The sequence below is a fragment of the Mustelus asterias genome, chromosome 4, assembly GCF_964213995.1.
Source record: "Mustelus asterias chromosome 4, sMusAst1.hap1.1, whole genome shotgun sequence".
NCBI lineage: Eukaryota > Metazoa > Chordata > Chondrichthyes > Carcharhiniformes > Triakidae > Mustelus > Mustelus asterias.
In genome coordinates, this window is record NC_135804.1 from 135,642,447 (window position 1) to 135,714,535 (window position 72,089).

General features: G+C 44.2%; 2 protein-coding genes across 7 annotated transcripts in view; both read right to left on the minus strand.

The window, feature by feature from the left end:
* Positions 1–9,462: 9,462 nt before the first annotated feature.
* On the minus strand, positions 9,463–56,748 carry LOC144492996 (LON peptidase N-terminal domain and RING finger protein 3-like). The gene is made up of 12 exons (XM_078211754.1): positions 55,809–56,748; positions 46,668–46,786; positions 46,419–46,541; positions 38,782–38,937; positions 36,193–36,427; positions 35,598–35,682; positions 29,920–30,034; positions 28,752–28,873; positions 27,164–27,322; positions 16,726–16,888; positions 15,408–15,557; positions 9,463–11,874 (listed from the first exon to the last, which is right to left on the minus strand). Exons 1-12 carry the CDS (start codon positions 56,497–56,499, stop codon positions 11,716–11,718), a joined length of 2,277 nt encoding a protein of 758 aa, XP_078067880.1. The 5' UTR covers positions 56,500–56,748; the 3' UTR covers positions 9,463–11,715.
* A 12,363-nt stretch (positions 56,749–69,111) lies between these two features.
* Positions 69,112–72,089, minus strand: part of commd5 (COMM domain containing 5) — a 44,580-nt gene continuing 41,602 nt past the window's right edge. For 4 of the 6 annotated variants that reach the window (XM_078211756.1, XM_078211760.1, XM_078211761.1 and 1 more), the window contains one exon: positions 69,120–70,156. In XM_078211756.1, the coding sequence (XP_078067882.1) occupies positions 70,055–70,156 (102 nt within the window). In that variant the 3' untranslated portion in view covers positions 69,120–70,054. Of the gene's footprint in view, positions 70,157–72,089 lie in introns of all 6 variants that reach the window. The other 2 variants (XM_078211757.1, XM_078211759.1) reach the window with 2 other exon arrangements.

Below are 72,089 nucleotides of genomic sequence, written 5' to 3' on the forward strand. Positions count from 1 at the left end.
CCCTTCTAACTCCCCTTTTGAGTTCTTTCCTATTCTCTCTGTATTCCTCCAGAGCTCCATCTGTTTTCAGTTGCCTGGACTTAACGTACGCCTCCCTTTTCATTTTAATCAGATCCTCAATTTCCCTGGTTATCCACGGCTCTCGAATCCTACCTTTCCTATCTTTCCTTTTTACAGGCACATGCCTATCCTGCAGCCTTATCAATTGTTCCTTAAAAGTCTCCCACATGCCAGATGTGGACTTACCCTTGAACATCCTCTCCCAATCAACGTCCACCAATTCCTGCCTAATCCGGCTATAGTTAGCCTTCCCCCAATTTAGCACCCTGCCCGTAGGACAGTACTCATCCTTGTCCATTACTATCCTAAAGTTAACAGAGTTGTGGTCACTATTTGCCACATGTTCCCCTACCGAAACTTTGACGACCTGACCGGGCTAATTTCCCAGTACTAGGTCCAGTATAGCTACCTCTCTAGTCGGGCTATCTACATACTGTTCCAAAGAACCTTCCAGTATGCATTTTACAAATTCCTCCCCATCTGGAACCCCAGCTCTAAGCACTTTCCAGTCTATACCAGGGAAATTAAAGTCCCCCACTACAACAACCCTATTTTTTCTGCACCTATCCAGAATCTCCTGACATATCCTTTCCTCCACTTCCCGTGGGTTTGGCGGGGTCGATGCTGAGAGGTTGCTTCCTCTCGTGGGAGAATCTAGGACCAGAGGACATAATTTCAGAGTGAGGGTTTGCCCATTTAAGACAGAGATGAGGAGGAATTTCTTCTCTCAGAGGGTAGTGAAGCTGCGGAATTCTTTATATCGCAGAGAGCTGTGGAAGTTGTGTTGTTAAATATGTTTAAGGCTGAGATAGGTTTTTAATCAGTAAGGGAATCAAAGGTTATGAGGATAAGGCAGGAAAGTGAAGTTGAGGATTATCGTATCAGGTCAGTTATGGTCCCATTGAATGGTGGTGCAGACTTGATGGGCAGAATGGCCTACAACTGATCCTACGTCTTACGGTCTTCTGGGATGTTACTTGCCACTTGTCAGCCCAAGCCTGGATATTGTTCAGGTGTTGCTGCATTTGGATATGGACTGCTTCAGTATCTGAGGAGTCACAAATAATGCTAAACATTGCGGAGTCATCAACGACCATTCCCACTTTTGAGCTTATGATGGAAGGAAGCTCATTGCTGAAGCAGCTGAAGATGATTGGGCCCAGGACATTAACCTGGTGCTGAGATGACAGACTGACAACAACCACCGCCTTTGTGCTCAATATGAGTCCAAACAGCGGAGTGTTTTGCCCTGATTCCTGCTGGATTGCTGACTGGTCAACATGTTGACTGCTGACCTCTGGTCAATGAGAAGCTGGAAGGTATTCAAGTCCGATAGTTTTCCACAGGCTACTCCACTATCCAGATTTATTTAGAAATGACATATTTCCCAGAAATGGGGAAATAACTGGTACTTAGTAACACAAGTGGCCATTTATAATACAAGCAATTCCGATCACATGAATTTCAAACAAATTTGTTTTCATTTTGCAGCTTCTGGTAAAATCTTGGAAAGGGAACATCTCTGGTGGTTAAAATTTAAGTGTAGCTTATGGAACTCGACACAACCTTCTACATATTGGCCGGAATTTTACTGGCCTGTCCGCCACGGGAATCGGAGCGGGTGAGGGGCGGAGCATGGGAAGGTCCGTTGACCTCGGCGGGGTTTTACAGTTTCAGGATGAGCGAGACCATAAAATCCCTCCCCCTGTGTCAAATGTGGCTAAGCAGGCAGAATTTCTGTCACGCCGTAGGATTGGGTACATGATCTAGCTTGAGACTTCATCTGGGACACATCCTGAGGTACTAATGTCGGGAAGAATTGGAATTTCCTGGTCAATATTTATTCTTCAGCACTAAAATTTTTATTATCTGGTGTTGTCACATTGACAGCTGTACTTTTTAAGACGACGTTAAATCCATTAGACACCAAATAGACACTGAAATGATCATTGAAATCAGTTTGTATCCGTGCTTTGAGTGAATTAGTTGGTGTTTTGGTTGGTATGTTGGTATTGCTGGTATGTGTGTACTTGTTCTTTTTTCTGTGTCTTGCAGTCACCTTTAACTAACAATTTTTTTTGTTCCTTGTAAACTTTCCATTAGGGCGGCACAGTGACGCAGTGGTTAGCACTGGTGCCTCACAGCGCCAGGGACCCGGGTTCAATTCCCTCATTCCGCACCAGCAGAAAGTGTTTCACTCCATTTATGGCATCAAACCCTTCACTATGAACAGGTCAGTCAGATAGTCCCTCACTCCCTTATATTCAAAGAATTCCCACTCACCTGAAGAAGGGGCTTGCAGCTCCGAAAGCTTGTGTGGCTTTTGCTACCAAATAAACCTGTTGGACTTTAACCTGGTGTTGTTGAACTTCTTACTGTGTCTCATAGCGCCAGGGATCCAGGTTCAATTCCCAGCTTCGATCACTGTCTGTGCAGAGTTTGCACATTGTCCCCATATCTGCGTGGGTTTCCTCCGGGCACTCCGGTTTCCTCCCACAGTCTAAAAGATGTGCTGGTTAGATGCATTGGCCATGCTAAATTCTCCCTCAGTGTACCCGGAGTGTGGCGACTGGGGGATTTTCACAGTAACTTCATTGCACTGGTAATGTAAGCCAACTTGTGACACTAATGAATAAACTTTACACTTAAACACCAAGCGTGATTGATTTGTGTGAGATGTAAGACCTTGTAATCACATAGATTGCGTGTTCATTCCTTTAAAATTCATTTGCGATTTGGGCGTTGTTGGCAAGACAACATTTATTACTGATCGCCAATTGCCCTTGAGAGGGCGGTAGTGAGCTGGCCTCTTGAAACTTAGTAAGAAGTTTAACAACACCAGGTTAAAGTCCAACAGGTTTATTTGGTAGCAAAAGCCACACAAGCTTTCGAGGCTCTGAGCCCCTTCTTCAGGTGAGTGGGAATTCTGTTCACAAACAGAACTTATAAGACACAGACTCAATTTACATGAATAATGGTTGGAATGCGAATACTTACAACTAATCCAGTCTTTAAGAAACAAAACAATGGGAGTGGAGAGAGCATCAAGACAGGCTAAAAAGATGTGTATTGTCTCCAGACAAGACAGCCAGTGAAACTCTGCAGGTCCACGCAACTGTGGGAGTTACAAATAGTGTGACATAAATTCTGATTCTAGGATCGCATGATAAAGACACAATGGAGTCCAACGCCGGCATCTCCACCTCTTGAAACTTGGCAATCTATGTGGTGTTAGTACACCCACATTGCTGTTAGGGAGTGTGTTCCAGGATTTCGAACAAACACCAATTCCAAGTCAATTTTCCCGCCTTTCTGGCCCCGGCTCACAGAATGGAATTCTCCGTTGGTCTCGGGCAGGATTTTACGAGCCTCGCCCGAGCAAGGTTGTAAAATCCTGCAAGATGTGTAATTTGGTGGGAAATTTGAATCGGAATAACAAGCTGGTTATGTTACGGGACCAGGAAGCCAGAGACCTGGACGAATGATCAGAGATACGAGTTCTTAATCCCACCGTGGGATTTAAATTCATTTATCTGAATAAAATTCTGAAATAAAAATCTAATCTCAGTAATGGCCACTTTGGAACTTCTAGATTATCAGGGTGGAGGAGCGTTGGAGGAGTGGAGGGTTGACTCAATGCCTGTATGTGTGTAGGGGTGGCGAAGTGGGGGTGGGGTTGCCCCATTCCTTGGGGAGTGGGTCAGAATTTCCCCAATGTTTGTAGGGGGGGAAGGGGGTTGGTGAAAATATATTTTCAATGCAGTTTGGAGTATGCTTTAAATGTGGCGCCCCAAACACAATGGAGTTGGCCTGGTCAGCTTCATCAGATCCAACCCCATCAGAGTGAGGGTGGAAACCATGTCCCCCGATTCTCTGTGTACTAAGCATCAGAGAATCTGGAGAGAAAACTCAGCTCTGCAACTGGAGAGCCACACACCAATTTTATAACTGAAAGTGACACTTTGACAAATTATAGGAAGATTCCATCTATATGTGTCTCCAGACCCACAGCATTGTGGTTAACTCACAGCCGCCCTGAGTTAATCTACTTAGGTGCAAGCCGTTTTGTTTTATTCAAGGCAGTGGCTCACCACCACCTTTTCAAGGGCAATTAAGGCTGAGCAATAAAAGCTGGAGTCGACAGCAATGCCCACATCCAGTTAATGAATAAAACAAGTGATTGTAACCCTGTGCTTCTAGATAACAGAGGTCACATTCTCCACGAGTCTGCATGGGTTTCCTTCTGGTGCTCCAGTTTCCTCCCACAGTCCAGAGGTGTGCAGGTTAGGTTGATTGGCTATGCTAAATTGCCCCTGGGTGTCCCAAGATGTGTGAGTTGGGGGATTAGCAAGGTAAATACGTGGATTTACGTGGCTGGGACCTGGATAGGATGGTCTGTCGCAGAGTCAGTGCAGACGCGATCGGCAGAATGGCCTCGTTCTGCACTGTAGGGATTCTAGGATTTTCTGGCCGGAATTTTACTAGCTCGTCCGCCCTGGCTCGCAGAACGGAAATCTCCGCTGGCCTTGGGCGATATTTTATGATCTCGCCCGAGTGAGGTGTAAAATCCTGCCCTATGTGCTTGGGATTTGATTTAATTTATTATTGTCACATGTATTAGCATACAGTGAAAAGTATTGTTTCTTGCACGCTATACAGACAGAGCATACCGTTCATAGAGAAGGAAACAAGAGTGCAGAATGTAGTGTTACAGTCATAACTAGGGCGTAGAGAAAGATCAACTTAATGCAAGGTAAGTCCATTCAAAAGTCTGACAGCAGCAGGGAAGAAGCTGTTCTTGAGTCGGTTGGTATGTGACCTCAGACTTTTGCATCTTTTTCCGTAAGAAGGTGGAAGAGAGAATGTCCGGGGTGCATGGGGTCCTTAATTATGCTGGCTGCTTTGCTGAGGCAGCGGGAAGTGTAGACAAAGTCAATGGATGGGAGTCAAAAGAGAAAATGCTGGAAAATCTCAGCTGGTCTGGCAGGTATCTGCAAGGAGAGAAAAGAGCTGATGTTTCAAGTCCAGACGATCCTTTGTCAAAGTGCCCTTTGTCAATGGATAGGAGGCTGGTTTGTGTGATGGATTGGGCTACGTTCATGACCTTTTGTAGTTCCTTGTGGTCTTGGGCAGAGCAGGAGCCAAAACAAGCTGTGATACAACCAAAAAGAATGCTTTCTATGGTGCATCTGTAAAAGTTGAGGTGCCATCAAAGGAAATGTAATATATAAGCAGAGTACAAACTGGAGAACAAGGGGACAGCTAATGTCCAAAGAAACTTTAATAATCTGGCACAAGTTTGAACATCATCGTTATTAATGTGATTCATGGCATATTCCATTGTAATCTTAATGCTGGAGCATTGTGTTTAGAATTGTGTTTAGAATAAAAACCACAAACTACAGGTTATACAATGTTTTATTTACCATCTTGGTTGTTGTAACTGTACTTGCCACATTTCATTTTAATTGCACTTTCAAATCTTAGTTTATTTAAATATTTGCTTCTTGAGTGTCTCATTTATATAAACCACAAACAAAGCTGGAAACTAATGACCAGTCACTAAGAAACATCAATGAGCACACAAACACATAACAAAACCTTTAGTTAATTTCACAGGAATTACATTTATTATTCAAGCGACTGCAATATTGAAGATACATTTAATCTCAGAACATTCAGGAAGCATCTGCCCTTGTATTTTGCTACTGATTGTAGAAAAATAGAGGAACATTACAATCATAAAATGGCAACAGCACGGCAGGAGGCTATTCAGCCCGTCATGTCCATGCTGGCTCTCTGCAAGAGTTACACAGCTAGTCCCACTCCCTTGCTTCTCCCCTGTAGCCTTGCATCAAATAATTACCCAATTCCCTCTTAAAAGTCATGATTGGATCTGCCTCCATCACGCTTTCAGGGAAGACATTCTTGATCCTGATCACATACTGCACAGTCAGGAAGAGGAGGTGGATATTCAGCACCTCCTGCGACATTCATAGAATCCCTCCAGTGCAGAATAAGATCATTTGGCCCATTGAGTCTGTACTGACTGTTACCCAGATCCTATCCCCGTATTCCCACGTATTTACCCCGCTAATCCTCCTAATCTATACATCTTGGGACACTAAGGGGCAATTTACCATGGCTAATCCAGCTAACCCGCACATCTTTGGACTGTGGGAGGAAACCGGAGCACCCGGAAGAAACCCATGCAGACATGGGGAGAATGTGCAAACTCCGCACAGTCACCTGAGGCCGGAATTGAACTCGGGTCCCTAGCACTATGAGGGATCAGTGCTAACCGCTGTGCTGCCCCATGATCAGTTGGGTCATGGCTGAAATGCTCCCCATCTCTATTCAGCCACCTTTGCTCCGTGTCCCCTGATATCCTAATTTATTCAGCAGGAATTTATTGATGTCAATCTTGAAGGCCCCAATTGATCCTTCTGTATCCACAGCCCATTGGGGGAAGAGAGAGAGTTCCTGAAACAAAATGACTTACAATAACAAATAAGGGTTAAAAAAAAACGAGGTCACGTTAGTCATTGCAAGAAGGACATGCCGGAGCAAATGATTTGGATTGTGGTGGAAGGAAGGAGAAAAGGCTCAGAATGTATTAAAATACTTAATTTCAGCACTCAAATACTCAAACCTTCATTCAATGCCACATTGCTTCATGAAACTCAATATGGACAAGTATAAGGTATTGGAAGGAGAAATGGGTATCACAATGGATGACATGGAAGGTGTTCTGGAAAGGGATTTGGACCAGTTAAAAAATTCAGTGCTTCAATTTCTGGAGAGAAGCAAGAATGGGAGCACACGCTCAGTTACATTGCTTGAGCAGCAGGGCGCAAGTCCGAGGATGTCAAGGCTAAAACTATATATGCCCCAGTCATCTTAAAGCTCTTGAGGCAAGAGAGAGAAAATGCTCAGAGTTAATGTTCAGAGGATAAAGTATAAACACCAGCACAGCCCAGTTGAGCCAGATGACCGGTTTCTGTGCTGTTCTTTCTACATGAAGATAGTTACTGCACACACGTCAATGCAGACCATGACATGCACCTTTACAAAGCTGCGTAGTGACCGGCATGCGCACAGAGGGCTGGATCCTCTGGCTTCCCAGCCACGCGTTTCTTGTACGCTCGCTGGGATCTTCTAGTCCCACTGCTGTCAATGGGATTTCCCATTCATTCCACTTCATGCCAGGAAAACAGCAGCGGGTGGCGGGGGGCGGGAGGGGGGGGGGGGGGGGTTTGGGGGTGTGCTGTCAGCAAGACTGAAAGATTCTGCTCGCTGGAGAATTCCAGCCAATCAAAGAGTTTGGAGAAACTGGGCTCTTTTACCCTTGAAACAAAGTAAATCTAAGGGAAACTTACAAAACCAAACACCATATTAGATCCTAGGGGAAGTTCACAGTAACTTCATTGCAGTGTTCATGTAAGCTTTACTTGTGACTAATAAATAAACTTTAAGCTTTAACCCCTGAAACTCCTTCCCAAAACCCCTTTGCATCTCTCTCTCTCCTCCATTAATACGCTCCTTAAAACCTATGACTTCGGTCAAGCAATGTCCTAAGGAAGTCCTTGTGTGGTTCAATGTTGAATTTTGTTTGGCAATGTTCCTGTGAAGTGCCTTGGAATGTTTAACTATATTAAAGGTGCTATATAAATGCAAGTTGTTTTACATATGGTTAATTGGACAAGCCAAAAAGAAAAACGAGAACAAGAGACCATGGCGGGGGCGGGGGGGGGGGGGGGGGGAGTTTTCCCATCCCATCCGTCAGGGGAATCATAGCAGGCGGCAGTGGGGGGGGGGGGGGGGGGGGGGGGGGCGGACCATGCAAAGGTCTGTTGACTTTGGGCAGGGATTTCTGGTTTTGGGATGAGCGTGGCCAGAAAATCCCGCCCCGAAAATCCTGCGCCATGGGTTAAAACTGGTGAAAGGACCTTTTACGGCACAAAGGATTTCTTCACGCATAAGAAATCACCCCAAGTACAGTCTTCCTGGTCGCATTGTGAAAGGGACACCAGCACTCAAGAAACAGGTGGAAATCAGGAATCATTCCCCTCAAAAAACTGGGAGTCAATGGAAAATGTCAAAACTGAGACTGATAAGATATTTGTTTGGCAACAGAATTAGGGTCACGGAAGGCAGGCAGACGGAATTAAGATATCACATTGAAACATGGAAGATCATGAGGGGGGCTGGATCAGGTGGAGAGCAGGAGGCTGTTTTCTCCTGCGAGGGGAACTAGAAGTCCAGGACATATTTTAAGAATAAGTGGTCTCCCTTTTAAAACAGCGATGAAGAGAAATCTTTTCTCTTGGAGGCTCATTAGAGTGTGGACTTCTCTTCCCAGTACATCGTGGAGATTGGATCTTTAAATTCAAGGCTGAGTTAGATAGATTTTGGTTAGATAGGGAGTCAAAGGTTATGGGAGGCATACAGCAAAATGGAGTTGAGACCACATTCAGATTAGTCATGATCTGATTGGAAGGTGGACCAGGTTCTAAGGGCTGATTGGCCTACCCCTGCTCCGAAGTCCTACGTTCCTATATTCTGTTTCGCTATTCCTGTCAACCATAACCATGTGGCAGTAAACAGGATTGAGCTGAGTAATCACTTCAATCCCTAGGTTCTTGACACAATGCGGCAACCTAATGTCTCTTTAACTTGGAGGGACGTCTTAAGATGGGTTGAAATGTACTCTGTCATTTGCATCTATCTTGTGAAACTGAAGTTGCTTTACACCAGCATGTAATATACTGTATGTCCACGCTTACTTCAGCCAGGTCCCTCTGTTGTGTGTACCTCCCTCTTTCTTGTGAACTTCCGCTGTAAATATGTACACAGTACAAAGCGCCAAAATGGGCGCTCACCGAACTCGGCTGGACAAGTGCCAAGACTAAATTCTGGTTCTATCTGCAGTCTCAATGAATGGAAATGTAAACAGTGATATCAGCTCTTTATTTGCACCGTTATCCAGTTCAGGACACAGTAAGAAGTCTCACAACACCAGGTTAAAGTCCAACAGGTTTATTTGGAATCATGAGCCTACGGAGCGGCGCTCCTTCATTAGGTGAGTGGCGCCACTCACCTGAGGAAGGAGCAGCGTTCCGAAAGCTCGTGATTCCAAATAAACCTGTTGGACTTTAACCTGGTGTTGTGAGACTTCTTACTGTGCCCACCCCAGTCCAACGCTGGCATCTCCACACCACAGTTCAGGACACACCAGGCAAATTTGCAAAGGAGAGGACAACAATGAGAAGATCAGAACTTTCACCTTATATTAAAGCAGACCTTAATCATTTTAATAAAGAAAGTGGTTTGAGGGAATGTTGGACTATGCAGGGGAAGCTGAGACATTTAGTAATATGCATGAATAATTTAGGTGGAAATAAAGGTTAAACAGGCACAGTTGTTTTATTGAAATTGTCTGGTTAAATTGTACTTATTTGTCAAACACTACTAATTCACCACATTAAATTTAGTTACAGTGAAACCTCAGGGATGGAAACAGTGTACTGCTAATCTGGGCATTCTCTCTTTCTGATCACAGAATACAGTGTCTCTCAGTTCTTATATTTTTCGATTGAGTGGCGCCTGAAGATAGCGGCAATCTAATGTCTCTTTATCTTGGAGGGACATCTTGAGATGTGTCGAAATGTACTCTGTAGATAATTTGGGGCCTGATTCTAATCACAACTCGTTACCTAAACCCACTCAACGCAAACAGGACAGGCTATCGTGAGTTAACGCGGAATAAGCCAGTGCCGAAACCCCTAGCCTTTTAGCTGGTAGGTCGGCCTTCAAAATTACTTCACAGCTTTATCTGAATGATGACACTGAAGCAACAGGTTACATTCAAGCAAGAAAGATTGTGGATCAGTTGAAATGCACTTAACATAGTCCAGTTTTGCGAACTGTATGTAATGCAATTAAGACTTATTAAGGCTAGGGGCATCGACTAGTTACGATTATGTTCAGACAAAAGTCAATTGCACAATTACACTCACGCTACATCTAAACAAAGGTACATGATTCGAATACAGTGTTTTTAAAACATACAGTTCTCAACCAAAACAGTCCTCTATATAATCAGAATGTGCATTAAAAGGCAGAATTTTGCTACTCGATCCTAATCTACATTAGTATATTAAGCCCAACGTTTTTTAAGATGTATGATATAATACTTGACGCAGAATGTGACACATTTTGTCAGTACAGGAAGTTGAAATTATTGCACACCTCCAGATGCTGTGTGCACAAGACATGGATTGTTGCAAAAATAAGATAATAAATATATTTAACTTTGGCTTTATGAGAACACACGAGAAGGAATGTGCAAATTTTCAGGTTAAACTGAATGTTACTGATAATATAATGGGAATCCAAAATCTGACAAGGTGCAAACATGTTCTTCAAGTAAAAAAAACCCAAACGTCCCCAGGCTAAGTGGTCCGTTCTCGTATTAGCTTGTGCTGGACACAATGATTGATGTCCATGGAAGACTAGGTGCTTCTAAAGACCATAAATGCTACGCAACCTTAGTTTTTACATATATTTTAATTTGAGGGAGGTGTGGGGCGGCAGAGTGGATCAGAGCACCATGCTGCAGTGCGAGAGAGTTTAAGCCCTGATCTCAGTTGTGTTACTGCAGGGAGGCACTGAACGCAGATCTCTGGAGTGGAGGGGTGTCAGGCAAGAGACAATCGGAAATTCAAAGTCGCCATAGTCCCAGTTGACAGGCTGACTGGTGGTGATTTAACCCGAGGATCACCACACCTCAGGCGAGGGGCAAGGTTGAGAAGGTTCGTGAATTACCTCAGCCGGTGCGGGAACTGAACCCGCGTTGTTGGCGCCGCTCTGCATCACAAACCGGCCGTCCAGCCAACTGAGCTAAACAGGCCCCCACCGGCAAATTCAAAAGGGGTTGGCTTTTTCTTGTGTGCCTCATTGCAGCTAGTTCATCAAAGTCCTGTTGGACGCTCCGTGAATAAGTCGTAAACCTGCTTTCTTGGTTTCAATTTGTGCATTAAACCAGGAAAAGGAGAGCGGGAAGGAGAGACAGATTTGGTCTTGCATTTAAAAAGAGAGTTACAAAAAAATATTACTTATGTTTGAGTTTTAAGATTAACTCAAAAAAAAAGGCTTGCATGCAAACTTGTACCTCCCCGAGTATTTGTTTTCCTGCCATAAATAATACATTTCCCTCACCATATCCTTTAGGACTGAAGGTCACCATTTTAAACTATTTTGTACTTTGTATATTCCTAGTATATTTTAGCTCGACCCCAGGTTGAGTTAGAACTAGATAAGAAAGCAAAAATAATTTAAAAACCTCTGTTGCTCCATAAATATACATATGATTTAACAAAAATATACATTTTCAAAATAAGGTATTTTGGGATTCAGGCTGTAAAAATAGTCACAAAAATGTACTCAGATTTTAGCACTAAATGCCCTCAATTGATTATATTATCAGTAACATTCTTCACGTAATCCTGACTCTGCACATTCTTCACTAGATGAGATTCCTTTCACCGGACTGCTGCAGTGGACATGAACTTAGAAAAACCTCGCTTGTGTGGTGGCAACACGTGTCCCGGCCACAACACACAGGCAAGCACAGAATCAACCCCAGACCATCAGTCACCGCGGGCAGTTGCGTGACATGAATAAGAGCACACGGCGGATACCATTCAAGCGTTCCTGAAGCGTCGTCATGGCGAGAAAGGGAAGTTGAGCCCGACTTTCCAGCGGGAGGACAGCCAGCAGCCACCAGCACCAACCTGGGCCGTTCGGACTTGCCTGGGGGACAAAGAAAAGCACAAAACAAAAAGGTCAGCAGAAAGGGATCAAAGCCGTGGACGCGGGGAGATCTGAAATTAAAACAGTAGATGTCTGGAAGCACCAGCAGGGTTAAGACACAGAGCTAAGGTTACCAGTCCCATACAACTCCTCATTGGAATGGCACGGTAGCACAGTGGTTAGCACTGCTGCCTCATTGCGCCAGGAACCCGGGTTCGATTCCCGGCTCGGGTCACTGTCTGTGTGGAGTTTGCACATTCTTCTCGTGTCTGCGTGAGCTTCCTCCGGGTGCTCCAGTTTCCTCCCACAGTCCAAAGATGTGCGGGTCAGGTTGATTGGCCATGCTCAATTGCCCGTTTGTGCCAGAGGGATTAGCAGGGTAAATACATTGGGTTACGGGGAGGGATTGCTGTTGGTACAGGCTTGATGGACCAAATGGCCTCCTCCTGCACTGTTGGGATTCTATGAATTAAAGAGAGGCAGAAAATACAATGGATTTTATGCTGTTGAAAAAGCGAAAAGGAACCTTTTTCAACAGGTTAAAACCAGCACATTTCTGCCACTCACCAGTGGAAAGGAGAAATCAAAATAAATTCTAGTCCTGAGTTAACAACCATCCAAGATTGCCCTGGAGCCCCCAGGAATTAAACATTAACCTTTGGGACACTTCTTCAGGCAACAAAGGAGAAAAATCATAGGGCTGTATTATTCAAATCTCACTATAGGTTGGGAGTCTTTTCTCTGGAAGAGAAAGTTGATAGGTGCCCTTGTGGAGATCTTCAAAATGATGAAAGAGCTTGATAGGGCTGATACGGAGATGATGTTTCCACTGGAGGTAAACCAAATCACAAATGCATCTGATGGAGAATTCAGGAGAAAATTCTTGACTTGGAAAATGGGTAAAATGTGCTGTTTCCTCCCAGCAGGAAGAGTGAGGTGAAATAACATAGAAACATGTCAGGGAAGCTATAAAAGCACATGAGAAAGAAAAAGTCTAAAGTTTATTTATTAGTGTCACATGTAGGCTTACTTTAACACTGCAATGAAGTTACTGTGAAAATCCCCTAGTCGCCACACTCCGGTGCCTGTTCGGGTACACTGAAAGAGAATTTAGCATGGCTGATGCACCTAACCAGCACGTCTTTTGGACTGTGAGAGGAAACCGCAGTACCCGGAGGAAACCCACACAGACACGGGGACAATGTGCAGTCTCCACACAGACAGTGACCCAAGCTGGGAATCGAACCCGGGTCCCTGGCGCTGTCAGTCAGCAGGGCTAACCACTGTGTCACCGTGCTGCCTGTAAAGAAATAGAAGATGATGTTGATGAAGTGGAGATGTCGGCATTGGACTGGGGTAGGCACAGTAAGAAGTCTCACAACACCAGGTAAAAGTCCAACAAGTTTATTTGGAATCACGAGCTTTCGAAGCACTGCTCCTTCATCAGGTGAGTGGAGGAAGATTCTTTGCCGTGAGTTCAAAGGAAGAAAATGTCATCGATGTAAGGCAGCTCCACTCACCTGATGAAGGGGCAGTGCTCCGAAAGCTCATGATTCCAAATGAACCTGTTGGACTTTAACCTGGTGTTGTGAGACTTCTTGATGTTGATGAAGATGGCTGAAGAGGGTTGGGAGCATTCTCGTGTGGAGCACCAATGCCAACCAGCCAAACAACCTTTTTCTGTGCTGTAAATACTGTGTGAACTGCTTTTTAAAAAAAAATGATCGTGCTTGTTAAAACCGTTTCTGAAACAAAATAGAACATAGAACATAGAACATTACAGCGCAGTACAGGCCCTTCGGCCCTCGGTGTTGCGCCGACCTGTGAAACCATTCTAAAGCCCATCTAACCTACACTATTCCAATATCATCCATATGTTTATCCAATGACCATATAAATGCCCTTAATGTTGGCGAGTCCACTACTGTTGCAGGCAGGCATTCCACGCCCTTAATACTCTCTGAGTAACGAACCTACCTCTGACATCTGTCCTATATCTATCACCCCTCAATTTAAAGCTATGTTCCCTCGTGCTAGCCATCACCATCCGAGGAAAAAGGCTCTCACCGTCCATCCTATCTAATCCTCTGATCATCTTGTATGCCTCTATTAAGTCACCTCTTAACCTTCTTCTCTCTAACAAAAACAGCCTCAAGTCCCACAGCCTTTCCTCATAAGAGCTTCCCACCATACCAGGCAACATCCTGGTAAATCTCCTCTGCACCCTTTCCAATGCTTCCACATCTTTCCTATAATGCGGTGACCAGAACTGTACACAATACTCCAAGTCCGGCCGCACCAGAGTTTTGTACAGCTGCAATATGACCTCATGGCTCCGAAACTCAATCCCTCTACCAATAAAAGTTAACACACCATATGCCTTCTTAACAACCCTATCAACCTGGGTGCCAACTTTCAGGGATCTATGCACATGGACACCAAGATCTCTCTGCTCATCCACACTACCAAGTATCTTACCATTAGCCCAGTACTCTGTATTCCTGTTACTCCTTCCAAAGTGAATCACCTCACACTTTTCCGCATTAAACTCCATTTGCCACCTCTCAACCCAGCTCTGCAGCTTATCTATGTCCCTCTGTAACCTGCAACATCCTTCTGCACTGTCCACAACTCCACCGACTTTAGTGTCATCCGCAAATTTACTAACCCATCCTTCTACGCTCTCATCCAGGTCATTTATAAAAATGACAAACAGCAGTGGCCCCAAAACAGATCCTTGCGGTACACCACTAGTAACTGAACTCCAGGATGAACATTTCCCATCAACCACCACCCTCTGTCTTCTTACAGCTAGCCAATTTCTGATCCAAACCGCTAAATCACCCTCAATCCCATGCCTCCGTATCTTCTGCAATAGCTTACCATGGGTAACCTTATCAAACACTTTACTGAAATCCATATACACCACCTCAACTGCTTTACCCTTATCCGCCTCTTTGGTCACCTTCTCAAAGAACTCAATAAAGTTTGTGAGGCACGACCTACCCTTCACAAAACCATGTTGACTATCCCTAATCAAATTATTCCTTTCTAGATGATTATAAATCCTATCTCTTATAATCCTTTCCAAAACTTTGCCCACAACAGAAGTAAGGCTCACTGGTCTATAATTACCAGGGTTGTCTCTACTCCCCTTCTTGAACACGGGGACAACATTTGTTATCCTCCAGTCTTCTGGCACTATTCCTGTAGACAATGATGACATAAAGATCAAAGCCAAAGGCTCTGCAATCTCCTCCCTAGCCTCCCAGAGAATCCTCGGATAAATTCCATCCGGCCCAGGGGACTTATCTATTTTCACACTTTCCAGAATTGCTCACACCTCATCCTTATGAACCTCAATCCTGTCTAGTCCAATAGCCTGTATCTCAGTATTCTCCTCAACAACATTGTCTTTTTCCTGTGTGAATACTGACGAAAAATATTCATTTAGCGCCTCTTCTATTTCTTCGGACTCCACGCACAACTTCCCACTACTGTCCTGGTACGTGTACAGTCATGAGCTAACACACCTGTATATCTGTATCCTTCCTTGGCATTGGTCCAAAGTGGCTCAGAATTCGAGTCTTCAATACTTGCTTGAGGGAGCTGAACCACATGTACGCTTGATCATACACTAAGTCATGTAGGCGAATGAGCTCAGCATAATCCTCTCCCTCTACCTGTTATGTGGAAAAGTTCATGAGATGACAGAAGAGTTAGTGATACATTGAAGAAATTCCCTGGCTGATGATCAGATAAATGGCATGTGTGTATAGATACACTTACACCACCTCCACCTCCCTCTACTTAATGTCTTCCTCGTATTTGCCAATTGGAAAAACATCCAGAGCAGGATTGAAGAGGAATGTTTAAGAACATAAGAACTAGGAGCAGGAGTAGGCCATCTGGCCCCTCGAGTCTGCTCCGCCATTCAGTAAGATCATGGTTGATTTCCACAGAATATCTTATAATGATCTGGAATGTGCTTTCTGAAAGGGTGGTGGAAGCAGATTCAACAGTAGCTGTCAAAAGCGAATTGGATAAGAGAAAATTCTTGCAGGGCTGTGAGGAACAACTAGACAGTGGGGTCGAATTGGGTCGCTCTCTGAAAGAGCCAGTACAAGGACAATGGACCAAATGGGCTCCTTTGGTACTGTACAATTCTATCAGTTTATTCACAAGTTCTCCTGTGGCACCAGAATCCTGCGGAAAATAAAGTTCAAGTCTAAAAATGGTCTTTCATATTATCTCCATCAATAACCGCCACACAATTGTCAAAGGATCATAAAAGCAAAATGCTGATATTTGACTAAAACAAGAAAATGCTGGCAAAACTCAGCATGTTTAGGCAGCATCTATGGAGACTAGAAACAGTGTTAATGTTTCGAGTCTGTATGACTCTTCTTCAGGGTGGCACAGTGGTTAGCACTGCTGCCTCACAGCGCCAGGGACCTGGGTTCAATTCCGACCTTGGGTGACTGGGTGGAGTTTGTACTTTCTCTCCGTGTCTGTGTGGTTCCTCCAGGTGGTCCGGTTTCCTCCCAACTCCAATGATGTGCAGTTGAGATGGATTGGCCATGGTAAATTGCCGCTTAGTGTCCCAAGATGTGTGGGTTAGGTGAGTAAGCCATGGGAAATGTGCGGGGTTGTGGGGATGGGGTGGAGGGGGGGTGCTGGGTATGATGAGCCTGTGCAGACTTGATGGGCCAAATGGCCTCCTTCTGCACTGTAGGTATTCTATGGCTCGGGCTCTGAAGAATAGTCATACAGGCTTGAAATGTTCATTCTGTTTCTCTGTCAAAAATATATTGATTTTTCAGATGCACGGTATCCTTCGTACAGTTTCACCTTTTTATCTTCAAGGTATTCAATATCTGCAGTGCTGTAGCCATCCTTTTCACTGTGTCGCAACACCTTAAACCTTCGCCTGCCAATAGTGTCCACGACGGAACGACCGTCCGAAAAAAACTCGACACTTCTGACCTCCAGCATACAGCCATAATCAGCAAAACTATGTGGGATAAAATGAACACAGTTATAATATGGGGGGAGCATGGTGGCACAGTGCTTAGCACTACTATCTCACAGCGCCAGGGACCCGGGTTCGATTCCTGGTTTGGGTCATTGTCTGTGCGGACTTTGCATGTTCTCCCCTTTACTGCATGGGTTTCCTCCAGGTGCTCCGGTTTCCTCCCACAGTCCGAAAGAAGTGCTGGTTAGATGCATTGGCCATGCTAAATTCTCCCTCAATGTGCCCGAACAGGTGTTGGAGTGTGACGACTATATATATACCAACTATGAAGAGTTCTAAGTGGCATTAAAGATGTGCGGATTCGGTGGATTGGCCATACTAAGTTGTCCCTTAGTGTCAGGGGGACCAGCAGAGTAAATATGTGGGGTTATGGGGAGAGGGCCTGGGTGAGATTGTTGGTGCAGGCTTGATGGGCCGAATGGCCACCTTCGGCTCTGGAGAAATTCTATGAATCTTGAAGTGGCTCAATGGGTAGTAAAGTCCTTTCTGAGTCAGTATGCTGTGCGTTCAAATATCAATCCAGAGACTTGGAATCATGGATTCCAGCTGTTCCCTTAGTTGAAGGGTCAGTTATGAGGGGTCACAAGTTAAAAGTGAGGGGTGGGAGGTTTAGGAGGGATTTGAGGAAAAATCTTTTTACCCAGAGGGAGGTGGTGGTCTGGAATGTGCTGCCTGGGAGGGTGGTGGAGGCGGGATGCCTCACATCCTTTAAAAAGCACCTGGATGAATACTTGGCATGTCATAACATTCAAGGCTATGGGCCAAGTGCTGGCAAGTGGGATTAGGTGGGGCAGGGCAGAGCCTTTGATGCGTCGGTGCAGACTCGATGGGCCTCTTCTGCACTGCAGTATTCTGCGATTCTATGACTTCAGCACATGATCTAGAGCGACAAGCACGGTGCGGTGCTGAAGGAATGCTGCATCATTGGAGGCTGTTGCCCTTCAGATGCAACTGAGGAAATGTCCACCTTCTCAAGTGTTTGATCTCATGTTGTGCGGGGTTTGCACGTTCTCCCCGTGTCTGTGTGGGTTTCCTCCGGGTGCTCCGGTTTCCTCCCACAGTCTGAGAGGCGTGCTGGTTAGGTGCATTGACCCGAACAGGCGCCGAAGTGTGGCGACTAGGGGAATTTCACAGTAACTTTATTGCAGTGTTAATGTAAGGCTTACTTGTGACTTATGAAATAAACTTTAAAACTTAAACAATCTGAAGAGCAGATGGTCTGGTCTAATTGCTATTTGTGGGAGCTTGCTGCACCTCAATTGGCCATCATGCTTCCCACTTTATAAAATATCTGACACTTCAAAAGTATTTCATCAGCTGTAAAACATGTTGGAACATCCTGAAGTGGTCAACAGCACAATCCAAATGCAAGATCTGTCTTTCAATAATACTGCATCAAAGAGATTCCCAATTTGAAAACATGCATGGCTAGCTTTTTATTTATTTACGGGATGTGTGGAAGATTGGCCACCTCATATTTATTGTTGATCCTTTCTGTTCTTAAGGGTCAAGTGGGCCAGAAATCTCCCGTCCCGCCTGCCACGGGAATTGTAACAGGCGAGACAGAATATTCGACAGACCATGTAAAGACCCGTTGACCTTGGGCGGGAATTTCTGTTTTTTGGGCACGCACAATTGAAGAATCCCGTCCCATTTGTGTAGGACAGGAGTCAAACACTCCTGTTCCTGAAGGACGCCGATGAACCAGTTGGATTTTTACGACACTTCATTCACTTTTATTTCCAGGTACTAGCCTAGAAATTGTTACTGAATTCCATTTCAGAAATTTGGCATGGTCGGATTTGAACTCACGACCTCTATGTTGTTAAACGAGCAACGGAAGTGCTTAGCTACCGCACCCATTGCATGATGCTAAGCTAAAGGGACTTTGACAGCGACTTGGAAAGTTTTCACTTTGGCTCAATATCTTGTACAGCCAAAAAGAGCCAACTGTGAATTTCCACTTCAGAGCTACACATATCTAACAAGAGAGATAACAGCACAAAACAAACTGCACAGTCACTTCCAATATTCCTGATCGAGAAACATTGTGTGTGTCCAATTATATCCAGATCATAAACAGAGCTAATGAGCAAGGAGATTAAATTAAATTAAACAGAGCTAATGAGCAAGGAGATTAACTTTGGTAGGAATAACAGATGTGTTGAGTATAGGGCTAACGGGAGGACTTTGAATAGTGTGGAGGAGCAGAGGGATCTAGGTGTATGTGTGCATAGATCCCTGAAAGTTGGGAATCAAGTAGATAAGGTTGTTAAGAAGGCATATGGTGTCTTGGCGTTTATTGGTAGGGGGATTGAATTTAGGAGTCGTAGCGTTATGTTGCAACTGTACACAACTCTGGTGCGGCCGCACTTGGAGTACTGTGTGCAGTTCTGGTCCCCACATTACAGGAAGGATGTGGAGGCTTTGGAGAGGGTGCAGAGGAGGTTTACCAGGATGTTGCCTGGTATGGAGGGGAGATCCTATGAGGAGAGGCTGAGGGATTTGGGATTGTTTTCGCTGGAAAGGCGGCGGCTAAGAGGGGATCTTATTGAAACATATAAGATGATTAGAGGTTTAGATAGGGTGGATAGTGATAGCCTTTTTCCTCTGATGGAGAAATCCAGCACGAGGGGGCATGGCTTTAAATTGAGGGGGGGTAGTTATAGAACCGATGTCAGGGGTAGGTTCTTTACCCAGAGGGTGGTGAGGGATTGGAATGCCCTGCCAGCATCAGTAGTAAATGCGCCTAGTTTGGGGGCGTTTAAGAGATCCGTAGATAGGTTCATGGACGAAAAGAAATTGGTTTAGGTTGGAGGGTCACAGTTTTTTTTTTTAACTGGTCGGTGCAACATCGTGGGCCGAAGGGCCTGTTCTGCGCTGTAATGTTCTATGTTCTATGTTCTATGTTCTAAATTCCTTCTGTTAACTACTTCTGCTGAAAAGTCAGCATGAATGTAGAGCAGGACTTGCGACTGACCCTGCCTTAGATAGAAGGAAACAGTCCATTCAGCCCAAGTGGTCTATGCAAGTGGTTATGCTTCACGTGAGCCTCCTCTCACTCCTCTTTATCTAACTCCAACTTTCTGTTCCTTTCTCCTGGATACGTTTATCTAATTCCCCCTTAAATGATGGTGTTTTTCAGCTCAGCTTCTCCTTGTTATGGTGAAGGGGATTCTCTGGCCTCCCCATAGTGTGATTCTCGCGGTGGGAGGTGGCGTGCCATTTACTGGAGGTGGGATCCTCTGGTCCCATCGCTGTCAATGGGATTTCCCATTGACTGCACCCCACACCGCTGGGAAACCCACGCCATCGGTGGGACCAGATGATCCCGCTGGTGTGAAGAGCCGGAAAATTCTGGCCAGCGAGTTCCACATTCTTCCCACACTTTTGGATAAATAAGTTTCTCCGGTATTTTCTGCTGGATTTATTAATGACTATCAGCCAGAGAGAGTGAACCTGTGGAATTCACTACCACAGAAAGTAGTTGAGGCCAAAACAGTGAGTTCAAGATGAAATTGGGGCTAAAGGGACCAAGGGATACAGGGGGGGGAAGGGGATCAGGATATTGAATTTGATGATCGGCCATGATCAAAATGAATGACGGAGCAGACTCAAAGGGCCGAATAGCCTACTGCTGCTTCTAGTTTCTACGTTTCCATGACTATCTTATATTTAGGGCCTCTGCATTTGGAATCGTGTTGCCCCCCCCCCCCCCACCTCCCCCCCCCAACAAGTGGAAACATCTTCCCTACATCTGCCAGAACTGTGTACAGTTCTGGTTCTGGTCACCCTATTATAGAAAGGATATTATTAAACTAGAAAGAGTGCAGAAAAAATGTACTAGGATGCTACTGGGATTTGATGGTTTGAGAGGCTGGATAGACTGGGACTTTTTTCTCTGGAGCGTAGAAGGCTGAGGGGTGATCTTATAGAGGTCTATAAAATAATGAGGGGCATAGATCAGCTAGATAGTCAATATCTTTTCCCAAAGGCAGGAGAGTCTAAAACTAGAGGGCATAGGTTTAAGGTGAGAGGGGAGAGATAGAAATGGATCCAGAGGGGCAATTTTTTCACACAGAGGGTGATTCGTGTCTGGAACATGCTGTCAGAGGTAGTAGTAGAGGTGAGTACAATTTTGTCTTTTAAAAAGCAGTTAGACAGTTGCATGGGTAAGATGGGTATAGAGGGATATGGGCCAAATGCAAGGCAATTGGGACTAGTTTAGGGGTTTCAAAAAAAGGGCGGCATGGACAAGTTGGGCCGAAGGGCCTATTTCCACACTGTAAACCTCCACGACTCTAATATTAAAAGAACTCAATTAGCTTGCTGCTCAGTATTCTCTTTTCTTGAGAAAATAAAGAACAAAGAACAAAGAAAATTACAGCACAGGAACAGGCCCTTCGGCTCTCCAAGCCTGCACCGACCATGCTGCCCAACTTAACTAAAACCCCTTACCCTTCCGGGGACCATATCCCTCTATTTCCATCCTATTCATGTACTTGTCAAGACGCCCCTTAAAAGTCACTAATGTATCCTCTTCCACTACCTCCCCCGGCAACGAGTTCCAGGCACCCACTACTCTCTGTGTAAAAATCTGCCTTGTACATGTTCATTAAACCTTACCCCTCGCACTTAAACCTATGCCCCCTAGTAATTGACTCTTCCAGCTGGGAAAAAGCTTCTTACTATCCACTCTGTCCATGCCTCTCATAATCTTGTAGACTTCGATCAGGTCTCCCCTCAACCTCCGTCGCTCCAGTGAGAACAAACCAAGTTTCTCCAACCTCTCCTCGTAGCTAATGCCCTCCAGACCAGGCAACATCCTGGTAAATCTTTTCTGTACTCTCTCCAAAGCCTCCACATCCTTCTGGTAGTGTGGCGACCAGAATTGAACACTATGGGCCCGATTTTACCATTTTCATTCTAAGTGCTGAATCTGGGCGTAATGCAGATCCAACTTAGAAATCTGCTTTCAGGCGCCCCCATACGCTCTCAGCCATCTCCAGTCCCATTCGCGCTGTGGACGGGGCTTAGCACGGCAGAAACGATCGGAGCTCTGAACTGCGCATGCGCAATTTTAAAAAAACTTTTTTAAAAGCGCGCCCGTGTCAGATCGCTCCCGAGCCGCAGAAAGCGGAGAAAGCGGCCCGGGAGCGAAAAGCGGGAGCGATGGTGCACACACACATCACTGTCCCCCTTATCCACCCCTCCCACTACCCACACACATCACTGTCCCCCTTATCCACCCCCCCACTATCCACAGACATCACTGTCCCCCTTATCCACACCCCCCCCTACCCACACACATCACTGTCCCCCTTATCCACCCCCCACTATCCACACACATCACTGTCCCCCTTATCCACCCCCCCTCCACTACCCACACACATCACTGTCCCCCTTATCCACCCCCCCCACTACACACACACATCACTGTCCCCCTTATCCACCCCCCCTACTACCCACACACATCACTGTCCCCCTTATCCATCCCCTCCACTACCCACACACATCAGTGTCCCCCTTATCCACCCCCCCACTATCCACACACATCACTGTCCCCCTTATCCACCCCCCCCCACTACCCACACACATCACTGTCCCCCTTATCCACCCCTCCCACTACCCACACACATCACTGTCCCCCTTATCCACCCCCCACTACCCACACACATCACTGTCCCCCTTATCCACCCCCCACTATCCACACACATCACTGTCCCCCTTATCCACACTCCCCCACTACCCACACATATCGCTGTCCCCCTTATCCCCCCCCCAATACCCACACACCTCACTGTCCCCCTTATCCACCCCCCCACTACCCACACACATCGCTGTCCCCCTTATCCACCTCCCCGCTACCCACACACATCACTGTCCCACTTGTCCACCCCCCCACTACCCACACACATCACTGTCCCCCTTATCCACCCCCCCAATACCCAGACTGATCGTGACCCCTGCCCCCCTCCCCCCCACCGATCACCCGCAGAGTGGCAGCGGACCCCTCTGCCCCCCACCAGAGATCCATCTGCCTTCCCCGCCAGAGATCCATCTGACCCCCCCCACCAGATATCCATCGCCCCCACCCCCCCAACTAGAGATCCATTTTACCCGCCTCACTCCCCCCCCAGACAATGATCTGGCCTCACTCCCCCCCCCCCCCCCACACAGAGAATGGTCTGGCCTCACTCACTGCCCCCCCCACAACGATCTGGCCTCACTCACCGCCCCCCCCTCCAACAACAATCTGGCCTCACTCACCACCCCCCCCCCCTCCCACACAGAGAATGGTCTGGCCTCACTCACTGCCCCCCCCCCCCCCCCGCCCTCCAGACAATGATCTGGCTTCACTCATTCCCCCCCAAGAGAATAGTCTGGCCTCACTCCTCACCTCCCCCCCTGCTCCAGGGAAACATCTGACCCGCCTCCTCCTCCCTCCCCACCGGACAACGATTGGCCGTCACCCCCCCTTCCCCCCACCACAGACACATCTGACCCACCTCCTCCTCCTTCCCCCCGCCCCCCCCCCAAACCAGACAAAAATCTGGCCCCACTCCCTCCCCCCCCCAACCAGAGAATGATCTGACCCACCTCCCTCCTCCCCACCACCACTGATCTGAGTCAGAGAGCCGTTGGAAACACTGAACGCGCCCTTCAGCAGCTGGAGCGCCCGATTCAGACTTTTATTTAGCAGGTCCATTACGGCGCGGTTCCGGATTGGCAAACGCGGTGGTAAAGGGGGAAATGCTGATAAAGTTGGGCGGGCACTTCATTAATTCAATTTAAGTGCATGCAAATGCATTTAAATCTTCGTTGCGCCCGTTTTGGGCACGAATCGAATCGCCACCATTCCTGGGTTTCAGTAAAGTGGCAATCTGCGCGGATGCAGGTGTGGATCGCGTTAATGGCCTCACACCCGACTTTACCACGTTTTCGCGCCCAATGGTAAAATCGGGCCCTATATTCCAAGTGCGGCCTAACTAAGGCTCTATAAAGCTGCAACATGACTTGCCAATTTTTAAACTCAATACCCTGGCCGATGACGGCAAGTATGCCGTATGCCTTCTTGACTACCTTCTCCACCTGCATTGCCACTTTCAGTGACCTGTGTACCTGTACACCCAGATCCCTTTGCCCATCAATACTCTTAAGAGTTCTGCCATTTACTGTATATTTCCTATCTGTATTAGACCTTCCAAAATGCATTACCTCACATTTGTCCGGATTAAACTCCATTTGCCATCTCTCCGCCCAAGACTCCAACTGATCTATATCCTGCTGTATCCTCTGATGGTCCTCATCGCTATCCGCAAATCCACCAACCTTTCTGTCATCCGCAAACTTATGAATCAACCCAGTTACGTTTTCCTCCAAATCATTATATATATTACAAACAGCAAAGGTCCCAGCACTGATCCCGGAGGAACACCACTTGTCACAGCCCTCCATTCAGAAACGCACCCTTCCACTGCTACCCTCTGTCTTCTTTGACCGAGTCAGTTTTGTATCCACCTTGCCAGCTCACCTCTGATCCCATGCGACTTCACCTTCTGCACCAGTCTGCCATGAGGGACTTGTCAAAGGCCTTACTGAAGTCCATGTAGACAACATCCACTACCCTACCCTCATCAATCATCTTCATCACTTCCTCGAAAAACTCGATCAAGTTCATGAGACACGACCTCCCCTTCATAAAACCATGTTGCCTCTCACTAATACGTTCATAATAGTCATAACCAAGATCACTACTTTTAATTCTTTACATACTGTTACCCCGAGATCCCATTGTTCCTTTGCCCTTTTGGGATTCTTATTTTCCAAGGGGTAAATGGCTTCCTTATCCTTCCTACTGAAATACACTTGTATCTATATTGAAATGCACTTGCAAATTTTTACACCCCTTCTGCAAATTTATTAGTGTCTTCTTGTATTTGTTGCAGTCTTCATGAGTATTAACTAAAACCCCCAGTAGAGTACCTCTGTCAGTCAACTAATCGAGAGAAAGAAATTCACCTCATTTCTCACAAGTTGTACAGACATTTATCTCGAACATTAGATAGTTTAAACCAGAAACACATTACATCCTATTTAAGTTAACCAGCTCCAGGACACTGGAGAATTACGGATGGGAATAGGGCATTCAACCCGTTGAGACTAATCATCTTTGCTCAGTTCAGATTTTCCAGTCACTCGATCCCAAATAATAGGTTCTAATAACTTTCCTGCCACAGAGGTCAGACTAATAGGTCTATAGTTTCCTGGCTTCTCTTTCACATCCTTCTTAAATAATGGAAATTCATTGATAATGTTCTAATCCACGCAGATAATAATTAAACCAAGATAGTTTTAGAAGATCATGGCTGGAGCACCTGTAGATTCCTCACCTGCCAAATGCCCCATTTTTGGAGTTAGGCCTCAGATCAACAATGATCTCATTGTATGGTGGAACAGGCCGGAGGGGCTGAATGGCCTACTCCTATGTTCCTACTGCTTGGAATATCCTGGGTTGCAAACCATTAACGTCTGAAGATATATCAACCTTCAGTCTCATCATTTTCTCCTATTCCATTTCTTTATGTCTATTAAAGTCTTTCACTTTGATTTTAGTTTGCCCCAGATCTCTGGTACTTTAAAATGCTCATCCAAAAGATGATATTAACAGGAAATAATAAAATAGAAGCTGTTAGAAATAATGCAGCAAATCAGTCAACATCCCTAAAGAAAAGAGGCAGGTTTAAGTCCATGGGTATTAAGGGGCTGGCACGGTGGCACAGTGGTTAGCACTGCTGCCTCACAGTGCTAGGGAACTGGATTCGATTCCAGACTTGGGTCATTGTCTGTGTGGAATTTGCACGTTCTCCCCGTGTCTGCGTGGGTTTCCTCCGGGTGCTCCGGTTTCCTCCCACAGTCCAAAGATGTGCTGGTTAGGTGCATTGGCCATGCTAAATTCTTCCTCAGTGTACCCGAACAGGCGCCGGAGTGTGGTGACTAGGGGATTTTCACAGTAACTTCACTGCAGTGTGAATGTAAGTCAACTTGTGACTAATAAATAAACGTTAAAACTTTCGAAACATGAAACAGCCTTTTTCTCCACAAGTGCTAACCAATCTGCCTTGTATTTCTGTTCTAATTCCAGATTTAAAACACTTTTTGGGTCAAATTAATAAGATTGGTTCTGTGAGCTTCTTCACAAATAACTCGAGGGATTTCAATAAGATCAGTGAACTCTATAACACAAATTTGAGGAAAAGTAGCAGAGAGTAGGTGAGGAGTTTTTAAAAAAATGTTTCTGTAAATGCAGCATGTTATGTTGATTTAGAATCCATTGCCTGAAAGGGTGGTGGAAGCGTATTCAATCAGATGGAGTGGTGGGTCTAATTAGATAGCTCTTTCGGGGAGCTGGCATAGGCATAATGGGCTGAATAGCCTCCTTCTGTGCTGCATACCATAAAGATAGATCCTCGTTTTCAAGTCCTTCCATGGCCTCACTCTTCCCTAACTCTGTGACCTCGGCCGGCTCTACAAGCTTGAGGTCTCTACACTGCTCCAATTCTAACATCTAGCATTTTAATCAGGTCACCAGTGATGGCAATATTCCCAGCTTCCTCAACCCTAAACTCTGAAATTCTACCCCTAGACTTTTCAACCTTTTGGTTTTCTTTGGTCACTGTCTGTGTGGAGTCTGTGCATTCCATCCCCGGTTCAGACTCCCACAGTCCGAAAGACATGCTAGTTGGTGCTAAATTCTCCCTCAGTGTACTTTGAACGGGCGCCAGAGTGTGGCAACTAGGGGATTTTCACAGCAACTTCACCGCAGTGTTAACGTAAGCCTACTTGTGGCAGAATAAATAAAACATAGAATCATAGAGGTTTACAGTATGGAAACAGGCACTTCGGCCCAACTTGTCCATGCCACCCAGTTTTTAACCACTAAGCTAGTCCCAATTAAAACTTTTCAGTTATTATGTTCTTTGAACCTTGCCTCTTTGGCCAAGCATTTGGTTATGTCTTCGTATCCTATACAGACATACGCATTAGAAGCAGGAGTAGGCCATTCGGTCCATCGAGCCTGCCCTACCTTTCAATAAGATCATGGCTGCTCGGATTGCGGCCTCAGTTCCATGTTCTGCCTACCCCTTCTGTGGCTCGGTGTCAGATTTTGGGCAATTGCGATCCTGTGAAATGTCTTGGGAGATTTGACTATGTCTAAAGTACCATTAAATGAAAATTACTGTTGCTACTCACCCTTTAACTGGATCGCTTAAGCACATTCCGAACTGCTTGTTGCCAGTCTCCATGCATCGTCGAATCATTAGCCGGTAACGAGGTTCGAAGATGTGCAGTGGGCACGGGACAGTGGGATATGCCATAGTGCAGATAAATATTGGCACAGCTTTGTTGAGACTGGAGATAAACAAATATTTCCTAGAATTAATGACTGAATAGTAAGGAACATCATCCACTTATTAGCTTTGTTTATATTTTAATACACGTACATATAGATGGCTCAGTTCGCCTCAATGTGAAATTATCATTACTCCTTGTGTTAAACAATCCAACCATGCCATTTCACAATTATGTTGATCTTCTAAATTATTTTTCAAATTAATCTGATCCATTCCTACATCTTTGTGAGACCCATTCTTAACTTATGATTACGTAGTTACACTGAGCTTGTGACATACCCTTGCCATTTTTGTTGTACGTCTGCCCTCCTTAGACAACATCTTACTACCATGGTCCCTACCCTCCAGAAGGACAAAGGCAGCAGATATATGGGATGACCACCACTCACAAGTTCCCCTCCAAGCCACTCACCATCCTGACTTGGAAATATGTCGCCGTTCCTTCGCTGTCGCTGGGTGGGTCAAAATCCTGGGCCTCCCCCCCTTCCAGCACTGTGGGTGGACCTACACCATGTGGGCTACAGCAGTTGAAGAAGGCAGCTCCTCATTGCCTTCCCAAAGGCAATTAGGGGTGGGCAATAAATGGTGGCCCAGCCAGCGATGCCCACATCCAAAGAATGAAAAGAAAGCCTCTCTTTTGTATGGATGCAAAGTCACTAGATTTGCATGAAAGTTAAACATGCAGGCCGGGATTTTATGAACTCGCTCAGGCGAGGCTCATAAAATCCTACCCGAGGGCAACGGAGAATTCTGTTCTGCGAGCCAGGTCCGCCCTAATTCCGGGGCAAGCGAGGCAGCAGTGTCGATGTGTTCAACACAGACCTTACCGTGGTGGCCTCGGCAAACTTGCCATTTGAACTACGTACATTAATTCATCATTTTGAACCCACTAGCCTTGATTTGAACCCACTGGAAGGCAGCGAACAAAAGAGTTCAAAAAGGTCTACAGAAATTGACCGGCAAGAACAAATGCACAAGAACAAATGCACCGTGCAGCACGGTGGCACAGTGGTTAGCACTGCTGCCTCACAGCGCCAGAGTCCCAGATTTGATTCCCGGCTTGGGTCACTGACTGTGTTGAGTTTGCACATTTTCCCCGTGTCTGCGAGGGTTTCCTCCGGGTGCTCCAGTTTCCTCCCACATTCTGAAAGACGTGCTGGTTAGGTTGCATTGACCCGAACAGGCGCCGGAATGTGGCGACTCGGGGAATTTCACAGTAACTTCATTGCAGTGTTAATGTAAGCCTTACTTGTGACTGATAAATAAACTTTAACTTTAACCTTAACAATAACGTCGAGAATAATTCTTCAATAACTTGATTTCTACACAAATACTGATGGGGAGAGCCCTTTAAAGCCAAATTAATAGTCATTTTCTTGCTATTAGTAATAGAATTGCAAAATGCAACAGGTTTACTGTTGACCTACTTTGACAATTCTGCCATCTCCTCATCATTCACTCTTTTCCGGTCAGCAAGTTCCTCTGGCAGGTAATGTGCAATTAGTTCTTCGATGAGAACAGTTCCATTGTACTTTCTCAGTGCCTGATACTGCAGAAAGGAAGAGCAAGTGTGTCAGCATTTCCATTTACGATGAGAAGCCATTACACTGCATACAATTGGTGCTAATCCACAAATGGAACCACAATAGCAGTGAGAGATTTACTTACAAACTGCACGCCATTCAGAATGCAACAGTTCAGTGCTGGTAGCTTTGATGAGGTTATTAACGGCAGCAAGACAGGTCATTCAGTAAAAAGGTGCATATCAATGTTTATATTCCACACAAGCTTCTTCCGACCTCTCTTTATCCAACCCCATCAACTTAATCTTCTATTCCTTTATTGCTCCCTAATGTGTTATCTTGCTTCCCCTTAGAGGTATCAATATTATTGGCCTTAATTACTCCTTGTGGGAGAAAGTTCCACATTCTAACCATTCTCTGGGTGAAAAGGGTTTCTCCTGAATGGATATATCAGTGACTGTTGTTATTTCTATGACCCTGGGTATGGTTTTGTAAACAAGTCTAAGCATCTTCTCTACATTTATCCAATCAAACTCTTTCATAATCTTAAAGATCACCCTCCTTTATTCAATTTTCACTCACAATTATAACCCTTCAGTTCTGGTTTCTTCCTTGTAAATCCTTTGTGTAAAGTTTTGACCATAAGCTATGTAAAGGCTTGATGTGGAGATGCCGGCGTTGGACTGGGGTGGGCATAGTAAGGATTCTCACAACACCGGGTTAAAGTGTAACGGGTCCAAAGATGTGTGGGTTAGGTTGATTAGCCATGCTAAATTGACCCTAGTGTCAGGGGATTAGCAGGCTAAATATGTGGGGTTATGGGAATAGGGCCAGGATGGGATTGTGGTTACTGCAGACTCGATGGGCCAAATGGCTTCTTTCTGCACTGTAGGGATTCTATGATTCTATGAGGTTTATTTGGAATCACGAGCTTTCGGAGCGCTGCTCCTTCATTCACCTGTTGGACTTTAACCTGGTGTTGTGAGACTTCTAACTATGTAGAGTTTGTTACAACACACAACTGAGAGAGCACTGATCACCATGGCTGGTCTGATATACGACATGGATTTACCTCAGGCAGGACTTCTTTACAGAGAGGGCATTTAGGACTGTGATCCATCGATCGTTCAATACATTTAAGACAAAACGTGTGTCCGCAGGGCGTGGTGATGGGCTCGTAGTACAGCCTAAAAGAAAACAAACGCAAAACAAAAAGCAGACCACAACATCTTGCAAGAGATAAATGACCAAAATTACTATCAGGTGTTACCGCCGCAAATTTAAAACCTTTATTTCATTCTTCATTCAAGGGGCGGCACGGTGGCACAGTGGTTAGCACTGCTGCCTCACAGCACCAGGGACCTGGGTTCGATTCCCGGGTTGGGTCATTGTCCGTGCAGAGTCTGCACATTGTCCGTGTCTGCGTGGGTTTCCTCCGGGTGCTCCAGTTTCCTCCCACAGTCCAAAGATGTGCAGGTTAGGTGGATTGGCCAGCTAAATTGCCCCTTAGTGTCCCGGGATGTGTAGGTTAGATGGATCAGCCATGTGTGGGGTTACAGGAATAGGGCAGGGGAGAGGGCCTGAGTAAGATGCTCTCTCATAGAGTTGGCGCAGATTCGATGGGCCGAACAGCCTCTCCTGCACTGTAGGGATTCCATGATTCTTACCAAGGTGAATGATGTTCGCGTCCAAAGGATGGAAAATTCTCATTTCAGTCATCCAGGGCCCGCATCGAGCAGTCCCAAGTGAGGGGGGAAGCACAGTTAGATTTGGACCAATGCTCCCTGCTACCAGCTCAAGTGAAAACTCCTTGATGCACCACTGAACTTAGTCCTATTGTCTATACCCGAGTTCCAATGGTCTTGCTGTATGAGTGTCAATTCACACAGCACTATGGACATTGTTCAGCCCATGCCTGACAAGACACTGTTCAAACCCACTCTATAGAGGATAATTGCAGCAGAAACAGAGATTTCCATCCTGTCACCTCGGCTGCATCTGAGCCCAAGTCTCAGAAATAAGAATTCACTGTCCAACCCACTGCATCACGCTGTTTTTCTTGAAGGAACACTTCAAAAGAAGCATACACCACTGAAATAGTGTCATACTGCAACGATGCAGTATTACAATAGGCCCTTCTGCAATGTATGACCTGAGCCACTAGTTTTGATCCATGCACTGTCTAGCACTTCAATTCAGATTTGCTGCTGTTTAACCTTGAATTAATAAAGAAGATACGGTGGGAACTAAATGTGAGACATGCAGGACTTTGAAATGATGATATAGATATGTCTGTGTTCCAGCAGAGACAGAACTATATTTTGGCTTCTGATTGTAAACTTCAAATATAACCAAGGCCCGCTTTTTGACCTATTTTTAATATACAAAAAGATTTTTGTATATGAATAAATAGGTCATAAACAGGGGCTTGGTTATATTTAAAGTATACAGTGTAATGTCCCTGCCTCGGAGCCAAAGCTCTGTTCAAGTCCCACCCAGAACAGGGAAGGTGCATTCATAACATGGCCAAACAGGTTGACTATCAACCTGCGAATCCTTCCAACACATGTCAATGGCAAGCGGTAAATGTGGGAGAGATTCCTGGTCAGCCATGTGATAAAGAACATTGGAGTTCCTACTATCACTATCCTTCGCTCCAGACTATGACATGCATGTGCGTGTTGGCACAGCAACTTGGACTTGCCGAATAAACTGTAGCCCACCTATACCACAAAGAGGTCAAGTTAGGACTGAAATTAGAAAGTTCTTTTGGTCACAGACAATTGGCAGTATTAATAGCACAGTGGTTAAATCTCACTTTACTCCTTTCTGTGTAGCATGTGACTGTATTGCAAAGGTGACTAAAGGTTCACCCATCAGTTCGGCAGCAATGATGGAGTTAAACAAATTCACTACATAAGACCATAAGAACAGGAGTCGGCCCTTCAAGCCCACTCCACCATTTAATAAGATCATGGCTGATCTAGTATCCACTACGTCCACTTTCATGCTTGCGTCCACTTTCATGCCTGAGCTCCTTAATCGTATACAAGGTGATTAAAGGTATGGATAAAGTAGACGTGGAGCAGATGCTTCCTCTTGTGGGGCATTCTCCGATCAGAGCTCATAGCTTTAGGATAAGGGGTAGCAAATTTAAAACAGAGTTGAGGAGAAACTGCTTCTCCCAAAGGGTTGTGAACCTGTGGAATTCGCTACCCCGCAAGGGCGGTGGATGCTGGGACAGTGAGTAAATTTAAGGAGGAGTTAGACAGATTTTTAATTGGTAATGGGGGTTGAAGGTTATGGGGGGGAGGCAGGAAAATGGGGATCAGGAGCACATCAGCCATGATCGAATGGCAGAGCAGACTCAATGGGCCGAATGGCCTAATTCTGCTCCTATATCTTATGAACTTATGAACCCTCAATTCCCCTCATAATTAAAAATCTACTGATCTCAGCCTTGAGAATGTTCAAGGACTTGGCCTCCAGAGAGTCCTGCGGTAACGAATTCCAAAGATTCACCATTCTTTCCGAGAAGAAATCCTTCCTCAAATCCATCTTAAATGAGCATCCCCATATTCAGCCTCTACTTCTGTACTCTCCCATGACTGGAAATATCCCCCCAACACTTACCCTTTCTAACCCCCTAATCTGCATGCCTGTGTGGGTTTCCTTCGGGTGCTCCGGTTTCCTCCCACAGTCCAAAGATATGCGGCTTAGATGGATTGGCCATGCTCAATTGCCATTTAGTGTCAGGGGGATTAGCTAGGGTAAATGTATAAGATAATGGGGATAGGGCTGGGTGGGTCGGTGCAGACTCAATGGGCCAAATGGCCTCCATCTGCACTGTATGATTCTAACATGTTTCAGTCACATCATCTCTCATTCCTCTGTGAACTCCAAGGACTACAGACCCAATCTGTTTAACCAAGCCTGTCGATCCTGAACGAGGCAAGCCCTAATGATTATCTGTACTCTTTTCTGTGACAAGTCACTCCTGATGTTGCCTATGTTTCCTTGGACATTCCTCCATCTTGTTCCACCTACCTCTCATGTGCAGGGCAATAATCTAGCTGCTTCCATTCTTCACACCTACCTAAACCATTGCAGTCATTGTTGTTGGCTCTTCTGTAGAAGTGCTCTTTTTTGTCCACGCCAAGTTGGTGTTATATCGTTTACACTATGCAGTATGATTGTAAAACACATATGCTGATATTTTGAATGTATTACTATTGATTTTAAGAAATATTGTTCGCTTTGGCCAAAAGCAATTTATTGCAAGGCATCATGGTAAAAGTCATTAGGGCAAAGCCATATTTCAAGAGAATATTTGGGTCTTGGAAATATGCAAGTTTTATCAGTTAAAGTTTCCATTGGAAAGAATATTTAGAACACTTAATCATATTTTGTGAATAGGGTTTATTCACTGTCTGAACGAGATGGACTGGTGCCCAGACATGGTGTCATGAGATAGTCTGGTTCGACAGTGACTTTAAGGGAACCTGTGAGGACGTTTATTTGAACTCTGGGCTGAGGGTCTTAGGCTACTAAGCATTCAGGGTGTGGAGTCAGCCAAGACAGGAGTTAGCTTCCAATTTCACAGACTAATAAAAGTATCGTTATGCTGAGGAGTGGAATGCGATTGGCCAGAGTATTTGACAGGTATTATTGTTGATTTGTGTATCCTGAAGATGATTGATTTAAAGTTATTGAAAGGCGGGAATGATTGATAAAGAAAAAAACAAATTTGATCTGCATATGTTAAGTTCTTCGGAGAGGTTTTGTTGCTCTATGTCAGAGCTACTTAACCCTTTGATGAACTCTTGGCGGCCGCTGGATTACATAAAGTAACATCTTTATACAGACCTACCTACCTCATGAGTCTTGTATTGTCTAAACTTTGGGCAGCACCGGTCACACCGAGTACCCCCCCAACAGTGCCAGAGCACTTAGAGAATCATAATATGGTTAGGCAGATTAGACACATTCCCTGATATGGAAGTTGCGTTTGAAAAACGTGCTTTTTTGAGGTTATAACTGGCAGAGTATATAAGGAAAACCAAGTGGATGGAATGCATTTGGATTTGCAAAAAGCACTCCATAAGTGCTGTAGGATGCCTTGTGCAGCAATGGAGAGTGTCCCTGTCTCTGAGACAGAAACTGCGTGTAAAGTCCCACCCCAGGACCTGATGACCAAGGAAGGTGTATTCATAACATGGCCAAACTGGTTTGAGTATCAACTTGCAACTCCTGCCAATGGCAGCTGGTAAGAATGGGAGAGATTGCTGGTCATCCATGGGATAGAAAGAAATTGCAGCCACTACCATGACTATCTTTAGCTCCTGTCTGATCCATGTATGTAAAAACTTATGCTGCAACAGCAACTCAAACTCTTGGATGGCTCAGCCATGGGTCAGTTGACAGCCAAAGTGGATCAGATTCCTGGCAATCGCGCAGGGTTCAAGCCCCATTCTAGCCGGGGTGGATTTGGGACTTGTCCTCACCACTGACCAGTGGTGGAGATCACGTACAGGAAGGCAGAGTCCAATTAAAAGATCAGGCGCGACCTTGCTGCATGGCAGAACATGCTCCAAGGGTGAAATTACCTATTTCTACTCCTATTTCTCATATCAATTATGTGATGAACTAACAATGACAATTACCTACACAGGGGCTAATCAGTATGTCCATTTCAGTGAATGAGGGGGAATTACTTTGAGATGTGCTGAAGTCATGAAAGCTGCTCTGTAAAGGAAAGTATTGAGGTCAGTTTAGCTCAGTTGGCTGGATGGCTGGTTTGTGATGCAGAGGATGCCAACAGCCTGGGTTCAATTCCCGTACTGGCTAAGGTTATGAACAAAGAAAATTGCAGCATACGAACAGGCCCTTCAGCCCTCCAAGCCTGCACCGACCAGTCTGCCTGACTTAACTAAAACCCCCTACCCTTCCGGGGACCATATCCCTCTATTCCCATCCTACTCATGTATTTGTCCAGACGCCCCTTAAAACTCACCAACGTATCTGCTTCCACTACCTCTCGCAGCAGCGAGTTCCAGGCACCCACCACCCTCTGTGTAAAAAACATGCCTCATACGTCTCCATTAAACCTTGCACCTTAAACCTATGCCCCCTAGTAATTGACTCTTCCACCCTGGGAAAAAGCTTCTGACTACCCACTCTGTCCATGCCCCTCATAATGTTGTAGACTTCTATCAGGTCGCCCCTGAACCTCTGTCGTTCCAGTGAGAACAAACCAAGTTTCTCCAACTTCTCCTCATAGCTAATGCCTCCATGCCAGGCAACATCCTGGTAAATCTTTTCTGTAGCCTCTCCAAAGCCTCCACATCCTTCTGGTAGTGTGGCGACCAGAATTGAATGCTATATTCCAAGTGTGGTCTCACTAAGGTTCTATAAAGCTGCAATATGACTTGCCAATTTTTAAACTCAATGCCCCGGCCGATGAAGGCAAGCATGCCGTATGCCTTCTTGACTACCTTCTCCACCTGCGTTGCCACTTTCAGTGACCTGTGTACCTGTATCATATTTCAGCTTCTGGGAATTTGCTGTATGCAAATTAGCTACCACATCTCAATAGTGACTACATTTTAGAAGTGTTTAATTTGCTTTAAAGTGTTTTGCTGTGTGGAGGTCATGAAGGGTGCTATAAAAATGCAAGTCATTGGTTAAAAGACTTAATCCAAGTAGCAAGTTAACATTAGCACTATTAGAATAGCAGGAACCACCATGTACCTCATACACAAGGAACACTCCAGGTCAAACGCATCAACGACCTTTGGTAGGACATCATGTTCTCTGCTGGGGCTCAGTGATCTGGCTACATGTTTGAATAAAACATTTTAAGCGACATATATATCAAAATCTGTGGTATTCATCAGAATGGAAATTATTTCATCAAATACTAATCACTGGCAATATTTACAAAAGTCTTTGTTGGTGATATGCTGTGAAATTAAACAGGTTTTACTTTAATTAAAATGAAGAAAATATTGCTATAGGAACAAGAATTTCACCTGCTAACACAGGTAGGAATTGAGAAGGATTAGCAAGAAAAGAGGCCACTGATGAATGGTTTTCATGGATAAATAGATGAATTGGTAGAACATGGTCCTTAAAAAATGCCAGAAAAATTCCTGGAAAATACTATAATGTTGTATTATGAAAAAATAAAATTCGTCTTAGTCAATCTTGTAAATGGAGAGGATTGCTGTGCGCCGTTTCTAACGCAATGGTAAAAATCCAGGTATCAAGAAATAAATAAATGCACTCATTCACACACCCGAACATGCACTCCGCTTCTCTGGATCTGTTTTAATCAATACTGTACCTTGCTTAATGCATTTGTGGTAGCCTTCATTTGTTCCAGGTTTATCTTCTTTAGTAGCATTGCGTTTTGTTTTCAAAGCATTCTTCATTTCGCAAGTAGTCAAGGCTCGTTCAGTGGACAATTTTTTCAGTGTGTCTTGATTATCGCTCATCCCTTGAGCTGGCTTGGTCAAGTTACAGTAGGTGTGGGTCTTCCAATCTTGCTTGGGGTCAATGCCAGCTGTATCAACATTCACCTTTGAGGAAGAAAAGACACATTTCTGAAAATACAGAGGATGAGATTCTCTGACCTCCCCTCAGTGTTTTTCCTCGGTGGCGTGCCACTCGCTGGTGGGGGAATCTTCTGGTCCTGCCACTGTCCATGGGAATTTCCATTGAAGCCCGCCCATGCCTCCGGCAAACCCATGGCAGGCAGTGCACTGCCCGTGGGACCAGAGAATCCCGCCAGCGTGAACGGCTGGAGAATTCCAGCTAGAATCTCACATGGAATGAATAAAGCTCTCCACTGTTCAAACAATACGCAATCGGAACTGTATTTTTATGTACAAGTGCATGCAACTTTCACTTACTTAGCACTCGTTAATCCATCACTGAATTGACACAGCAAGCAAAACACTGCAAATCTAAAGTAAATACTAAAGAAGGCTGGAAATACTCTACAGGTCAGGCAACATCTGTGAAGAGTGAAACAGAGTAAATGTTTCAGGCTGATTACCATTTATCGACCTGAAATGTTAACTGAATTTTACTCTCCACAGAATTATCATGCCAGCTTTGCTTATGAACAATCTTCAGCCAAAAAGACAATTCTTCAGGACCAGTATAACAGGCTTGATAAATGGTTTCGTTTACCAACTCAGTTCAACTGGTCTTTTTTAAAATTCATTCATGGGGCATGGGCGTCGCTGGCTGGCCAGCATTTATTGCCCATCCCTAAGTTGCCCTTGGAGAGCAGTTGAGAGTCAACCACATTGCTGTGGCTCTGGAGTCACATTTAGGCCAGACCAGGTAAGAGTGTCAGATTTCCTTCCCTAAATGACATGAGTGAACCTGATGGGTTTTTCCGACAATCGACAATGGTTTATGGTCATCAGTAGATTCTTCATTCCAGATATATTTTATTGAATTCAAATTCCACCATCTGCCATGGTGGGATTCGAACCTGGGTCCCCACAACATTAGCTGAGTTTCTGGATTAATTGTCCAGCGATAATACCACAAGGCCATTTCCTCCCCTCGTCTTGGGATGTTTTGCCCATTTTTTCACAAAACAAATTTGAAAATATTAATGACATTTAATGGCCCAAGGTCACCATCGCCTTGATTTTAACCTTCGCATTCCTCATCTTCAAGTTGCTCTATGGCATCAACCCTCCCTATCTCTCTGATGCCCTCCAACTGTGCAAACCTCAGATCTCGGCACTCCTCCAATTTCAACCTCGTTTGCGTCCTCCAGCTCCATCGCCCACCATCAGTAGCCATGTTGTCGGCTACCTCAGTCAAGGTTCCAGAATTCTCCAGCCTAAACCTGTCGCCTGTCCCACCTCCTTTCAGATGCTTTTCTTTTATCGTGGAGGCCTTATGGCACTGGACCAGAGGCTCCAGCCTCGAGTCCAACAACAGGACTTGTTCGTCACGGAAGGAGCTCTCAATGTGGTTCAAAGGGCTGATAATCAGCTCAGAAACTCTTCCACCTCTTCCCCTCACTATATAGGGTAAATAATGTGGGTGCTAATTACAACAACCTCCGTTCTCAGGCTTTTCATCACTTGTCCTAGGACCTCCTTTGTTCACATTATATATTAATGATTTGGAAGAGGGAACTGAATGTATTATCTCCAAATTTGCAGATGATACAAAGTTGGATGGGAGGGCGAGCTTTGCGGAGGATGCAGAGATGCTTCAGTGAGGCCAAAACGTTGTCTGATTTCAAGAAGAAATTAGATATTGCTCTGGGGGTAAAGGGATCAAGAGATATGGAGGGAGAGAGGGATCAGGATATTGAATTTGAAGATCAGCCATGATCTAAATGAATGGCGAAGCAGGCTCAAAGGGCCGAATGGCCTACTCCTGCTTCTAGTTTTTATGGGGGCAGCATGGTGGCACAGTGGTTAGCACAGCTGCCTCACAGCGCCAGGGACCCGGGTTCGATTCCCGGCTTGGGTCACTGACTGTGTGGAGTTTGCACGTTCTCCCCGTGTCTGCGTGGGTTGCCTCCGGGTGCTCCGGTTTCCTCCCACAGTCTGAAAGACGAGCTGGTTAAGTGCATTGACCCGAACAGGTGCCGGAAGGTGGTGACTGGGGGAATTTCACAGTAACTTCATTGCAGTGTTAATGTAAGCCTTACTTGTGACCAATAAATAAACTTTAACTTTCTTTGGTTCAGTGTCAATCTTTTGAATATGTTCCTGTGAAACATCTGGGGGATGCTTTAATATGTTAAAGGCACAATCTAAATGCAACTGGCTATCTTAATAGATGTAAAGTGATGAATTGGCTGGGCTGAGGTGCAAAGGAAGTTCAGTCACAGGTCTCGCCTCTAACCTTTCAAGAAAGTATCAACGATATCACAATGTTGTACTGCACATACCTTACATGAATTTTCAAACACATTGCTGGAATTTTTAGAATTCAGTGAGTTCAGGACAGTTCCCTTAATTCGAGAGCATGGAGACATAATTTGCATTATGTTGGATAACCTTTGATGGATGTTTTCTGCAAAGGGCGAAAGTAGATCACACAGGATCTGAAAAAAGCAAAACAAAGGAAAATGGATTTAATGAGACTTATACTTGATTTTTTTTTAAAACATTGTGACATCACATCAGTTTGAGTGCTGTTACTGCCCTGCTTACAAGTTGTTCCAAGACTGAGCATTTCAATTATAAGTTTGGGCGGCACAGTGGTTAGCACTGCTGCCTCACTGCGCCAGGGACCCGGGTTCGATTTCGGCTTTGGGTGACTGTCTGTGGAATTTGCATGTTCTCCCAGTGTCTGTGTGGGTTTCCTCCGGGTGCTCCGGTTTCCTCCCACAGTCCAAAGATGTGCAGTTTAGTTGGATTGGCCATTCAAAATTGACCCACAGTGTCAGGGGATTAGCAAGGTAAATATCTGGGGTAATGGGGATAGGTGGGATTGTTGTCAGTGCAGGCTTGATGGGCCGAGTGGCCTCCTTCTGCAGTGTAAGGATTCTATGATTCTAACCAATTGGAAGATTTCTACCATTACAATTTATCTTGTACATATGAATGTACATACTCCTAAATTAGGAGTGGGCCATTTGGCCCCTTAAGCCCATTCTCCCATTTGATAATATCTTGGCTCTGATTGTAGCCCTTGTGGCCTCAATTCCACATTCCCACCAATACCCTTTGACCTCCTTGTTAGTCAAGAAAGTACCTAGCTCTGCATTTTAAAAATCGTCTCCGTTGGGAAGAGAACTCCACATTCATGATGGTATGAGAGAAAACAAGAAGTCTTGTCTCAATCTTAAATAAGAGACCCTTTATTTTTAAATTGAATGCTCCAATTCTTGTCTCTCCCACAAGGGAAACATTCTTTCAGCATCCACCCTGTCAAGTCCCCTTAGGATCTTATATGTTTCAATAAGATTCCTCTCATTCTTCTAAACTCCAACAGATACAGGCCCAACCTGTCCAACCTTAACTCATAAGATAACCCCCTGGTCCCAGGAATCTGGCGAGTGAACCTTCTCTGAACGTATTCCAATGCAATAATGTCCTTTCTTAGATAAGGAGAACAAAAGACGACAATATCCACTAGATGTGGTCTCAGCAATGCTCTGTGCAAATGTAGTCAATCATCCCATTGCAACAATCAACACTCCATTTGCCTTCCTCTTCATTTCCTGTATCTGCATATTAACTTCTTGTGATCCATGTGCCAGGGCACCCAGATCCCTCTGTACTGCAGTCTGTTCTGTAATACACTACTTTTCTATTCTTCTTGCAAAAAAACATAGGAGTTCACATTTTCCACATTATACCACATTGGCTAAATTTCTTGCCCACTCATTTAACCTATCTGCTGACACCTTTTATCCTCTGCGCAATTCATTCACCATTCCCCACATGAATTCCCCAGACTCGCTCTCCAGAGCTGACTTTATTTCCTATTTTCCTTTTTAAATACCTGTTGAAACTCTTCCTGTGTTGATATTTCGAGCCATCTTTTCTCTCCTACTCTAATTTCTCCCTTCTTATTATTGTAGTTACTCTTTGCTGTTCTTTGAATTCTGTACCTGCCATTGGGCTTTGCAAAATTGTTTGCTTTTTCTTACAATTTAATACTACCTTTAATTTTCTTAGTTAGCCACAAGAGTTTCCTACTCCAATGGTTTTTATTCTCATTGGGATATATTTTTGCTGTGTGTTATGAAATATCTCCTTAAATGTCTGCCACTGCATCTTAACTAACCTATCCCTTAACCTAACTTCCCAGTTCACTTTCATCAGCTCCGTCTTCATTCTTGATTTTTGCAGCACAGGAAGTGGCCATTCGGCCCATCATGTCCACACCAGTCAACAACAATTGGACTACATTCCCATTTCCCAGTGCTTGGCCCATAATCCTGGAGCTTATGGCAGCGCAAGTGAATATCTAAATACTTCTTAAGTGAGTCCCTGACCCAACCACCCTTTCCAGCAGTGAGTGCCAGATTCCCACCAGCCTCTGGGTGGAAAGGTTTCTCCTCAACTCCCGTCTTAGCCTTCTATGTCTTACCTTAAGTCTGTAATGACTTCAATCAGGCCATTGAAGTTGGCCTATTGGAATATGAACTCCCTGACTAAGGAGTCAATGGATGGGCCAATTAGGGAGTCTTTTCCTTGTATTTAACCGGGAGTGTCAGTTCCTCTGGCACTCTTGAAGGTAGCCTGCTGACTGATAGCACTCTGTGTACTGCTGTTGGAATTGTAAATAAAGGGATTTTGGTGAAGGGACTTCTGCCTCCGAGGACTTATTACGATCTATGTGCCCCATGTCATACCCTCATGATTGCCCTTATTTAAGTCTTAGAACCCCCTCTACTCCCCTCAAACTAAATGCAAAATTCAATCATGTTATAATCACTGCTACCTCGGGGTGCCTTCACTATGAGGCTATTAATTAATCCTGCCTCAAGCACATTACCAGATTTCGAACAGTCTGCTCACTGGCTGACTCTAGGACATGCTGCTCTAAGAAACTGCCCTGAAAATACTAAAAAATTTATCTTTGCAAATACAATTTGTCCAATCTATAGATAAAGGCAATATACTGCGGATGCTGTAATCTGAAACAAAGACAGAAAATGCTGGAGAAACTCAACTGGTCTGACAGCATCTGTGGGGACAGAATAGAGCCAATGTTTTGAGTCAGGATGTCCCTTTGTCAGAACTCTGATGAAGGGCCATTCAGACTCAAAACATTGGCTCTATCCGACAGTTACTGTTGGGGGGTGGGGTGGTGGGGGGAGGGGGAGGGGCTATAAACTACTGCCATAAATGACTTCCTTGCTCCGCTGTTTCTCATCTCTACCCAAACTGATTCTACACCTTGATCTTTACAACTAAGGTCATCTCTCTCTAATGTATACGTTTTGTTATTAATTAACAGAGCTACCCCTCCTTTTCCGAGCTTCCTGTCCTTCTGAAATGTCATGTAACCTTGTATATTCAGGTTCCAGCCTGTCATTTTACAGCCATGACTCCGTGATGGCTGTCAGATTATGCATATTTATAAATGTATTTCTACTTGAGCTGTCAATTCATCAATTTTGTCGTACCTGCTATATGCATTCAGATACAGAGCCTTTCGATCAGTTTTTAAAGTTCATTTGATGGACTGTGGGCGTCGCTGGCTAGGCCAGCATTTGTTCCCCATTCTAAGGTGGTCATGAGCTGCCTTCTTGAACCACTGCAGTCCCTGTGGTGTAGGTACACCTACAGTGCTTTTGGGGAGGGAGTTCCAGGATTTTGACCTGGACAATGTGACAATGAAGGAATGGTGATTTACCTCCAGGTCAGGATGGTGAGTGACTTGTCGGGGAACTGTTCCATGTGTCTGCTGCCCTTATCCTTCTAGATGGTAGTGGTCATGGATTTGGAAGGTGCTCCATACGGAGCCTTGGTGAGTTCCTGCAGTGCATCTTGTGGATGGTACACACTGCCGCTACTCTGCTTTGGAGGTGGAGAGCGTGAATGTTTGTGGAGGTGGTGCCAATCAAATGGGCTGCTCTATCCTGGATAGTGTCAAGTTTCTTCAGTGTTGTTGGAGCTGCACTCATCAACACAAGTGGAGAGTATTCCATTACACTCCTGACTTGTGCCTTGTAGATGGTGGACAGACTATGGGGGCGGGGGGGGGGGGGGGGGGCGTCAGGAGGTGAGTTACTTGCTGTAGGATTCCTAACCTCTGACCTGTTCTTGTAGCCACTGATTTTTTTGGGGTCTCTAGCCTTATCTAGTGCTGCACTCTTAAGGTTATATGTTCTATCCCTCCCTGCCATCTCTGATTATCATTCTCTTTCTTTAATTGAGTGCATCTTCCAAAATTTGATCCCTCATCCCCACTATTTAGTTTAAAGCTCTCTACCGTGACTTGCCAGAACATAGGTCCCAGTAGCGTTTAGGAGGAGACTGTCCCAATGGTACAACTCCCGCTTTCCCGAGTACTGATGCCAGTGCCCCACAAATCAAAACCAATTTTTCCCACACCAATGTCTGAGCCACACATTTAACTCTCTAATCTCATTTACCCAAGCCAATTTGCTTGTGGCTCAGGTGGCAATCCAGAGAATGTTACCTTTGCAGTTCTGCTTTTTAATTTATTTACAGCTACTCATACTCCTTAAACAGCGCTGTCCTACCGATTGTATCACTCCAACTGGATCCTCCTGCCCTTCTCACAGCAATTTCCTCTCCATCCCTGGCAGCCAGCAGGCAACACAGCCTTCAGGGCTCTTGCTCTTGGCTGCAGAGAACCATTTCTAGACCCCTGACTATACTATCCCCTCCCAGCACTACATTCCTATCAACTCCCCATTGGACGGTGCCATAGTCAGTTCGCTCATCCTTCCTGCAGCCCCCACTTTCAATGCACAGGCAGCAAGAACCACAGACCTATTGGACAATTGCAAGGGTTGAAGCTCTCCACTTCCATCTTCTCAATCTCCTTACCTGCCTCACACCCTCCTGACCCTGACCGCTGACCAAATTCATAGAAATTGATAGAATCCCTATAGTGCAGGAGGGCACCATTCGGCCCATTGAGCCTGCACCACCAATATTCCCATCCAGGCCCGATCTCCATAACCCCACATATTTATCTCGATAATCCCCCTGACACTAAGGGGCAATTTAGCATGGCCAATCCACCTACCCCACACATCTTTAGACTGTGGGTGGAAACCGGAGCACCCGGAGGGAACCCACACAGACACGGGGAGAATGTACAAACTCCACACAGACAGTCACCCGAGGCTGGAACTGAACCTGGGCCCCTGGCGCTGTGAGGCAGCAGTTGCTAACCACTGTGTCACCATGCTGCCCCCAAATCTCAAGACCCTATCCTAAGACCCTATCCTAAGACTACCTCCTGGGACAAAGTGCCCAGGTGACTTTCCCCCTCCCTGACGCATTGCAGTGTCTGCAGCTCAGCCTCCAACTCAGTGGCTCTGAGGTAAAGCTCCACTAGCTGCAGCACCTTACTGCAGACGTGTTTATTATGTCTAAACTAATTTATTAATTTCTTAATTAATTTATAAACCCTCCAACTCCTACTAAGCTTTGCTATTGCCAGTAAACCTTACTAATGGAACCTTATAACTGCTAATAATTTTAGTTTTGAAAGATAAATTAGCAACATATTTATCAACTAATCACTTACCAGCTTCCCTGTGATGTTACACTTTGATTTTGCTCAGAACAAGGCCAGAGTAAATCTCCTCACTCCTTTCAGCTGGTTCATAGCTCTCTGCATTCTTTAAGCTCTAAGTTAAGGTATTTAGCTGCGTGAACACTACCTCCTACCCCATTGCACTGAAGTCCTTCCCTCACCAAATTCCCAAGCTCAGACACTGTGACTAACTGCTCTTTTCTTACTTTGTGCTCTCAGCAAGATCACCTCTTTTTATACTGGCTGAAATTCTACAGAGGTGAGTCAGCACTGCTTGGTTATCCTCAAGTTGTAAATGCAGATTTAGATTAACTTTGGTCAACCCTTTAATTCCATGACCAGCTGCTCCTTGCTTAATTTTTGCTTAACATGCACTTGCTTAATTTTTACTTTAATAACAATGATAGATTTGGTTAAATTTCATGCTTAAAAGCACCAACTACAATTTGGCAGAAATGCAATCAAAAATGATTTCAATATATTTCTGATAGGAATGTTATTTTGTTAGGGTACTGCTCAGAAAACCCAAGTGAAATTCACTGAATCCCTACAGTGCAGAAGGAGGCCATTTGGCCCATCGAGCCTGCACCGGCTCTCTGACAGAGCATCTTACTCAGGCCCAGCCCTCGAGCCTATCCCCATAATCCCAGGCATTTACCCCGCTAATTCCCCTAACCTATACATAGTGGGACACCAGGGGGCAATTTAGCATGGCCAATCCATGTAACCAAGGCCAAGGTATATTATGAAGCCACACTACACCCTAACAGTTTTTCTATTTCGGCATTAGGGTGAGGATAAGGTGTTTCACTCCAGGTGTGATTCTATTGATAAACTAGGAAGCTTTTATCAAAACAAACTTTATTTAACAATGCAGTTTAACTATAACAAATGAATCAGCTTAACATTTGAACAATACTTAAACATGACAACATACAATTCGTAACTGCTAACCTATCCCTATCAGTACCAATTCAAGCAATATTCCTTTTACAGACTTAAAACCGCTTTTCAAAATCAGTTAGCAAACAATAAAGGCTTATGTGCTTGGACTTGTTAACAGTTCTAGAGCTTGTTGAACACCTTTTGAGTGAGAGAGAGTGAGCAAGCGTGAGCGTGAAAGCGAGCGCAAGAGGAGAGCAAGAGCGAGGGAGAGCGACACCTCTTTTAAAGGGCTCTGGTCAGCAACTGCTCTTGATTTAAAAAATGAAACTAAAACACTTTCTTCCCTGCAAGCTTAGCTCCTCCCATGAATCACATGACTCTGCCAATCAAACTAATCAAAACCATACTCTGAAACCCCAAGAGAAACCTAAGTAAACAAAAATGAATAAACTCTCTTTAACCAAACGCATCCCTAGGTAAAAATCAGTCTTCAGTTATTATCCTGCATTCCCAATATTTGATCTGCCTGTTATCCAGACAAATCGGCACCGTATAAAACAGAGCTGACTTTCAAACATAACCCTTAGAAGAAACATGATAAAAATGTTTCTTAAAGACACAGTATCATCGCGATTTGTACTTAAAAAGGGAATGAAATCCACATCAACCGCATTTTACACCAGGAGTAAAGAAACAATATCCAGCCTGAAAAAAGTGGTCAACATTAACATAGTAAGACTGACACAAGAGATGAGGCTAAAGGAGCATAACCTTAATACTAGTGCAAGACCATTTGTAGCTGATGCCATAGAAACCCTACAGTGCAGAAGGAGGCCATTCAGCCCATCATGACTGTACTGACAACAATCCCACCTCGGCCCTATCCCTGTAACCCCATATATTTACCCCACTAATCCCTCTAACCTGGGACACTAAGGAGCAATTTAACGTGGCCAATGCACCTTACCCACACATCTTTAGACTGTGGGGGGAAACCGGAGCACCCAGAGGAAACCCACGCAGACTGTGGGTGCTCCGGACAGACAGTGACCCAAGCCGGGAATCGAACCCAGGTCCCTGGAGCTGTGAGGCAGCAGTGCTAACCACTGTGCCACCGTGCCTTCCCAATATCAGGAATCACTTTTTCATGCAAAGGACAGTTGAAATCTGTCCCTAAAGGGCTGTTGTTCAATTGAAAGTGTTAAAATGGAAATTTGTAGATTTTCATTACCTAAGCTTATTAAGGGACACAAAAATAAATTAGTAAACAAAGTTGTGATAAAGATCAGCCATCATATAATTGAATGGCAGAACAAATTGAAGAGGCTGAATGGCCTCCTCCTGTTCCTAAGTCGTCTTTGTTTAGGAACTTGATCTTTAGAAATTTCACTTATGAATCTAAACAGTCTTTATTGTTCCAGTTATATAGTACAAATGTTTAATTACCTTTTGGGCCTCCATTTTTGCTGTTTTATTTTCTGAATCCAAAGCGATACAAATTAGATACTCGGTCAAAGCTTTGTCCATTTTTTTCAGGCCAGCGAGTGCTTGTGCTTTTCTTAAGTGACCCTTAAACAAGAAAGCACATCAGGAATTTAAGACATAGATATTACTCATCTTACAACATGACTGGAACTGTTATCGCGATGAATCAAACTGAACAGCGTCGGGCATTTGAGTTGTTTGAAATCTCACTTTAGGCCAGAAAGGTTGGATGCTGCAGGCTGCATTTCCATCGCGTAGTGCATCTTCAAAGCATTTCATACTCGCATTGATCTGCGCACGGTTACTCCACAGCAAATGGTCTTTGGGGGCTGAAAATTAAGCACAAAAGAAATGGAAGCAAAACACTGTCACTCCAATCATTTTATAGCATCTAAAGCTTCCCTGAGATCTGGGCGGCACAGTGGCACAGTGGTTAGCACTGCTGCCTCACAGCTCCAGGGACCCGGGTTCAATACCGACCTCGGGTAACTGTGTTGAGTTTTCACATTCTCCGTGTGTCTGCGTGGGTTTGCTCCAGTTTCCTCCCACATTCTAAAGATGTGCGGGTTAGGTGGATTGGCCGTGCTAAATTGCCCCTTACTGTCAGGGAGATTAGCAAGGTAAATACATGGGGTTATGGGTTAGGGGCTGAATGGGATTGTTGTCACTGCAGGCTTGATGGGCTGAATGGCCTCTTTCTGTACTGTAGGGATTCTACGATATGTTATAGAATAACTCATGTATGTCTGCCTCTAAGTATTATTATCCGTATTTAAGTTTAAAGTTTTAAACTTTATTTATTAGCATCACAAGTAGGCTTAGTGTGTTGAAGTTATAATAATATATAAGAAATAATAAATTCATTAAGCAATGAAGTTACTGTGAAAATCTCCTAGTCGCCACACTCTGGCGCCTGTTCGGGTACACTGAGGGAGAATTTAGCATGGCCAATGCACCTAACCAACACATCTTTTGGACTGTGGTAGGAAACCGGAGCACCCAGAGGAAACCCACGCAGACATGGCAAGAATGTGCAAACTCCACACAGACAGTGACCCAAGCCGGGAATCAAACCCGGGTCCCTGGCACTGTGAGGTAGCAGTGCTAACCACTGTGCCACCCATTGGTCAGTTTTTCTATTTTGACATTCTTGGTCAGAATAATTCAGCCCTATTCTTTCCACGGATGTTGATGGATCAACTGTGTTTTTCCAGAATTTCATGCTCTTTGTTTAAGGATACCTCTTCTGGATGTTTCATTTGGATGTGGCTCATCACATATTCCTCGGTGCGACCATTTATTCTTAATGGTAAATTGCATTTTCAAAGTAGCTACATTTCAACCTCATTCTCACAAACTCATTGGGACTTGAAAAATAAGCATGATTAACAGGCATCCCGAATGGAATCTTTGCTTCAACTTTATCATAAGATAATAAGACATGAGCAGAACTATATTGCAATAGTGATTTGTGAGAGTTGGTTACATTTTGCCAGCTCTCGATATAGGCACAAAATGGGACATTGTATTCAGCCAAGTGAAGTGAGGAGGCCAATGAGGAATATTCCAGAGTGTTTCTCCTCCTCTTGGCCATGGTTTTTCTCCTGTTACAGGAGATTAAATGGCTATTACTGGAGGGCTGTCTGTAGAAGAAGTCAAAGTTAAGTGCTTCAATATGCTCAGCCATTCTGAATTTTTTGGAGACTTGATGGGCGAGTTGATTCTTTGCTTTATATCCTTTTCTGTAACTTCTGACTTGTCCTCTTCTAACTGATGCTTTCAAAAGGGCAGAACTATAACTACAGCAGTGAGAGAGAAGCATATTTTACTGTATTGCTGACTCATTATTTATTTTGCTTTGGTGGGTTATAATTCTAGTCCCTTTTTAGACCGTACCAAATCAGGCTTACTGCTGTGACAATTACTCTCAACTTCAGGTTAAGAAAGCAGACCCTAAAGGCACTGAATGAGTCTATTCCTACTCTGCCTAAAGGAAAAGAAGCAACTGACAGTATTATCATCCTCCAGATAGCTATTTCATCAGGTTTTAGCTGGATAAATAATAACCCGGATATTGCGAGCATCCAGGAATCTCTCCGCAGTAATTTACTCCACCACAAATTGTATGGATATGGGGTTCGCAAGTTAGGAATACAGAAGATAATGAGAGACAAAATAATTTCTAGACTAAAACAAGTTTATTATGTAACCAAACATGCAATTTCTAGTTTGGTGAGACAGTTAATCGCAACATTAATAATTCGAGCAAAAAAAATAGAAAGTACAATCTTAATTCTAGCAGAGAATCCAATTTTTAAATCCAAATAATATTACAGTAAAAGACTTAAGGCAGATACCCATCAATTATAAATGTAACATGTACCTTAAACCCCAGGTTATTAGAAGACTATAAAGTTAGTGAGATGCTTCTGCCACAGTTGAGGGAAGATTTATCATCATCTTTCTCTTGGTTGTACCTTGACCAGGAGACACTGGAGTGAGCCCAGCAAATCTAAAAGTTTGAACTGTGCTTCCAATATTTACACATTTCTCAAGGATAATTAGGGGTGAGCAACAAATGCTGGCTTCCCAATGATGTCCTCATCCCATGAGAAAATTTTAAAAGGCTATATGACTACTTTTTTTTTAACATGCGGCTAATACAAAAGCAAAATACTGTGATGGCTGTAAATTTGAAAAATACCAGCAGATCTCAAGAGCAGAGAGAAACAGAATCATTTCAAGTCAAAGGTCTTTCACCAGAACTGATGAAAAGTCATCAATCTGAAACTTTAGCTCTGTTTCGATCCACAGATGTTGCCTGACATGCTGAGTATTTCCAGCATCCTTTTTTTCTTACTGTTGTGTTCCAATTCGAAACAAGCCCTGTATCCCTTTCTTTCTCAAGTCAACTTGCACCACTGCTAATTTCCAGCTAAGATTAGACCTTCTTTAATTCCTGAGAAAGTCAGCAGGCTGCAAGGCTCACATTGGTCATAATTTCATGATTCATCAAACTGTGTTTCAAAATTACGTTGAGGTGGGGGGGTGAGGGTAAGTTATAATTTAATTTGTGCTTGGTCAGTTTTGTCATAAATTCAGTTGACTCTAGTTTAACACTATCAGCATAAAATCATCATCTCACATATTATACTTGCCACAGTTAGGAAAACTGTTTTTAACCAATGTTTTACCTTGTGGTAAGCTTCCTGACTTTAAGAGTCATTCCTTCATATCGGAATAATAAAAGCAAAATGTTGTGGGTATTGTTAAAGTTAAGTTTATTTATTAGTCACAAGTAGGCTTGCATTAACACTGCAATGGGTTTACTGTGAAAATCCCCTAGTCACCACACTCCGGCATCTGTTCGGGTACACTGAGGGAGAATTTAGCATGGCCAATGCACCTAACCAGCACGTCTTTCGGACTGTGGGAGGAAACCAGAGCATCTGGAGGAAACCCAGAAATGGAAAGAACATGCAAACTACACACAGACAGTGACCCAAGCCAGGAATTGAACCCGGGTCCCTGGCGCTGTGAGGCAGCGGTGCTAACCACTGTGCCACCATGCTGCCCCACCATAGATCTGAAGATCTGAAATGATAATAGAAAGTGTTGGAAGAACTCAACAGGTCTGGCAACAACTGTGGAAAGAGAAAAACAGTTAACGGCACGGCGCGGTAGCACAGTGGTTAGCACTGCTGCTTGACAGCTCCAGGGACCTGGGTTCGATTCCCGGCTTGGGTCTCTGTCTGTGTGGAGTTTGCACATTCTCCTCGTGTCTGGGTGGGTTTCCTCCGGGTGCTCCGGTTTCCTCCCACAGTCGAAAGATATGCGGGTTAGGTTGATTGGCCATGCTAAAATTGCCCCTTAGTGTCCTGAGATGCGTAGGTTAGCGGGATTAGCGGGTAAATGTGTAGGGATATGGGGGTAGGGCCTGGGTGGGATTGTGGTCGGTGCAGACTCAATGGGCCAAATGGCCTCTTTCTGCACTGTAGGGTATCTATGATTCAATGAACATTTCGAGTCTACTTTGGAACACCAGAGTCATAGCAGTCCCGAAGAAATAATACTCGAAAACTTAATTTGGTGTCTCTCTCGACAGGTGCTGCCAAGTTTTTACCAGCACTGTCTGCTTCCATCAGGAGTTCTCTCTATGGTTCTAAGATGAGCTAAGTTTTTTTTCTAAGGGACCTTTGTTGCTTAGGGAATGAGGTAAGCGATATTAGAAAGATGAACTCTTAACTTCTTACGCTGGATTCCTTTGCATCCAATGCATGAATAAAGGATAAGTATGATCTATAAAAACTTTAAAGTTCGAGACAACTGCAGTTACCAGTCCTTTTGTTTTAAAGTTTATTTATTAGTGTCACAAGTAGGCTTACATTAACACTGCAATGAAGTTACTGTGAAAAATCCCCCAGTCGCCACACTCCGGTGCCTGTTCATGTACACTGAGGGACAATTTAACATGGTCAGTGCATCTAACCAGCACGTCTTTCAGACTGTGGGAGGAAACCAGAGCACCCGGAGGAAACCCATGCAGATACAAGGAGAATGTGCAGACTCCGCACAGACAGTGACCCAAGCCAGGAATCGAACCTGGGTCCCAGGCGCTTGTGAGGCAGCTGTGCCAACCAACTGTGCCACCCCACTGAAAGCTGATTTAAGGGAAGATTTCAAGTTAATGCTACAATACAGCTAATCTTAATCTCTACCTTTTAAATCTTTCTATCTGTATCCATTATTACTTAAAACGCTGCACTGAAACTGAATTGCAAACTTTAAAGCTTCAGATGCGAACGTTTTTTGTTTGACCCAGTTTTTTCCATTAATGTTACACAACAGCTGCTACCTGATGGAAAACCGATGAACCTGTCTTCAATCCTAGAGTTGGCTGCCTGTGTTGGTGTTAGTTGTTCTCAGTCCTCGAACCCAAGAAATAGCCATCTGAAGTTGCGGGGACGGGTTTTCAGCTTGTTACAGGTGTACACACACTCGAGTCCTATTTGCTACAGCAGTCCTCTAACTAAAAGCTAAACGGGATGTTTTTATATTGTAGTTCCAATATGTTCCCACTGCCTTTGAATTCACTATTGACAAGGGCGGCAGGCTGGTTAGCACTGCTGCCTCGCAGCATCAGGGACGCGGGTTCGAATCCGGCCTCTGCTCACTGTCTGTGTGGAGTCTGCATGTTTTCCCCGTGTCTGCGTGGGTTTCCTCCGGATACTTCGGCTTCATAGAATCCTACAGTACAGAAGGAGACCACTTGGATCATCGAGCCTGCACTGACCACGGTCCCACCCAGGCCCTGTCCCCATCACCCCATGCATTTGCCCTGGCTAGTCCCCTTGACACGAGGGAGCAATTTGGCATGGCCAATCTGCCTAACCCGCACATCTTTGGACAGTGGAAGGAGGCCGGAGCACCCGGAGGAAACCCATGCAGACGAGGGGCGAATGTGCAGACTCCACACAGACAGTGACCCAGGGCCTGAATTGAACCCGGGTGCGAGGCAGCAGTGCTAGCCACTGTGCCACCGTTCCAGCCCACACTCCAAAGATGTGCGGGTTGGATATTTGGCCATGCTAAATTGCCCCTTAGTGTCAGGGGGACTGGCCGGCGTGAATGCATGGGGTTACGGGGATGGGGCCTGGATGGAATTGTGGTCAGTGCAGATTCGATGGGCCAAATGGCTGCCTCCTGCACTGTAGGGATTCTATGATTTATTTGCGATTGTCTTGTATTTATTTCCCTGAATTTTAGCCTCCCACACAGGTGTAATTATTGTCTTCATGTTTACTTACCAACCCTTTCATAATGCTAATAATCTCTATCAGGTCCCCCCCACCCCCAGTCTTTTCTTGCTACAGAAAAGAACCTGCATCCTGTTCAATAAATAATCTCTGCTTTTGCAAACGTTGCAAGCACAAGAAAAGTTGGATCTCATTTACTTCCAAGCATAACCAACCAGCAAATATGTCCATTTCAAATGTTCCTGTGCTTTTGTGACCATTAGGTCCCAGTTGCGAAGTTCCAGGAGTTGCGGTACAACGTCGCCCTGATCCTGAAGGAAATGAATGACTTGGAAAAAAGAAGCATTCTCAAAATTCAAGATTAATATATTTCAGAATTTCATTAAAACAAAATTGTAAACCAGGAACTTGCCTATAGCCTTCTATAGGAGACAGTCTTGCTTTATTAAAACTGCTGTGGCCAAATAATTTTTCATTATTTTTAGTACATGTGTTGTCATCCAAGTACTGACTTATGAACTGAGATCTCTGGTGTATCATGGGCTTCTTAAATTGATTCCCAATATTCAACAGCCTTAACATGTCTATATTACAAATCCAACCTGTGTGTCTGTTAACACTGCTGTAACTGGGCCAGATAGATCATCCCAAGTCACACACCCACTTTGCAGCCATCTATTTAAAAGGAGACTTTACATTGGCAGAAGTCTGGCTATTGAGGTGGCAAGGAGAGGGAGACAAAGTGGAACGAAATGAAAGGAAGGATGCAAGAACTGCAATAAACAATGGTAATAATGTATTCATCCAAATTGGCAAATGACTAAAGAATGTGAATCGGGTCATGTTTGAACATGATCAGCCTTTTTAAGTAAGCTCTTGAGTTGAGTGACCTTCAGCTTGTTGTACAATGACAGATTCAGTTTCAAATGTAATATAACTTCAAAAGTTGTATAACTTGTTGTGATATAAAGCAGCATACTTTTGACATTCCATTTTTCAGTCTGGTAAAGACTCTGCCCAGTGCAGAAACTGATCACTGTACTTGGGTCTCCAAACCAGGCCACTGAAAAATCCATCCAGATAGTCAGAGTTTATATCCCATTGTAGAGTAAGTGTACACTATTTATCCTGATCCAAAGGACTTGGATTTCAATAGGAATTAATAGTGTTAAATCTTTAGACTTGTACTGTCAGAACCAGGTCGTTCGTCAATTGGAGCCTAAATTCTTTGGTGTTCGTCTCTCTTCCAAAACTGCTGATGGGAACTGAGATATGGAAAAAATAAAGTATTTGAACATTTTTTTTTCTCTTTCCTTCTCTCTCCCTTTTTATCACTGCTGATCTCATAATAGCTTGAACTCTTGCACAAGGAATATTCCATTGCACCTCTGTCATTTAGCTGAGTCTGCATCGACCACAATTCCACCCAGGCCCTATCCCCTTAACCCCATCTATTTACTCTGCTAGTCCCCCTAACACTAGGGCAATTTAGCATGGCCAATCAACCTAACCTGCATATCTTTGGAGTGTGGAAGGAAACCGGAGTACATGGAGAAAATCCACACAGACACGGGGAAAAACCTGCAAACTCCACACAGAAAGTGACCCAAGGCCAGAACTGAACCTGGCTCCCTGGCACTGTAAGGCAGCAGTGCTAACCACTGTGCCACCATGCCGCTCAATGCGATATACGTTCTTCATGCATAATGGTGTCATTATTCAATCACTGAAATATTGATTTTGACCCATTTGATAACATTCTTGCCTCTAAGTTAGACGGTTCAACATTCCCATCCTAATCCGGACCTAGGCTGTCACGTCAGCGCATTGAGAAGGGAGAGCCAGATCATTGACCCGACTACAAGGAATGTTGAATTGTCCCAGTACCCCGGCTAACATTTCTACCCCAATTGCCATCAGTGCACACTGATTAAGTTGACATTCATCTAACTTGCTATTCATTGTGCGCAGATTGTGATCGCCCATATAAATCTCTCCACTTAGTTTGAATTTATTAGTATATTATCTGCTTTGGGACTTCCAAGAGATATGACATGGTACAGAAATGTGTGTTCTATGCACAACCATTCCTTACAGATCACTTTTGGCTTAGACAATTCAGTTTCAAATGTTATAAAACCTCAAGAGGTTGTATAACTTATTCTATAAGGCATCATACTTTTGGCATTCCATTTTTAGTCTGGTAGTTCCCTTGTCAGGAAATCTAGAACTAAGGGACACCGTTTCAAAATAAGGGGTTTCCCATTTAAGATGATGATGAGGACGAATTTCCTCTGAGGGTTGGTAGTGTTTGAAATCCTCTTCAGCAGCGAACAATGGAGCATTAGTCATTGACCCTTATTTAAAGCTGAGTTAGTCAGATTTTTGATTGGCAAAGGAGTCGGTTTTATATGGGGAGCAGACATGATCTTATGAAATGGTGGAGCAGGATTGAGGGGCCAAATGGCCTCTCACTGATCTTGTTTCCCATGTTAAGAATTAATACTTAAAGTTGCAGAATTCATCTAAATCCCACAGATATTGTGTGCAGTTCTGGTCACCTCACTAGAAGAAGGATGTGGAAGTGCTGGAAAGAGTGCAGAGGGGATTTACCAGGATGCTGCCTGGTTTGGAGGGTAGGTCTTATGAAGAAAGGTTGAGGGAGCTAGAGCTGTTCTCTCTGGAGCGGAGGAGGCTGAGGGGAGACTTAATAGAGGTTTATAAAATGATGAAGGGGATAGATAGAGTGAACGTTCAAAGACTATTTCCTCGGGTGGATAGAGCTATTACAAGGGGACATAACTCTAGGGTTCGTGGTGGGAGATATAGGAAGGATATCAGAGGTAGGTTCTTTACGCAGAGAGTGGTTGGGGTGTGGAATGGACTGCCTGCAGTGATAGTGGAGTCAGACACTTTAGGAACATTTAAGCGGTTATTGGATAGGCACATGGAGCACACCAGGATGATAGGGAGTGGGATAGCTTGATCTTGGTTTCAGATAAAGATCGGCACAACATCGTGGGCCGAAGGGCCTGTTCTGTGCTGTACTGTTCTATGTTCTATGTACCTAACCGGAGGACAAAACGGTCAAAAGGTAGGATCTTACGCAACACGCCCTGAAAACATGTCATCGATTTAACTGTCACCTTCTATAACCCATATCATTCCACCCACTGTCCCCGGAGTGTCTGGAGGGCAGCTCGCTCGCCTGTTACACACAAGTTCTGTCCCACTGCCCTCGTTTCTCACGAAGACATCCCCCCCCCAAAAAACTTTTAAAACTCCCCATCATTCGGGGGTAACTTCACTGCGATGTTAATGTAAGCCTGATTGTGACATGAATAAATAAACCTTAAACTTAAACTTGGCTTTAGAAATTAATTCTGGACACTTTTAAAAAGCACACTTGGTTGCTTTGCAGACTTTTTAAAAGCACTTTTAACTACTTTGCAGACTTTTTAAAATCACACTCAACTACTCTGCAGACAAACACAGGTTTGTTCAATAGCCCAGTTCCACATTTTGCCAAAATACTAGGGAAAAATGAGCAGGTTAAAGAGAAAAGAATAAACAACAGAGAATAATTGCACATTACCTAATGTAATTGCTTGGTGATATTTCTCTAAGGCAGCCAGCGGTTTATTTTTCTTGTACAACACGTTCCCTTCATGTCTAAGAGTTAGGGCTCTGCTTTCTGCTGGGAAGTACTTGCCCATGAAGCTGTTTAGGACCACATTAATTCTATAGGCGCCGGCGGTGGGGAGCTTCTCTCCGCAAAGTTTGCAGGAAGCTCTGGTGCTGTCCGGCTCCTTCTCCAGGCAGCCCCTGCAGTAGCTGTGTCCGCAGCGCAGGGTGACCGGCTCGAACAGGGTGCCGGTGCACTGGCGGCAGCTCAGCAAGCCCCCGCCCGGCGGCTCGCCCTCCTCCCAGCCCGGGCTGCCCCGCAGCCTCTGGGCCAGTTGCCCCAGCAGGAGGTCCAGGTGCTGGGCTCGCAGCCTGCCCCGCCGGGACAGCAGCCGGTACTCCTCCAGCGCTTCGCCCAGCCGCCCCGCCAGTGCCAGGCAGCGGGCTCGCCGCAGCTGCTGCTGGGTCTCCTCCGGCTCGCCGGCTCGCCGGGCCAGCTGCAGCTTCCTCGCCCGGAACGCCTCGGCCGCCAGCTCCAACATCACCTCCACCTCGCTGCCTTCTGGAGAGGAGGAGACAGAGACTGGGGCAGTGGAAGGGATGTCAGCTTCTTCCAACACAAAGCCCAGTAAGCTGCCTCTGCCCAGACTCACACCACTCATTGTGTGTGTATATGTAGGCTGGTGTGTGTGTATATATGAGCTAGTGTGTATATGTGAACTGGTGTGTGTATATATAGGCTGGTGTGTGTATATTTATATGTAGGCTGGTGTATGTATGTGTATATGTGAGCGAGTGTGTGCATATATAGGCTGGTGTGTGTATATATATGTGAGCTAGTGTGTGTATGCATGTATATGTGGGCTGGTGTGTGTGTGTGCGTATCTCTCAATCCCTTTAAACCTCCTCTCCAATTCCGATGGAGCAGTGAAACCCTATCCACAATGGGGAGAAAAAAAATGTGTTACATAAAGCAACATCACATGAGCCTATCCTCCTCCTCCCATTGGCCTGAGTCAGACTGTTACAAAACCAGCAAGTTCTGTAGCGTTTTGTTTATTTTGGAATTGTGTTTTGGAGGAAGAATTGACACACATCTCTGTCTCCATCTCCCTACCTCTGAAACTGTTTCCCCACCAGCAGACTGCAACAAGTCATTTTCAACAAACACCAATGCACACACCCACTTTGCAAGATTTAAATATTTAATGTGCGCTTACAGACAGCCAAATATTGACACAACGCATCCTCACAATCCAGGAACAAGGTGCCACCCCACCCCCCCTCCCAAACATTATATATATATATCAATAACAATGTTCCAACGCTGACCTGTGCCTTTACAATCCCCCTTTGGAAATATTGTTCGAGGGGAAAAAATGTTGTTTTGTCAATTACTCTCAGCAGCTTCATTATTAAAACTGAAACAGAAAATTTCAATGCCCCATAACAAATGTGAACCCCGCTTTGCTATCGTTCTGCTAGTCTGCAATCAAAAGACACACATTTGTCAAATTGTCTCCGTTAATAATCGCCACCGACAATTTTCATCCGGCGAACTTTTATTCACAGAATGTTCTCTCCGTTTGTCGAGTGTGTGTGTGGTGTGTAGATTACATCACCTCTTATATAAGGCATTGACACAGTATCCGTTTACATAAAACGCCTTACTATTGTGCTGGAACTTTTTTTTGGTGGTGGGTACAAGAAAACAAAAGATAACGAGAGACGTGTGAAGGCAAAGAGGTGTTTTTTTTTGTCTCTCCCTCTCCCTCTCTCTGGAAAGATTAGAGAGTTAACAGAGTGCCACAAATTAAAATCAATAAAACCGACATCGTTGACCTGTCGAATTAGTAATCTCAACACGGTTGGAATGGCTACAAGAATGTGTAAATATTCAAAAGTAAGCAGGACGGATTCCCGACAGTTCCTAATAAATCAACAGCTTTGTTGCAATCAAATACGCGATAGTAACAAAAGCAAGGAAACGCAGTTTTAATTTTCCACAATAAAAAGCCTGAAATGATCCAGTCAAAAAAGCTTGACTTTAGAAAATTGGTTACATAATTGTGTTTCTATTTTGGTTTAAGAACTTGTTATCTCTCTTTATCACACACGCAAGGCATCACAGAGAGCTCTTGTATACAGTCATCACCAGAATTATTTAACTAATATGTCAAGGATGTCCAATTTCTGAACTCAAGATGAGTAAAATGGTAATGAGATCCCACAAATTGTATGAAAATGGGAATGTTTCAAGGTTCCTCAGGCAAGGTTCCATAGTTACATGTGTTGTGGTGTCAAGTTCCAACAGACCATTCCATTTCCCCTGGATTTTTTTAATTCATGGGTCATGGGCATGGCTGGCTGGGCCAGCATTTATTGCCCACCACTTGTTGTCCTTGTTCAGAGGGCAGTTGAGAGTTAATCACATTGCTGTGATTGCTGTGAGTCCCATGTAGGCCAGACCAGTTAAGGAAGGCTTATTTCTTCCGGCACGGTAGCACAGTGGTTAGCACTGCTGCTTCACAGCTCCAGGGTCCCGGGTTCGATTCCCGGTTCGGGTCACTGTCTGTGTGGAGTTTGCACATTCTCCTCGTGTCTGCGTGGGTTTCCTCCGGGTGCTCCGGTTTCCTCCCACAGTCCAAAGATGTGCGGGTTAGGTTGATTGGCCAGGTTTTTAAAAATTGCCCCTTAGAGTCCTGGGATGCGTAGGTTAGAGGGATTAGTGGGTAAAATATGTGGGGGTAGGGCCTGGGTGGGATTGTGGTCGGTGCAGACTCGATGGGCCGAATGGCCTCCTTCTGCACTGTAGGGTTTCTATGATTCTTCTATGATTCTTTCCCTAAAGGACATTAGTGAATCAGATGGGCTTTTCCGACAATCGACAACAGTTTCATGGTCATCAGTAGATTCTTAATTCCAGATTTATTTTGTATTGAATTCAAATTCCACCATCTGCCGTGGCGGGATTCGAACCCAGGTCCCCAGAATATTAGCTGAGTTTCTGGATTAATAGTCTAGCGATAATACCACTAAGCCATCGCCTCCCCTGAATTCTCCATAGATACCTCTGCGTGGGATCTTGGCTAGGTAAGTTGATGTTTGTGAGGAAAATGTCAAGAGCTGGGATTTCGATGGCTGATTAAGATTTGATTCTCCAAATATATCCTGTCCATCAGTGCATAGGTAGCAGGGGTAAATCACAGTCAGGCCATTACAGACCCATTACCCAAACATCATCAACAAGTCAAATAATCATTCGAAACAAGGCACTGGGGGAAGAAGATCTTAAAGCAACAAAGTGAGGCAAAACAGCCAGCATTCATTTCAGAAACAGTTCACATAAACCTTTTGGTAAGTTCAGCAAGGCTGCAGACATCAGCAACGACAGAACAGTAGAATCAAACTGGTGGTTGTAGAGTTGTTTTTCAAACTGGAGGCCTGTGACCAGCGGTGTGCCTCAGGGATCAGTGCTGGGCCCACTGTTATTTGTCATTTATATTAATGATTTGGATGAGAATATAGGGGGTATGGTTAGTAAGTTTGCAGATGACACCAAGATTGGTGGCATGGTGGACAGTGAGGAAGGTTATCTCCAATTGCAACGGGATCTTGATCAATTGGGCCAGTGGGCTGACAAATGGCAGATGGAGTTTAATTTAGACAAATGCAAGGTAATGCATTTTGGTAGATTGAACCAGGGCAGGACTTACTCAGTTAATGGTAGGGCGTTGGGGAGAGTTACAGAACAAAGAGATCTAGGGGTACATGTTCATAGCTCCTTGAAAGTGGAGTCACAGGTGGACAGAATGGTGAAGAAGGCATTCGGCATGCTTGGTTTCATCGGTCAGGACATTGAATACAGGAGTTGGGACGTCTTGTTGAAGTTGTACAAGACATTGGTAAGGCCACACTTGGAATACTGTGTGCAATTCTGGTCACTCTATTGTAGAAAGGATATTATTTAACGAGAAAGAGTGCAGAAAAGATTTACTAGGATGCTACCGGGACTTGATGGATTGAGTTATAAGGAGAGGCTGAATAGACTGGGACTTTTTCCTCTGGAGCATAGGAGGCTGAGGAGTGACCTTATAGAGGTCTATAAAATAATGAGGAGCATAGACAAGGTAGATAGTCAATATCTTTTCCCAAAGTCTAAAACTAGAGGGCATAGGTTTAAGGTGAGAGGGGAGAGATACAAAAGTGTCCAGAGGGGAATTGTTTCACACAGAGGGTGGTGAGTGTCTGGAACAAGCCGCCAGAGGTAGTAGTAGAGGCGGGTACAATTTTATCTTTTAAAAAGCATTTAGATAGTTACATGGGTACGATGGGTATAGAGGGATATGGGCCAAATGTGTGCAATTGGGATTAGTTTAGGGGTTTAAAAAAGGGGGGCGGCATGGACAAGTTGGGCCAAAGGACCTGTTTCCATGCTGTAAACCTCTATGACTATGACTCTATGACTTAACAATTTGCAAAAGGATTTATATCAGTAACCTAATTAGACAGAAAAATGGGAGATGGCATATGATAATGACGGATGCTTACTTGGTAGAAGTGTGGGTAGTTGGCAAAACCAGCTGTGTTGTATGGTAACAGTTACGCATCTAAGTCGGAAGGCAGTGGGTTCAACCCCTGCTCCAGAGATTTTCTTACAAATGTATTCATGGGATGTGGATAAACACTGGCAAGGCCAGTATTATTGCCCAAACTTAATTTCCATTGAGAAGGCGGAGGCGAGTTTCCTTTGTAAACCGCTGTAATCTATGTGCTGGTGTATGCAGTTGCTGTTCGAAAGGGTGTTGCAGGATTTTGAGCCAGCAACATTGAATGAACGGCAATACAGTTCCATGTCAGGATGGTGAGTGACTTGGAGGGGGTGCTATTCCCATGCACCTGCTGTTCTTGTCCTTGTCAAGCATTCTTTCTGGTTGTATCACAGCTTGGCATGGTTCCTGCTCTGCCCAAGACAGCAAGGAACTACAAAAGGTCATGAATGTAGCCTAATCCATCTCGCAAACCAGTCTCCCATCCATTGACTCTGTCTACACTTTCTGCTGCCTGGGCAAAGCAGCCAGCATAATGAAGGATCCCACACACCCCAGACATTCTCTTTTCCATCTTCCTTCGGGAAAAAGATACAAAAGTCTGAGGTCAGGTACCAACCGACTCAAGAACAGCTTCTTCTCTGCTGCTATCAGATTTTTGAATGGACTTACTTTGCATTAAGCTGATCTTTCTCTACACCCTAGCTATGACTGTGACACTACATTCTGCACTCTCTCATTTCCTTCTCTATGAACGGTATGTTTTGTCTGTATCGCGCACAAGAAACAATACTTTTCACTGTATGTTAATACATGCGACAATAATAAATCAAATCAAAAATCAAATCAAATGTAAGAGGTAGAAGTTGCAGGAAGGAGCCTTGGAGAGTTCCTGCTGTACATCATGTCGATGATTCACACTGCAGCTACTGTACGTCAATGGTGAGGGGACTAAATGCTTATGGTGGTGGATGGGGGGCTAATCAAGCGGGTTGATTTGTTTTGGATACTGTTGAACCGCTTGGATGTTGTTGGAGCTGCACTCCTCCAGGCAACTGGAGAGTATTTCCACACTCTTGTGCCTTATAGATGGCGGACAGACAATGGGGAGTCAGGAGGTGAGATGGTCACTGCAAATGCCCAGCCTGCGACCTGGTTTTGTTGGCACAGTATTATGTAGCTGGCTCAATTCAGTTTCTGGTCAGTAGTAACCCCCAGGACTTCAACATTGGTAAGGTTGTTGAATGTCAAGTGAAAGTGATGGTAAGACTTTCTCATGTTGGAGGTAAATGTTATTTGCCACTTCTCAATCCAATGTTGTCCAGGTCTTTCTGCATGCAGCACAGATGGAGAGGTGTGAATTAGAAAACTGAAAACTGTCACTGTCAACAAACATCTCTACTTCTAACCTTATGATGGAGGGAAAGTCATTAATGAAGCAACTGAAGATGGTTGGATCGAGGTCACTGCCCTCTGGAAATGCTGCAGTGATATCCTGGAGATGAAATGATTGGCCTCGAACAACCACAGCCATCTTCCTTTGTGTTAGGTATGACTCCAGTCAGTGGAGCTTTCCTCAGGTGTTACGAAACCTCATTGATATTATGTGCGAGCATGTTCCAACCTGAAACACTGGTTTCCGCTGGTTTATTTTTTTTTGGATATCAGTGAGAAATGTTTGTAGAAACAGTGGGTACTCAGGCCTCTCTTTCATTAAACAAGCAAAAGGATTTATTAAAGAAGAAAAATAATAAAACACTACAAAGAACAAGCTTATATTTCCGCAAATGAATCGTAAGCACTTAGTCCCTCAAAGAATGAAAACCCAAAAGCACCTGTTTCCCTCCGTACCTAAACTCTGCTGAGACCCCTGTTTCCCAGACAACAACCATAAACTTGTTGGTCTAATCTGGCCACTGATTACCACATCATACAGTTCAAGTGACCAGGATTTGGAAATGGTCTTCAGTTCACCGAAGAAAACCATCTTTTTCACAAACTGGTTTTTGCCTTCAGCATTCCATCTCCAGCTGTTTTCTGAATATGGCTGCCCCCGTTTCTCTCTCTTGCTGCTGCTTCTTCAACACCTCGTCTGTGTCTGAACTGTTTCCTGGCTCACAGCACTCTTGTCTACTGATCGGATCGATTGCAAAAACACTCTGTTCCCTATTCTTTCCTTTTCCTGCTCATTGTTTACAACAATACATGGCAGTTTGATTTGACCATATATTCGTTTTAATAGCATCCTAACATTTTGTGGCATATGATTCCCATAGCCTTTAATTTTACTCACGATTCCCACTAACTTCAATTTTACTTGGACTCATTGATGTCACACAATTAAATCTGCCTTGATATCAAGGGCAGTCACTTTCACCTCAGCCTCAGAGTTTAGTTATTTTGTCCATCTTCAAACCAAGGCTATAATGAGATCCTGAGCCAAGATTCTGGTTGCGATGATGAGCAGCTTATTAGTAAGTGCCATTTTACAGCACTGTCAATGACACATTCCATCACTTTGCTGATTGAGAGCAAGCTGAAGGAACAGATTGGCCAGATTGGATTTATGTTGCTTTTTGTGAACTTAAACACATAATTCAAGGTGCTACTTCAGTGAAATAGAGTGTTGCCCTGCTGGGGATGCTGTTTTTCAAATGAGACCTTCAAATTAGGCCCAAATTTCCTCTCGGGCGAATGTAAAAGATCCTAGTAAACTGATTACCTGGCTATCGACTTGGGCACAAAAATCAAGGCTGACATGCCCGGTTCTGAGGGAGTGCTATGCTGTCAGAAGTCCTGCCTTTCATACACAATGTAAAATTGATGCTCTATCTATTCTCTCTCATTTTGGCCTAAAAGATCCTATGGCACTCTTTCAAAGGGGAGCACTTACTCTGGCTAACATTTATTGTTCAAACAAAATCAAAAAAACAGATCATGTCAGAAGGTGGTTGCAGAAGGTTGCTTTTCAAACTGGAGGCCTGTGACCTGTGGCATGTCTCAGGGATCAGTGCTGGGTGCACTGTTATTTGTCATTTATATTAATGATTTGGATGAGAATTTAGGAGGCATGGTTAGTAAGTTTGTAGATGACACCAAGATTGGTGGCATAGTGGAAAATGAAGGTTATCTAGGATTGCAACGGAATCTTGATCAATTGGGCCAGTGGGCCGATAAATGGCAGATGGAGTTTAATTCAGATAAATGTGAGGTGATGCATTTTGGTGGATTGAACCAGGGCAGCACTTACTCAGTTAATGGTAGGGCACTGGGGAGAGTTATAGAAAAAGAGCTAGGGATACAGGTTCACAGCTCCTTGAAAATGGAGTCACAGGTGGACAGAGCGGTGAAGAAAGCATTCAGCATGCTTGGTTTCATTGGTCAGAACATTGAGTACAGGAGTTGGGACATCTTGTTGAAGTTGTACAAGACATTGGTAAGGACACACTTGGAATACTGTGTACAGTTCTGTTCACCCTATTATAGAAAGGATATTAAACTAAAAAGGATGCAAAAAAGATTTACTAGGATGCCAGCAGGACTTGATGGTTTGAGTAATAAGGAGAGGCTGGATAAACTGGAACTTTTTTCCCTGGAGCATAGAAGGCTGAGGGGTGATCTTATAGAGGGGGGGTCTTTAAAATAATGAAGGGCATAGATCAGCTAGATAGTCAACAACTTTTCCCAAAGATAGGGGAGTCTAAAACTAGCGAGCATCGGTTTAAGGGGAGAGATACAAAAGGGACCAGAGAGGCAATTTTTTTCACAGAGGGTGGTGAGTGTCTGGAACAAGCTGCCAGTGGTAATGGTAGAGGCAGGTACAATTTTGGCTTTTAAAAAGCATTTACACAGTTACATGGGTAAGATGGGTATAGAGGGATATGGCCCAAACGCGGGCAATTGGGACTAGCTTAGTGGTAAAAATTGGGCAGCATAGACAAGTTGGGCCGGAGGGCCTGTTTTCATGCTGTAAACTTCTATGACTCCGTCAACATTATCACATAGCTATTACTGTGTGCCAATTGGCTGAACTCAATCAAATTGAGTTTTTTTTAAATACAAGTGACTCGTACTTCATCAGCTGTACAGTGCTTTGGAACACTTAGGGGCGTGATGGCCTAGTGGTATTATCACTTGACTATTAATCCAGAAACTCAGCTAATGTTCTGGGGAATCTGGGTTCGAATCCTGCCACGTCAGGTAGTTGAATTTGAATTCAATTTAAAAAAAGCTCTGGAATTAAGAATCTACTGATGATGATGAAACCATTGTGATTGTCAAAAAAACCCATCTGGTTCACTAATGTCCTTTAGGGAAGGAAATCTGCCGTCCTTACCTGGTCTGGCCTACATGTGACTCCAGAGCCACGGCAATGTGGTTGACTCTCAATTGCCCTCATCATAGAAATCATAGAAACCCTACAGTGCAGAAGGAGGCCATTTGGCCTATCGAGTCTGCACCGACCACAATCCCACCCAGGCCCTATCCCCACATATTTACCCACTAATCCCTCTAACCTACGCATCCCAGGACTCTAAGGGGCAATTTTTAACCTGGCCAATCAACCTAACCCGCACATCTTTGGACTGTGGGAGGAAACCGGAGCACCCGGAGGAAACCCACGCAGACACAAGGAGAATGTGCAAACTCCACACAGACAGTGACCCGAGCCGGGAATCGAACCCGGGACCCTGGAGCTGTGAAGCAGCAGTGCTAACCACTGTGCTACCGTGCCGCCCTCATGCTACTAGTGATGGGCAATAAATGCTGGCCAGCCAGCGACGCCCATATCCCACAAATGAATAAAAATAAAATAAGTCCCTATGGTCATAAATGCAAGTTTTCACTTTTGTATTTGAAATGCTTTGAAATGTTTCAAGGAGAGGTCTAAGTTTTTCCTTCAACTCACCTTTTCTTGCCTTGCTTGTTTGCTATGCTCTTTCTCAGTAAAAAGGTTGAAAAAAAAAACCTCGTTCCTGCAATTGACAGCCTTGATACCTGCCATCGAGTCAAAAGAAACGCTGAAAGTTAACCAAAACTTCTAAGTGAATGTGCGAAAGGTGAGTTGCACACTGTTGCAGGAAAATGCGATGAACTCTGCACTCTGCTAAGATACTGAATGGATGAGATTGTAAACACCAGTGCTCTACTAAATGGTACCAAGGTAAGGACAGCCAGAACTAGGTCTTTGTTTACATACATTATTATAGTGTTAGCTATCCAGCTTTTGAACAGTTTATGGATATATTTATTATTCATTCTGTATGACTGCATGAATGGTCAGACAGTTGACAATGATGGGGTAAAAAAAACCAAATGGTTCATTTCAGAATTGACCCAGATACATGGCAGAGTGGGTTAGAACATCTTATCACAATGGTCGCGGAAACAAATATTTTAAGTACCTAATGACCCATTTTGTTTCCCTTCATAGAGCAACTGCTCGATTCTTCCATTACGACATCAGTAGCTCATTCCAAAATACATGCAATCAAATCTTTCGTACCAGCAAATGGGTTGCAAATTTATAGCTATTCATTCTTTTGATCATTTTTGAAAGGCAGCAGTGGTTACTATTTCAAAAGGAAATGGTACTAAAGTGACTCAAACCTGCCAGATAATTCACTGGAACCTGATTATATAATTTTCCAGAATTCTCTTGAAAAGGTGGAGAAAGTCAAATGTGACAGACCTACATAACGTGATAGGTTATAGTTTAGACTTGCTTCAATTATTAAACTGCTAGAGTCTGATATAGCTTTTCATAAGGCATTATGGTGTGACTCCCACACAGGGCAATTAACACAGAGATATCAGCAAATGGGATTAAGCAGAATGTAGCCACAAGCTAATAGGACATATGGTAAAAGGTTACTCACCAGAATGGTGAATAGTCTGCAAGTTGGAGTGACTTGCTTCTGATAATCAAGAAAAGTCCAGACTTGCACTGAATTAGTGAGTCAAAATTTTCTGTTGTGTGACACATATTTGTTAGATTTATCCATTTAGATGGTTCAATGTTTTTGCATGGCTGAAAGTGTGACCAATAAGAACACAGTGGTGGAAAGAAACTACTTTAAAACAAGAAGTTACTGATCCCCAACCAGATAGTGACAAATTGAATTGAGAAGGAAAAACAGAATTAGATTTTATCTTTTCAAAATTCCAAAAATAGCTGGAAAAATTAAACTCTGCATTTCAGTTTCATTGAAAGAGCAGCTGATTTGGTAATTAACACTGACCACATTATTAAAGAGTATTTAGCCTTAATTGGATGAGTTTTATGCTGTCTGGTGTGCAATTGCAGCAATGTCATACCAATGTATTTCAATGTTATGGCAGGCAGCTGGTTTTGCGGAGCTAAGTGGAGTGGCACAACCCAGACAGCAACCTTTGCACATTCATGTTTAACTGCAAACCTGTCTCTCCCAGTCCTGCATAAATAACAGTGGCCACCGTCAGCCTCACCGCTATTTTGACAGCTTATCCTGGCCCATTACTTTACAAAAGCTAGGAACTTGCCTCACTCAGGTAAAGTACTGCATGGAACAATACTGAAATTGTGATGAGGACTATTTAAAAGACTGCAAGGTGGGCCGGTGTGGTTTGATGTACAGAGACCTTTAAAGAATAGGGAAAGGGAATATAGATTAAATATTAAGATTCTATCAAGCATAACAGGTGCAATAGTTATTTCATTATCATACTTTCCTTTTAAAGCTTTGATCTCGAGATGTGCACTATGAGTAATCATTTAAAAATTATAGTGGCTACTGTCTGTAGCCAAGCAATGATTCAGGTTAGTATTGCTGGAGTGCTGACAATTGAGAGTGTGTTCAAGAAAGTAACAGTAGTAAAACATCACAAGCAAATTTCACAAACCATTTGGATAATTAAGGTCAGGCATAAAAATCTGTACATCCAACAATTTATATTTAGCCTCTTGTGAAATATTAAAGTATTTGATAGAACATAGAACAGTACAGCACAGAACAGGCCCTTCGGCCCACGATGTTGTGCCGATCTTTATCTGAAACCAAGATCAAGCTATCCCACTCCCTATCATCCTGGTGTGCTCCATGTGCCTATCCAATAACCGCTTAAATGTTCCTAAAGTGTCTGACTCCACTATCACTGCAGGCAGTCCATTCCACACCCCAACCACTCTCTGCGTAAAGAACCTACCTCTGATATCCTTCCTATATCTCCCACCACGAACCCTATAGTTATGTCCCCTTGTAATAGCTCTATCCACCCGAGGAAATAGTCTTTGAACGTTCACTCTATCTATCCCCTTCATCATTTTATAAACCTCTATTAAGTCTCCCCTCAGCCTCCTCCGCTCCAGAGAGAACAGCTCTAGCTCCCTCAACCTTTCTTCATAAGACCTACCCTCCAAACCAGGCAGCATCCTGGTAAATCCCCTCTGCACTCTTTCCAGCACTTCCACATCCTTCTTCTAGTGAGGTGACCAGAACTGCACACAATATCTGTGGGATTTAGATGAATTCTGCAACTTTAAGTATTAATTCTTAACATGGGAAACAAGATCAGTGAGAGGCCATTTGGCCCCTCAATCCTGCTCCACCATTTCATAAGATCATGTCTGCTCCCCATATAAACCCCTGACTCCTTTGCCAATCAAAAATCTGACTAACTCAGCTTTAAATAAGGGTCAATGACTAATGCTCCATTGTTCGCTGCTGAAGAGGATTTCAAACACTACCAACCCTCAGAGGAAATTCGTCCTCATCATCATCTTAAATGGGAAACCCCTTATTTTGAAACTGTGTCCCTTAGTTCTAGATTTCCTGACAAGGGAACTACCAGACTAAAAATGGAATGCCAAAAGTATGATGCCTTATAGAATAAGTTATACAACCTCTTGAGGTTTTATAACATTTGAAACTGAATTGTCTAAGCCAAAAGTGATCTGTAAGGAATGGTTGTGCATAGAACACACATTTCTGTACCATGTCATATCTCTTGGAAGTCCCAAAGCAGATAATATACTAATAAATTCAAACTAAGTGGAGAGATTTATATGGGCGATCACAATCTGCGCACAATGAATAGCAAGTTAGATGAATGTCAACTTAATCAGTGTGCACTGATGGCAATTGGGGTAGAAATGTTAGCCGGGGTACTGGGACAATTCAACATTCCTTGTAGTCGGGTCAATGATCTAGCTCTCCCTTCTCAATGCGCTGACGTGACAGCCTAGGTCCGGATTAGGATGGGAATGTTGAACCGTCTAACTTAGAGGCAAGAATGTTACCAAATGGGTCAAAATCAATATTTCAGTGATTGAATAATGACACCATTATGCATGAAGAACGTATATCGCATTGAGCGGCATGGTGGCACAGTGGTTAGCACTGCTGCCTTACAGTGCCAGGGAGCCAGGTTCAGTTCTGGCCTCGGGTCACTTTCTGTGTGGAGTTTGCAGGTTTTTCCCCCCGTGTCTGTGTGGGTTTCCTCCATGTATTCCGGTTTCCTTCCACACTCCAAAGATATGCAGGTTAGGTTGATTGGCCATGCTAAATTGCCCTAGTGTTAGGGGGACTAGCAGAGTAAATAGATGAGGTTAAGGGGATAGGGCCTGGGTGGGATTGTGGTCGATGCAGACTCAGCTAAATGACAGAGGTGCAATGGAATATTCCTTGTGCAAGAGTTCAAGCTATTATGAGATCAGCAGTGATAAAAAGGGAGAGAGAAGGAAAGAGAAAAAAAAATGTTCAAATACTTTATTTTTCCCATATCTCAGTTCCCATCAGCAGTTTTGGAAGAGAGACGAACACCAAAGAATTTAGGCTCCAATTGACGAACGACCTGGTTCTGACAGTACAAGTCTAAAGATTTAACACTATTAATTCCTATTGAAATCCAAGTCCTTTGGATCAGGATAAATAGTGTACACTTACTCTACAATGGGATATAAACTCTGACTATCTGGATGGATTTTTCAGTGGCCTGGTTTGGAGACCCAAGTACAGTGATCAGTTTCTGCACTGGGCAGAGTCTTTACCAGACTGAAAAATGGAATGTCAAAAGTATGCTGCTTTATATCACAACAAGTTATACAACTTTTGAAGTTATATTACATTTGAAACTGAATCTGTCATTGTACAACAAGCTGAAGGTCACTCAACTCAAGAGCTTACTTAAAAAGGCTGATCATGTTCAAACATGACCCGATTCACATTCTTTAGTCATTTGCCAATTTGGATGAATACATTATTACCATTGTTCATTGCAGTTCTTGCATCCTTCCTTTCATTTCGTTCCACTTTGTCTCCCTCTCCTTGCCACCTCAATAGCCAGACTTCTGCCAATGTAAAGTCTCCTTTTAAATAGATGGCTGCAAAGTGGGTGTGTGACTTGGGATGATCTATCTGGCCCAGTTACAGCAGTGTTAACAGACACACAGGTTGGATTTGTAATATAGACATGTTAAGGCTGTTGAATATTGGGAATCAATTTAAGAAGCCCATGATACACCAGAGATCTCAGTTCATAAGTCAGGACTTGGATGACAACACATGTACTAAAAATAATGAAAAATTATTTGGCCACAGCAGTTTTAATAAAGCAAGACTGTCTCCTATAGAAGGCTATAGGCAAGTTCCTGGTTTACAATTTTGTTTTAATGAAATTCTGAAATATATTAATCTTGAATTTTGAGAATGCTTCTTTTTTCCAAGTCATTCATTTCCTTCAGGATCAGGGCGACGTTGTACCGCAACTCCTGGAACTTCGCAACTGGGACCTAATGGTCACAAAAGCACAGGAACATTTGAAATGGACATATTTGCTGGTTGGTTATGCTTGGAAGTAAATGAGATCCAACTTTTCTTGTGCTTGCAACGTTTGCAAAAGCAGAGATTATTTATTGAACAGGATGCAGGTTCTTTTCTGTAGCAAGAAAAGACTGGGGGTGGGGGGGACCTGATAGAGATTTTTAGCATTATGAAAGGGTTGGTAAGTAAACATGAAGACAATAATTACACCTGTGTGGGAGGCTAAAATTCAGGGAAATAAATACAAGACAATCGCAAATAAATCATAGAATCCCTACAGTGCAGGAGGCAGCCATTTGGCCCATCGAATCTGCACTGACCACAATTCCATCCAGGCCCTATCCCCGTAACCCCATGCATTTACCCTGGCTAGTCCCCCTGACACTAAGGGGCAATTTAGCATGGCCAAATATCTAACCCGCACATCTTTGGAGTGTGGGCTGGAACGGTGGCACAATGGCTAGCACTGCTGCCTCGCACCCGGGTTCAATTCAGGCCTTGGGTCACTGTCTGTGTGGAGTTTGCACATTCGCCCCTTGTCTGGATGGCTTTCCTCCGGGTGCTCTGGTTTCCTTCCACTGTCCAAAGATGTGCGGGTTAGGCAGATTGGCCATGCTAAATTGCTCCTTCGTGTCAAGGGGACTAGCTAGGGTAAATGCATGGGGTGATGGGGATAGGGCCTGGGTGGGATTGTGGTCGGTGCAGGCTTGATGATCCAAGTGGTCTCCTTCTGTACTGTAGGATTCTATGAAGCCGAAGTATCCGGAAGAAACCCACGCAGACACGGGGAAAACATGCAGACTCCACACAGATAGTGAGCAGAGGCCGGATTCGAACCCGTGTCCCTGATGCTGCGAGGCAACAGTGCCAACCAGCCTGCCGCCCTTGTCAATAGTGAATTCAAAGGCAGTGGGAACATATTGGAACTACAATATAAAAACATCCCATTTAGCTTTTAGTTAGAGGACTGCTGTAGCAAATAGGACTCGAGTGTGTGTACACCTGTAACAAGCTGAAAACCCGTCCCCGCAACTTCAGATGGTTATTTCTTGGGTTCGAGGACTGAGAACAACTAACACCAACACAGGCAGCCAACTCTAGGATTGAAGACAGGTTCATCGGTTTTCCATCATTCTTTCCAGTATCAATAGCTAATCCCACAATGAGATTCTAAAAAGCATTGACGTCAAAAGATCAGCAGCAGTGAAATTAGATGATGAAATGACTGAAAGGATAGTCCTGGCTGGTATTTAATTAGGCAGAAACCAATGGATGTCAGGATACTGCTTTTCAGTTCCCAATCCTGTTAATGACAGGGGGGACTTTCAATTAATACTTGTCACATGCTTGCATCGGGCTGGCGTTTGCCGTATGAGCAGAGACCCAGAAATGCTTTCGCACCATGACCCACACCAAACAATTTTCAGAATCTGCCGGATCACACGGGATGCTATAATTCTTGATGGATTAGCCCTCAAGTGCTCGTGTTCAATCTGAATGACTGATCAATAATTCATCATTTGGAGGAAAACCTGTCTAATGCATCAACCCAGGCACATCTTCACAGTGTTCACCGGGCACTCCAACAATTTGCATTTATACAGTGCCTTTATTGTACAGAGTGTCAATTTAGACATTGGGCCACATGAGCCGTGAGGTCAAGTGTCAAGATGTTTTCCTTTTAAAAAAAAGAGTGTCTTCAGAGGAGGAAAGAGCAAGGTAGAGAGTCTCAGGAAGGGACTTCTAGCACTTAGGGCACCAGGGTAAGTGATGAAAAGTTGGATGCGCAAGAGGTCATAATTCAATCCTACAATAAACAGTGAGAAATCCTTTCATATCACTGCATATTAACAGAACAGTGAGAAGTCTCACAACACCAGGTTAGAATCCAACAGGTTTATT

Coding starts and splice junctions, on each gene's coding strand:
- LOC144492996 (XM_078211754.1), bottom strand. CDS start 56,499: ATGAGTGGTGTGAGTCTGGGCAGAGGCAGCTTACTGGGCTTTGTGTTG. Junction 35,683..36,192: donor CCACAAATGCATTAAGCAAG/GTACAGTATTGA, acceptor TCAAACATGTAG/CCAGATCACTGAGCCCCAGC. Junction 30,035..35,597: donor GAGTGTTCCTTGTGTATGAG/GTACATGGTGGT, acceptor GTTTTCTTTTAG/GCTGTACTACGAGCCCATCA.